The sequence below is a fragment of the Carassius auratus genome, unplaced genomic scaffold (assembly GCF_003368295.1).
Source record: "Carassius auratus strain Wakin unplaced genomic scaffold, ASM336829v1 scaf_tig00042153, whole genome shotgun sequence".
NCBI classification, from domain to species: domain Eukaryota; kingdom Metazoa; phylum Chordata; class Actinopteri; order Cypriniformes; family Cyprinidae; genus Carassius; species Carassius auratus.
The window spans coordinates 6,323-78,411 of NW_020526699.1; the positions used below are offsets into that span (position 1 = coordinate 6,323).

Genomic DNA, 72,089 nt, shown 5'->3' on the forward strand with positions numbered 1-72,089 from the left:
CTTCATGTTTACTCCACAGATACAGAACGCCTACATCACACTCATGCTACTGCCGCAACAAAACTAGACTACAATCAAATTAGGTTGCTTGGGTGTTAAATACATTGTATTTTAAATATGCATGTAAATATATTTTATATATGCATGTTATACACATCCATATTTCTTTGTGCTAATGAATTTGATAAAAAATGGCCGATAACAAGAAGACTTCTATGGAAGTTCATGTTTCCACCACAGGGTAAAAAAACAAAAAACAAAAAAAAGTTACATGCAACGTTTTGTGAGTTATGAGTTATGTAGCTCTGTCGAGATGTATAGAAATCATTATATAGAATAAGATTCCAATTATAAAAACCAGTAGCAAGATAAACACTGGCAATTGTGAGAAAATAAAAACTGAGAAAACATTGCAATTACTTTAATTAATTCATTTATTCAATCATTAATTCATTCTGGGGGAGGGGGGTGCAAGATATAAAGAACTCAGAGAAAAAGAAAAAAAAAAAAGTAAGATGCAAGCTGATAAATTATTATGTGAATTTGAAAAAATAGTGACAAACTGCAAGATGTAAACTCTGTGTAGTAAAAGCACGATTATGACTTTATAACTTGCAAATGAGAAATAAACTCACAATTCTGATAAAAAAAAAATCAGAATTGAGAGATAAAAAGTTGCAATTACATTTTTTATTTTTAGATTCTGTGGCGGAAACAAGCTTCCATAGATTTCTGAGCTGGTCAGATTCAAGGACGGATCTGAGATTTCTCAGTAAACAGATCCGGCTCGGACCAGGTCAGATGTCAAGATCAGATTTCAACAGGTCAGTTTCAGCAGGTCAGTTACAGTAAGTGCAGAAAGAGGAAGTGTCATGTTAACAGACAGGAAGAGAGGATGCTACAAATCATCTGAACTCTGCATTAACTCGTGTCTATTCTGTGTTGTGGACACACACACAAACACAGGCTGAAGCTCTAATATAAGTTGTTCCTCAGTAACAAGCCTGAGCCCATAAATCGCCCTGACTAGTGAAGACATCTCTCTTTCTCGCTCTCTCAGCAGGAGATCCTTTTAAGATTTACAGTGTCCCAGAATGAGAGAGAGGCTTGTCGGAAATAGTGATTCACAGCTGATAGTGTATGTTCACTTTAAAGAGTTAGTTCAACCAAAAATATATAATCTGTCATCATTTACTCACTTTCTTATTGTTATTTGGTGAAAATGGTTGTTTGTTTCCATCTAAATAGTATGGATGGGATCAGAAAGACAAGAAAATGATGCAACACGCCATGAAAGTATCATAACAGTAATCTATATGACTCACGCTATTTACAAATCTTTTGAAGTCAATTGATGCTTTGTGTGAGGAAAATACTGAAATGTAACGATTTACTCAGTGATCATTTTTCCATTGAGCTATTAATATCAAGCTGTTGAGCTGTGATTGGTTCATTTAATCAGCAGTTTTGAATAGGATCAGTCTAATTCAGTAGTGTAGCCAGAAAAGAGACTCTCGGTGTGCATTTGAAAATCTGGGTGTGCCACATTTATTGTCAGATTACTGTGCAAAATTATGGGATAGTATTTTTGTCACACTGCTTCCGTCCAACCATACTCCTAGTGTTAATTTGCTGGTCATGTCAAAATGTAGTTAATTGTTAAATGTAATAATTTTCTTCCAAATACGATAATTTTGAACTTTAGCTATTTCATTTTGTTTATTTTTCATTACAATTTATTCACTTACAATAAATAAATTACAATATATAATTATAGGATTAAAATGAATTGTAGTTGCTCAATATAGATCTTTTTTTCATGTTTTTGTAATGTCTGGGAAGCCAGAATGCGCATGCATCAACAGAAACATTTATTAGCTGAACCCTGTTTTTTTTTACGTGCCATTTATAGCAAGCCATATTACAGATGATATTACAGATGCTTTGTCAGATTTAAGTTGAAGCGCGTGCCGAACCGTGTGTGGTGAACCGAACGGTTTGATTTTTTTATTTCAGCGAACCATACCATCCCTATTACCTCAATAATCAATCAATTACAGGCCTAAAACAATCATGCCCGAGCAGACGGATATTAGTACATCTCATCACACCGGCACCCGCGTCTAAATCAGTTGTATGGTCTGGTTTTCAGTCTAAAGCAGTTGTGTCAAGTATAAATGTCTCATCTGTTTCGGGAGGTGCGCGCGCAGTCAGCGGAGGCTCGCACCTTTTTTTCTCAGATTTTGAAAAATCTTCGCGATCGACTTAAAATGCTTCCAAGATCGACTTGTCGACCGCGATCGACGGGTTGGTGACTCCAGATATAGCGACCAACTTTTTTTGAGCAAGCATTGATTATGCGTGACACAGTCTCAATTTGTGGGACGCATGTATTGGGCTTCAAACGCTGTGCGCGCACGCGCTACGCGGGACGGGTGGTCACCCTACCTGGCACACCCGTCTAGAGTGTGTCCACCTTTGTGTGTGGGTCCATGTGCATGCTGAATCGACAGGTAAAAAAAAGCCTCAAGTCCAAATATTCATTTATCACCAATCACCTGTTTGACAAACACTTGATGTCCAGATCTGAATTAAACGAAATCTCAAACATGCTCCGAAGTGCCGATCTGAATCAACCGAGTCGCGAACAGGCTCCGAAGTGCCGATCTGAATCAAACGAGTCACGAACAGGCTCCGAAGTGCCGATCTGAATCAACCGAGTCGCGAACATGCTCCGAAGTGCCGATCTGAATCAACCGAGTCGCGAACTGGTCCGAAGTGCCGATCTGAATCAACCGAGTCGCGAACATGCTCCGAAGTGCCGATCTGAATCAACCGAGTCGCGAACAGGCTCCGAAGTGCCGATCTGAATCAACCGAGTCGCGAACAGGCTCCGAAGTACCGATCTGAATCAACCGAGTCGCGAACAATATATATATATATATATATATATATATATATTCTAAGTAAACAACAATAGCCCAAGTTTAGTAAACATTTTTTATTGAGACTATAAAAAATAATTCTGCATCTATTTTTAGATGTGCCAGCTGCCACTGTGGGTGGCACAGGCACACCCTGGCACACCCGTGGCTACGCCACTGGTCTAATTTATGAAGTAATTTAGACCGGGTTTCTTTTCATCATTTTCATTTCAAGATTTTCCTCAAAGCATTATATGACTCTAGAAGATTTGGAAGTTGTGCCTGAGTCATATAGACCAAGTCTTGATACTTTTAAGGTACATATTCTTGTAATTCATGAACATTTTAGATAACAACATTTAGATCATTTCCACTGTAAGTCAGAGTATTTTCTCAGAGTCTTTGTTTGTTCATAGCTGATTTGTTTTTGATTTTTTTAATTGCTTGGCAACAGATACAAATGCTCAGAAATCTATGAGCCTTTCATTTCTCAAGAATGTTATTAAAATACAGTGTCTATACGGCAGAGCAGATATCTGAAATGTAATAAAACCCCTAGAGCTCCAGGACTCATTGTTAGAAGTGAGAAACCATGGCAAAATCTTCAATTATTTCTTTAGTCAATTGAAATGTGTCACTTTAGCAATGATGATTGTCTATATCACATACACAAAGACATGTTTAATACTGCTTCTGAATGAACACATAGACACAAATAAAACACTATAATAAAAAAAAAACTAGATTAGACAACATTATCAGACAGACTAAACTACACAATCATAATCAGAAGGACTAAACTATAGTATCAGACAAACTAAACTCTAGCATTCGACAAACTACAACATAATCAGACATACTAAACTACAACATCATAATCAGACAGACTAAACTAGAGTATTAGACAAGCTACAACATTATCAGATATATTAAACTCTAGTATCAGACAAGCTACATTATCGGACAGACTAAACTCTAGTTTAAGACAAACTACAACATAATCAGACAGACTAAACTGCAACATGTTACATTATAATCAGAGAGACTAAACTAGTATCAGACAAGCAATACCATTATTAGACATTAAACTCTAATATTAGACAAACTACAACATTATCAAACAGAAAATCCAATATTAAACAGACTACAACATTATTAGACAAACAATAATATAATCATTTAAAAAACCATAAAATCTGATAAACTCAAGTTATGCAAACCAGAACATTGCAATTAGTCATTTTAAATCAGACACAAAAGAAGCCAATAACAACACATCTTAAAACTCTCTAATACCGATTAATCAGAATCCTATTATCAGACACAACCAAACCCTATAATCAGACACTGGGACTTCAGGATGTGAAGTACCTCATCTCTCTCAGACACCTGCAGCAGAGCAAAACAGGTCAAAGAGCCGGAGATGTTTTATATAAAGTGCTTTTATAACCTTTAAAATATCTGATTCTTTGCCAATGCTCTCAGAGCAGCAGAAGCCAGATGAACAGAGAGGACAGTACATGCAATTAAATTAAAGAGAAAAGAATTATTGATCCACAGAGTTCGCAGTGCGAGACACAGCAGGACAATGTGTCGTTCATTTGTCTCGAAACCACACCGCAACATGCAAGATGAGAGCTTTCCTGAGGCCCAATTTACTCTCATCTGCTCCTGTATGTGTGTGTGTAAGTATGTGGGTTGTGCTGACAGTTAATATCCTTCTTTTAAGAATATGGTTCTGCGGTACCTGGAATCGATTACAGGAGGACGACAAGCGACGCTCCTCACAGGAAACTGCTGCATTCCCTGGGGCCTCTTACACTCACCGCCTGAAAAGTGCTGAGCACATGGAGCTGCACTGAAACAGAGCATCTACTCAACTATCTCTCTACCGTCTCCAGGACGAAGCAGGTCGTGCAAACCGGACCTCAGAGAGACGAAAACGACAACAATGAAGCCATTCAAATTACATCCGGATCCTTTATCTTCCTCCAGCTGACAGTGTTGAGTTTGCAGCATTTGCACTGATTCCTGAAAACTAATTAGGAAAAACATAATGCTTTCATGAGTCATTCATCATGAGCGCTATTGTGCTGGGGAAGCTGCTTTGAAACTGTAACGCGTCAAGCTACAAGCTTCTCGCAGACTGAAGCAGTTAAACAGGTCAAGCTAGCGTTTGAGTAATTAGTTATCAACTCTACAAGCTGCTGACAAAACATTAAAGCTGTTTAAAGGGGAAATATGCATTGAGAAAGAGTTTAATACATGCTGCTGCAAATATTTTGCTACAAAAAAATCCTGCATATTAAGCATTTTTGAATGTATAAATCAGACTTTGCAATGCTACATAGAGAAAAGGGCTTATGAGAGCATTTCTTTACCTGTAAAGCTACAGATACAAAACATAAAGTTAAAAGTTCACTCTAGACAATAAAAAACGAATCAGTGCACCATTCCACGCACTCCAGACAGTAAAAACCAATCACGGCGCACCATTCAACATACTCCAGACAGTAAAAACCAATCACGGCGCACCATTCAACATACTCCAGACAGTAAAAACCAATCACGGCGCACCATTCCACGCACTCCAGACAGTAAAAACCAATCACGGCGCACCATTCCACACACTCCAGACAGTAAAAACCAATCACGGCGCACCATTCAACATACTCCAGACAGTAAAAACCAATCACGGCGCACCATTCAACATACTCCAGACAGTAAAAACCAATCACGGCGCACCATTCCACGCACTCCAGACAGTAAAAACCAATCACGGCGCACCATTCCACGCACTCCAGACAGCAAAAACCAATCACGGCGCACCATTCCACGCACCCCAGACAGTAAACACCAATCACGGCGCACCATTCCACGCACTCCAGACAGTAAAACCCAATCACGGCGCACCATTCCACGCACTCCAGACAGTAAAAACCAGAGATGGGACCAAGTCACACATGTGCAAGTCTCAAGTAAGTCTCAAGTCTTAACCTTCAAGTCTCAAGTAAGTCCCAAGTATTTTTTTCTTGGGCAAGTCAAGTCAAGTCAAGTCACAAGCTATGTCAAGTCAAGTCCAAGTCAAGTCACCTTAATATTGTTATTTTACCTGCAGAATCTGATCTTAATAAAGTTAAAAGACAAGATATAAGTAACTGTCAGTAAATTAAAATAATTTGGATTTGCATTGTAAATACTCATGTTCAGTAAAATACATCATGGAATCAAACAAAATTGTAACTTCCTAAAATTATTTATTTTTCACTTCTGCCAACAGTGTTTGAAATGTTTTACATTTTCAACTTTGATTCCATAAAACAAATAACAGCTAAACATCCAACAGACTCCTCTCTGAACACCTCTCTCTCTCTCTCTCTCTCTCTCTCTCTCTCTCTCTCTCTCACACACACACACACACACACACACTCTCTCTCTCTATCTCTCTCAGAGTATAGAATATAAATATGACGTATTTTCAGTTGTTTCATACTTTTTAGTTATGTACAGTACAGACCAAAAGTTTGGACACACCTTCTCATTCAAAGAGTTTTCTTTATTTTCATGACTATGAAAATTGTAGATTCACACTGAAGGCATCAAAACTATGAATTAACACATGTGGAATTATATATGGAATTATATACATAACAAAAAAGCGTGAAACAACCAAAAATATGTAATATTCTTGGTTCTTCAAAGTGGCCACTTTTTGCTTTGATTACTGCTTTGCACACTCTTGGCATTCTCTTGATGAGCTTCAAGAGGTAGTCACCTGAAATGGTCTTCCAACAGTCTTGAAGGAGTTCCCCGAGAGATGCTTAGCACTTGTTGGCCCTTTTGCCTTCTGTCTGCGGTCCAGCTCACCCCTAAACCATCTGGATTGGGTTCAGGTCCGGTGACTGTGGAGGCCAGGTCATCTGGCGCAGCACCCCATCACTCTCCTTCTTGGTCAAATAGCCCTTGATGCCTTTAGTGTGAATCTACAATTTTCATATTCATGAAAATAAAGAAAACTCTTTGAATGAGAAGGTGTGTCCAAACTTTTGGTCTGTACTGTACATAACAAAAAAGTATGAAACAACTTAAAATACGTCATATTTATATTCTGTAATGTGTATATATATATATATATATATATATATATATATATATATATATATATATATATATATGCACTTCTCATGATTGGGTAATCGCGGCAGCTACATTAGTTTTTCTGATTAATTGTTTTGCTCTATGAGAAAGACAAGGTAACAAAATATTCGGGGCTTATGCCCCCTTAGCCCAGCCCTAGCGCCGCCCCTGGAATGCGTTTTTTTAACGGCCTGCTAGCGGATCATTAGGGGCCATTCACATCATGTCTTTTGCGCGCGCAATTTCGTTATTTCCAATGTAGGCGCGCGGTATGCGCGCTCATTATGGAAGCGCGTCGCACCGCATCGAGTTAAAAACATCTAAACTTTTCAGAATGCGCAAGCGCACCGCAGGTCATGTGACAATAACTAACCAATCAGCTTCATCCTTTCCCGTATCAACGTTGAAAGCTCAGCTAAGATGAAGGAACAGCTGTTCATAGCTGTATATGGATTGCCATTTTGAAACGAATTTAGTAGCAGAGCTACTGCGAGCGATTTTTAGTGCTGCAAATCCATTTATACTTTGCTGAAATTTCCGCGTCTTCATTGAGAGAGAGCGTGTCATGGATGCTTAGCAACGACAGACGCCAGACGTTTTCCACGCGTTTTTAGGCGCGAACTATTGAAGACAAAAGCGATGACCCTCGGTACCTCTCAGGCTGACATGTTGATGTGATGTGATATCTGATTTAAGTGGGCGTGGTGTGTGTAAGGTAGAGAGGGCATGACTGATGATAGTGTTCTGATCCAGTCACGACGCTATTCTCAGCCTGCGCTCCAGCTGAGTAATCAACTTTATTTAAAAAAATAATTTATATATTTTATATTCAAACTGAAAACATGATGTGATTAACACTCAAGTCATTCAAGTCATCGTGTCTCAAGTCAAGTCAAGTCCCGAGTCTTTAACTTCCAAGTCCGAGTCGAGTCTCAAGTCCTAAAAATAGCGACTCGAGTCGACTCGAGTCCAAGTCACCAAGTCACAAGTCCCCATGTCTGGTAAAAACCAATCACGGCGCACCATTCCACGCACTCAAGACAGTAAAAACCAATCACGGCGCACCATTCCACGCACTCCAGACAGTAAAAACCAATTACAGCGCACCATTCCACGCACCCCAGACAGTAAAAACCAATCACGGCGCACCATTCAACGCACTCCAGACAGTAAAAACCAATCACAGCGCACCATTCCACACACTCCAGACAGTAAACACCAATCACGGCGCACCATTCCACGCACTCCAGACAGTAAAACCCAATCACGGCGCACCATTCCACGCACTCCAGACAGTAAAAACTAGGGATGCACCGAAATGAAAATTCTTGGCCGAAACCGAAAACCGAAAAAGAGAAAACCAAGGCCGAAAACCGAAACCGAAACACCGAAAGAAATTATGCCAATTATTAGTACCATTGCATTTATTGCTATGACCGTGTACTAACTTTACTAAAATTAAGACATTGCAATTGCATAAATTAATATTAAAGTTTCAAAGATAATTACAATTACATAACTTATTTAAAAAAAAACATAAAAATACACAATTAAAAATGATTTGCAAATATTTATTAAGCACATTGCAACAATGCACAGTATAAAATAAAATTCAAACTAAAAATGTATCCCACTCATGTGTATATTTAATAATAATGTACAGGCCTACTGGCCTGCAGAAAGGTTTTAAAATGAACAGTTCTCTCATAAAAACAAAGTGCATTTAGGTGAAGTGCATTTGAAATTTTTCTATGTAGGACTACAAAAGTGCATTACTTCTCCAGTTGGCAAGACTGTTATCACTTCTGTGGATGGGGACTTCAGACAGATAACCATCTAACTGTTGAGCAGTTGAGCTTGTCATCTGCCTGACATTTGAGAAATATTTGAGAGAGTGTATTTAAATAGTGCCAGGGCATAAATAAACATTTTTATCAAATTAAAGCAGAAATCTAGCATAAATACGGCTACAATCTGATATTATGTATGTATGTTTGTGTGTGTGTGTGTGTGTGTATATATATAGTAGCCTAAGAACAAAATAGCCAACGTATTATTATTTGAGGCACTTTCTTGCAGAATTCCACTGAACATATCAGACAACGATGGTGCATGCCACTCATCTGGTGCAAAGACCAGTCTTTTTTTCTGCGCTCTGATCTGTCTCCTGCGCTTGGCGCTTCTCCGTCTCCACGCGGGTTCTCCGCATCCAGCGCGGCCTGGATCATTTCTCGTGCGCGCTGCCTTATTTCCGCATCCAAGTAACGTTAATGGTCTTTATAACGCGGATCAAGCACATTCGCGATGAAGTGCAGAGGATCCGAAAAGATCTCAATGAGACGTGTGCTTACAGACTCTATAAGACTGTACTTTTCTTTGTTTTTACTTCGTGATCCGTCTTAATTTCTTTGTTAGGAGACGTTTTAGTGCTGCGAATAAAGGAATACGAAGAGAGAGAATGTTCTCACTGTTTTTAAGTGAATGTTGCGTGGAGCTCGTTGTCTGCCTTATGCAGGTGCACGTGCGGGTCGCGGTTTCTGTTTGCGTCATCACAACATTTCGGCCGTGTTGTTTCGGTGATAAAAGTCTATCGGCCGAAAACCGAAAAGGCCATTTTCGGCCGAAAACTTTCGGTGGCCGAAATTTCGGTGCATCCCTAGTAAAAACCAATCATGGCGCACCATTCCACGCACCCCAGACAGTAAAAACCAATCACGGCGCACCATTCCACAAACTCCATACAGTAAAAACCAATCACGTCGCACCATTCCACGCACTCCAGACAGTAAAAACCAATCACGGCGCACCATTCCACGCACTCCAGACAGTAAAAACCAATCACGGCGCACCATTCCACGCACTCCAGACAGTAAAAACCAATCACGGCGCACCATTCCACGCACTCCAGACAGTAAAAACCAATCACAGCGCACCATTCCACGCACTCCAGACAGTAAAAACCAATCACGGCGCACCATTCCACGCACCCCAGACAGTAAACACCAATCACAGCGCACCATTCCACGCACTCCAGACAGTAAAACCCAATCACGGCGCACCATTCCACACACCCCAGACAGTAAAACCCAATCACAGCGCACCATTCCACACACTCCAGACAGTAAAACCCAATCACGGCGCACCATTCCACGCACTCCAGACAGTAAAAACCAATCACGGCGCACCATTCCACGCACCCCAGACAGTAAAAACCTATCACGGCGCACCATTCCACAAACTCCATACAGTAAAAACCAATCACGTCGCACCATTCCACGCACTCCAGACAGTAAAAACCAATCACGGCGCACCATTCCACGCACTCCAGACAGTAAAAACCAATCACAGCGCACCATTCCACGCACTCCAGACAGTAAAAACCAATCACAGCGCACCATTCCACGCACTCCAGACAGTAAAAACCAATCACAGCACACCATTCCACACACTCCAGACAGTAAAAATCAATCACAGCGCACCATTCCACACATTCTAGAGTCTAGACAGTAAAAACCAATCACAGCGCACCATTCCACACACTCTAGAGTCTAGACAGTAAAAATCAATCACGGCGCACCATTCCATGCACTCCAGACAGTAAAAACCAATCACGGCGCACCATTCAACGCACTCCAGACAGTAAAAACCAATCACGGCGCACCATTCCACACACTCCAGACAGTAAAAACCAATCACAACGCACCATTCCACGCACTCCAGACAGTAAAAACCAATCACAGCGCACCATTCCACGCACTCCAGACAGTAAAAACCAATCACAGCGCACCATTCCACGCACTCCAGACAGTAAAAACCAATCACAGCGCACCATTCCACACACTCCAGACAGTAAAACCCAATCACGGCGCACCATTCCACACACTCCAGACAGTAAAAACCAATCACAGCGCACCATTCCACGCACTCCAGACAGTAAAAACCAATCACGGCGCACCATTCCACACACTCCAGACAGTAAAACCCAATCACGGCGCACCATTCCACGCACTCCAGACAGTAAAAACCAATCACAGCGCACCATTCCACGCACTCCAGACAGTAAAAACCAATCACGGCGCACCATTCCACACACTCCAGACAGTAAAAACCAATCACGGCGCACCATTCCACGCACTCCAGACAGTAAAAACCAATCACGGCGCACCATTCCACAAACTCCAGACAGTAAAAACCAATCACTCTCATTTGATGAAGCACATTCGATTATGAACATAACTTGTCATTGTTAGTTGCTTTTATTAATGCCATTTATTATTTTTATATACAATTATTTTGGTCATACTTTAGTATAGGGTCCAATTCACACTAATAAGTAGTTGCTTATTAGCATGTCTATTATTAGCATATTGGCTGTTTATTAGTGATTATAAAGTACATATAATGCATGACATCCATAATCCTGCCCAATAGCCTAAACTTAACAACCACCTTATAAACTATTAATAAGCAGCAAATAAGGAGTTAATTGAGGCAAAAGTCATAGTTAATGCTTAGTTAATAGTGAGAATTGGACCCTAAAATAAAGTGTGACCATTATTTTAAATTAATAAAGCACTTAGTACTAGTCAACTAAATGAGTGTAACATGTTAAAGATGAATGCACTTTTGGAAGTTGAATGTAAGGGAAAAGTCATTTTGGAATTTCTGTAGTTTAATGTGATGTTCTTTATGTTCTTGTTCATGATTCAATTTTATTTTATTTCTGTAATTAATTTATAGCATTAACAAGAGGACCCGCTGAACTCATTTTTGGAAGCGATGACTGATGAATGTATTTTTAGTCCAGTGACTGTATATAAGATTAGTACTGTCCAAGTTCAGAGGCTGTCATATGTGGATCAACTTACTACGTTGTGGATTTTAATCAGTTTCGATATGAAAAATAACTTCCATATTGATTCAATGGCTTTATTGCACTTTTAGAAAAAAAGTATTATGTTTTTATTGCATTTTGAGTGTTTCTAATGTTATTATAACCTAAAGATGCAATGTGAAAGTATGACATTTGTCAAGTATGGTAACCTATACTCTGAATTGGTGCTCTACATATAACCCATCCAAGCGCACACACACAGCAGTGAGTAGGGAACACACACACCATGAACACACACCCAGAGCAGTGGGCAGCTATTTGCTCCAGCGCCCAGGGAGCAATTGGTGGTTCAGTGCCTAGCTCAAAGGTATTTCGGCCATGTGGTCAAATGGTTAGAGAATTGGACATGTAACCCTAAGGTTGCAGGTTCAAGTCTCAGTGCCGGCAGGAGTTGTAGGTGGGAGGAGGTGGGGGTCATGAACAGTGCTCTCTTCTACCCTCAGTACACATGGCTGAAGTGCCTTTGAGCAAGGCACTGAACCCCCAATTACTGCCCGGGTGCTGGAGCAAATAGCTGCCCATTGCTCAGGGCGTGTATATTTATATATAGTTGTAACCTTTTGTAACACACTATTAGTTAGACTCTCCCCAACACAGTTTTATGGTTTTGCAAAAAAAAAAAAAAAAAAGCCAGAGAACGTTTATTCAGAAAGAAAAAAAAAAAAAAACCTTGAGGCACATTAGGCCGACCCAGAATCCAAGCCCTCAGAAACTCATCAGATTTCCACAGGGTTCAAACCATTCACAATCTCACATACTGTACATCCACACTCCCTATGTATTTATTCCATCTTTTTGCCTAATCTAAATATATTTTCAGTTGCCGATATGATTAGCGCTCTCAGCTACACATTTTATATGCATTCTGAATCATCTTGTTTGAACATAACCAACTAAAAGTATTAATGCTACTAACATTGTATTTTCCAGAAGTGTGACTGCAGCTGCTTAAAAATAGAGCAGCTGTTCCAATAATAAACTACTTTTTCCTGTAGGAATACAATGTTGCATCACTGTTTTTATATCACACTGTATAAGAGTACTGCAAATGTTTTCTCTGCACTCTCTGTCATTGTTTTATGCTGCAAATACTGCTCTTAAATCATGGAATGATATATTATATTGCATTGTTATACTATTGTTTTTGCTGTATTTTGGATCAAACAAATGCAGGCTTGGTGAGCAGATGGGAATTCTTTTAAATCATTAAAACTTTTACTGTTCAAAAAGGTTTGACTGGTAGTGTACATTTGGAAATATATAAATATATGACCTTCAATGCTCTTATCGTACTTCTATTTTGAGCTACTTTATTGTAATAGTTTTTCACTATGGTAGCTTGAATGTGGTTTAAATTGAGTAGCTTGACGAACTACATTTCTACATTTATAAAATATAAAAATGTGCATTTCTTAATGACCTTTAAACTTTTGAGTGTTTGCAATCCATTTAGACACATCAACCACTAAAGCTGCTCGAAGAAATCATTAACTCTATTATATTAAAATATATTAAAATATCAACTCAAGGGAACAAATGAAAAACGAACGAGTCTCAATAAAAGGTGGTAACTCTTCTGCTCTCTCGTCTTCATGGATCACATTGAGGATGGTCTCCTAGATTAATTTGACTCAGATGAACTGATTGGAGGTTTGTTTTCATGTAGGCCGTAGATATATCTTCATTAAACCTCATTTTATAAGTCAATTAAAGTGACTCACGAGACACTCACAGATGTCACCAGAGTTTTTAATTCCTATGAATATCCACTTATCTATTAACCAGAGCGAGCTCATCTTGACAAATGTGTCTCTAGTCGCTAAACTGATCAATATGCAGAAATCAGCTCGAGTAAAAATGATTATCATTGAAATCAGACGATGAGGATCCTCTCAGTCCGCAGGTGGTTTCATTTCTCCCTCTGTGACAAGGGCGACATCAATTACAGGAATCACAGCAAATTTATTCCCTCACCGTGCCTTCACTCGCTTAGTCGCTATTGATTAGAAACAAAATGGAGACATTCAATTATGGGTAATTGGGTTTGATTAACATATGCAGTACACGGTTTGCGCTCCACAGGGACGAGTCGTCTACAATCAGACACTTGTGACCCGAGCGGTGCATTGATCAAACACGGCACTAGTGCAGGATGAGCATCTCACTGAACCTGAAGAATACACTGAGACCAGGACGAAGAACTCAAGATGGATGTGAACAGATCAGGTCACCAGGTGAACCTGTGAATGAACTGAACACTAATGTAAGGATTTTAAAACTTCACAGTCTAAGCTTCACATAAAAACAGGGGTTTTCAAACTTCAAGATTCCCTAAACGTGTCCCTGCTGGAGCACAAGACCAGGGGTATATTTGTAGCAATAGGCAAAAAAAAAAAAAAAAAAAAGTAATATTTTATGCCAAAAACCATTAGGATATTAATTAAAGATTATGTTCCATGAATATACTGTATTTACTGTAAACATATCAAAACTTAATTTATGATTATTAATATGCATTGCTAAGAACTTAATTTGGACAACTTTTAAGTTGATTTTATCAGTATTTAGATTTTTTTGCACCCTCAGATTCTAGATTTTCAAATAGTTGTATCTCGCCATTGTCTGATCCCAATAAACCATAAACCATAAATCAATAGAAATCTTATTTATTCAGCTTTCAGATGGTGTATAAATCTCTATTTCGAAAAATTTACACTAAACTTTGTTTTAATAAAAAAAAAGAAAAAAATATATACATTAGTAATTTTGTTTTATGTTTTAGTCACTTGGTCAAGTATTTTTTTCAGTTTTACTTATTAAGAGTACAATCCTTTTTCTTTCCTTTTTTTTAAATTAGATCAGTAATGTCATGATAATTTTATATATGAAAATAATATATAGACTACCATTCAAATCTCTGGAAAAGAAATTAATATTTAATTCAGCAAGGATGCATTCAACTTGACTTAAAAATGAAACATTTATAATGTAACAAAGGATTGCACAACTGCTTATGTAACTTTGTGTTTGAATATTTTACAAATAAACTTCTGTTTGAAAGCAATGCTTCCTGAATTAATTATTATTCTTTGCTTGGACACAAATCCACTGTTAAAAAAAAAAATCATATATTATTATACTTATTCAAAATTTGAATGCGCGATATTCCTTCAGTTAAATCTTGAAGAAAGAATGTTTATATCCGTGTTATTTTTTTCAATCATTTAGATACTTAAATATTCTACAAATATTTTTAATTAAATGATTTTTTTATATTTTTTGTTTAATCTCTAGCTTTTATTCAATTTTATTTCAGTTTTAGTTTTAGTTATATATATATATATATATATATATATATATATATATATATATAGCTTTGGTAACTAGATGATGTTAATTAACTAGTTAATGTTTATTATATTTAAGTGGCTGGTTTTTAATGGTTTTAGTTTAGTTCACTATAATAACCCTGAAAAAAAAGAAAAAAAAGATGAAAGTATTAAATAAGAGACTTTTTTTTTGTCAGTGTTGTGCTTGAGTCTCCACAAGTCAAATCCTCTGTCTCGTCTCTTTCTGGTCCAGTTTCTCTCTCAGTAAGGCTGCTCCAATCAGCAGATGAAGGCACAGATGCTGAGAGCAGGTGTATGTATATTTCAGCAGCTCAGCGGCTGGACATGAAGCCACTTACACGAGGACGCCGCACTCAGGAGACACACACACACACACACACACAGTCAGTCCGTGGACTTTGGCATACAGATGCTGGCTGTTGACTCTCATTTGTCAGACGGGTTTCGCCTGGAGCCCATGAAAGGTCAGGATGCATGTTCACATGTGTTCTTATGTATGTCTGCTGGGAGAAAACTCAGAAACACTACAGTCATCCTACAGTCACAGGGAATTGAGACTTCATCACTGCACATCCCAATACAACAGCCACTTTATCTATAGTACACCCTACACAGGAACACATTTAAACCAAACTTAAACTAAATTCAGCTGGATGATGACAACTGTGTTCTGTAAATTAGCTTTATATAGTAGCTGAACTGAATTAGTTTACATTGGATGAACTTTCCAACATTGAGAAGTTATTGAACTGAACTGAATCAACATTCAACTGAACTCTGAATGATGACACTATTGACACTATATCTGTAGAGCGGAGATTTAACTTTGCATCATTGGCACGGTTACAGTATTTGAATGCTTTGAAGCATTCTGCATATACAGTAGTGCAGTATAAATAAACATTATTGTAATTAATTTCTTCAGATATTATCCAGCATATAACATACTGGCGGGAAAATCACGTGTTGCTCATTAACACTTTACTGGGAGCCTTTATATATTTAATGCATTACACAATCATTTTTAATGCAAGAATTATGCCTTTAATGCACATTATAATGCATTGTATGATTTCATTAATAAATGTAACCACAGATATAATACTTTATAATAGGCTACTTATATATTTATGATTCCACCTTGAGAAAATGTAATGCATTAAAAACATTCAACAAAACAAGCATTTCGGATGGAACAAGGAATAATGGATTTTAATTTTGTCTACAATTATTTATGAAAATATATAATGCATTATAATGTACATTATTAATAACTGCATTATAAACTGCAGGTCAAAAGTTCACATTTTTTTTCGAACTATTTTGCTCACCAAGGCTACATTTGATTAAAAATACAGTAAAAACTGTAAAGTTGTGAAATATTGTTACAATGTAAATGAACTGTTTCTATGTGAATATTTATTGAAGTGTAATTTATTCTTGTGATCAAATGTGTATTTTCAGCATCATTACTGCAGTCTTCAGTGTCACATGATCTTCAGAAACCATTATAATCTGCTGATTATCATCAATGTTTGTTGAAAACATGGCACATTTTATTTTAGTTTTTTAGGATCCTTTGATTAATAAAAACTTTAAAAGAACAGCATTTATTTAAAAATACAAAACCTTTGTTACATTATAAATGTTATTGCCACTTTTAATCAATTTAATGCATCCTTGCTGAAGTTTAAATTTTTGTAAAAAATATTTTTCAACCCAAACTTTTGAAAAGTAGTGTATCAGGGTTTACACGGTAACACTAGGCAGCAAAAACTTTTTATTATCAAGATTGATAATAATGTTTCTCAATCGCCAAGTCATACTGTATATTTTTATATTCTACATTTTTCTCCTCCACTGAATATCCTGTGGTGCTTTACAGAAGTAAAATAGGTTGTGAATGATGTTTCATGTTGAATTAAAGTTGAGAGAAAGTCCTGTTCTCCAGCGGTGACATCACTGTAAACTGCAGCACAGACAGACTCTCAGGACAGCTTCCTTTCTCCGTCTCTGTCTGTTTAATTCAGCTTTCTTCTCTGATCTGAGTGATTAGGCATTGTAATAGGGCTGAGCAGGAGTGCTCCTCTGTGAAATATTAAAGAGGGAGTCTGTGCTATGCCTGATGAATCCTGCAGTTGTGCTGCTCTGTAATGAGCGCCGGAGAGCCACCATCTCTCAGGAAACGCTTAAGATTTGATGAGATTGTGAGAGCCGACTGTAAAACACAGTCAAACTTCTGTACGCTCTGCCTGCAGCCGCACGCCAGCTGTTGCATTATTCACAGTGAAATAACACACGCTTTACATCTACCTGTACACTGTTTGCTTCAGTCAATCCTGCAGCGGTATGAGGAAAGCAGCCCAAGTGGCACAGATCGCTCAGCATGGCATAGAAGTCTACTACATTTACTACTTGCACAGAATGTATTACAGTTGTCTCAGTTCATAAACGTGTATTGGCCCTATCATTTAAATAAATAAACTTATCAAATGGTCTACTACACTGTTGTCACATGACCTCACTATATTGCATATTTAATTCAGCCAATGCTCAGTTTCAGTTACCTCAGAAATAAAAGTTATCTTGCATATTTAAATAATTATTAAATAATTAATAATTTATTGTGTGTTTAAATATTTTTTGTAAATTTTTGCAGTACTGAGATGTTTTTACATTTTTGATTTTTGAATTGATGTTCATTAAGATTAATAACCCCAAAAATAAATAAATATATAAATAAATAAAATGTAGTATACTAGTAGTACATAACAAAAAAAAAAAAAAAAAAAAAAAAAAGGAAAAATTTTTAGGAAAAAAATGATTTTTTTACATTAAATTATATATAAAATATTATATTTAATAATATTTTTGATGAGCATTTTGTAGAGATGAGTAGTGAGTAGTGATGTCTATGCAACGACATAATAAAGATTCTAAATTCTAAAAATGAATGTTCATTTCATGCACAGTATACAATACTGCAAAAACAGTGGTATGTTACTCCGAAGATTCCCAGTGACCCGTCACGTCATCGTATGGTTTACAGTCTGCATCTGTTAGAAACACACAGCAGAAGAGCAGTGATGCAGCACGCGCTTCATGTTCTCACACAACAGAATATGGAGACGAGAGACAAGTCCACTTGAGTGTTTCATGTTCCTGCTTGGGTCGAAACAATAGCTGAGAGACGAACCCTAGAGAGGAAGGATTCATACAGCTGCACGCTGAACACATTCATCAAACACATGCATGCAGACGTGCAGAAACACACACACACACACACACCTCGGCCTGGGATCTGAGACTCTGTCCTGCACAAGGACAGGTCATCTGAGAGAGAAAACAACAGATAACACACACCAGAGCGCTGAACCACAGCCTAGTGACACAGATACTCAAGAAAACACACTGGAACAAGACTGGCTAGGAAACAAGAAAACCACTCTAGTCCAGTTGAAGATTTTAAAAACATAACAGGTGAAAACTTTTTTTTTTTAATGCACTAGTCAATTTTGGGTTATTTGGCTTTTATGGAGTTTCAGACCAGTGGAAAGAAAACATGCAAAATACACTTTCAGGTGTTTATTTTATAGCACTTTATCTATCTGTGTCTATACATTTTAAAATCCAACACATATCTTTAAAGGCACTTTAAGCAAGAAGCAATGGAAATCAGAAATTGGATGGATTGCTGTCACAATGTCATGGCATTTTTTGGCATGGCATGTTTTTTTTTTTACAATGTGTGTATTTCTGCATTTAAAAGCACTGCATCTTAGTAATGCAAACTCAAAACTCTGTTTGACTAAAGAGTAAACAGTCTCTCTCATGAGGATCTGCTGTCTATGTAGTTCCCTGTGAAGCCTCTGAGCCTCGGTTTCTCTCCATGAGGCCAAACTCACGCCGAGTAAAATCTACACTCTCTCCAGGAACCGCTTCAGGTGATCTTTCTTACAAACAACCGTGACGAAGCCTCATCTGTGAGTGTGTTCATGTTTATACACTTTAAACCGTGCAAGATCATTCCTCTCAGAAAATCATGTCAAATGTTTCTCTTAAAAAAAATGTTTAGGGAACAAATAGACTTAAATGAGACAATCCAGGGAAATTAACCATAACAGTAAAAACAATGAAGTTTTTCAATTGGAAGAAATAAATAGGCTTATATATAAATATGAAATTTATTTGGAAGAAATTGGATTATTCTTTTTGCTACATAATAACAAGAAATTAATACATTTATTTATGTATTTATATATGCATTTATTTATGCGTCCTATGCATACTAATTTAAAAGGTCTTTTGTTTTTATGTTAATGATAAATATAAATAAATACATAAATGAATAGGGAACATATTGGACAATTCCATTTTCCAAATATATAATTAAAATACATTATTAATTTATGCATGCATACTAATTTTTTAAAAGCTCTGTTGTTTTCACTGTAATAATTAAAGTGAAATGTAATAATAAAATAATGCTAAAATAATAAATGAAGCCACATTTAACATTAATCATCAGGACCAAAACAACACAGTTTGTATGATTTGCATACATAAATAAATATACATTATCTTCAATTATATACTGTATAGAAAACTGAAACAATTCAATATGTTCCAAACAGTTAGTCAGTCAGTCAGTCAGACATTAATATATTTTTAATATAATTTTAGGAGATGGAACATGTTTTCATGAGATGCGACACACACAATAACTGTGAAGAGAATAATTTTCAACTGAGATCTTTGACTCTCGCACATATCCAATCTGAGCTAAATCCTAAAACCTAGCGGAGAACTCTTCTACAACTCATAATGTGAGATTCAGGAGAAACATCTGGAGACTGGAGCAAAAGTCTCCATTCATTCTCAGTGCTGTCTCAGCAACACAAGCTCAGCTGACTCTGACAAAGGCACTGCTGCACAATGCATCATGGGAGCGTGCGGTCGCAGCGCAGATGACCCAGAATATTTTCTGCTGACATTCCTTGGAGGCGAGGAAACTTGTGTGCAAGCTAAAACTGGGTTACATAACATCATCCTAATATAGTCATGCAGGTAAGGCTTCCGAATGACTTATAAACAGCACAGACCTGCTCATTTCTCAAAAACACAGTCTCTGCAATAAAGAAAAAATTCTCCTTCCAGAAATTGGCCTGTTAGCGCTTATTCAGATGTGGCTGTATGGTGTGAAAATGCCCCTTTCTTTCAAGGAATCACATTTAAGGTGAAGTATGTTTCCTCGGTGTTAAAACACTTGTATCCAGGTTTAATATGAAGGTCTGTTGTCTTCAAGAAAGAAAGAAAAAGAAAGAAAGTCATTATTTTTGCACTCGTGTGGACATTGCTGTTGCAAAAAAAATAAAATAAAAAATAAATCCTATCCTAAAAAATGTCTTAACATTTAGCAGTCCACTCAAATGAAGATATTAAAACCACAGCATGCATCTCGAAAAACAATTCTGCTGATTTGCAAAAACTGGCCTAATATTATTTTTGCACTTGCATTGTCACTATGGTGCAAAAAAAACAAGTGTATGACTTTTTCTTTCAAATGAATACAATCAGGTTATATTAAAAATATCTTCATGGAACATGATCTTAACTTCATATCCTAATGATTTTTGACATGAAAGACAAATCTATATTTTTGACCCATACAATGTATTGTTGGCTATTGCTACCGACATCCCTATGTGACTTATGACTGCTTTTGTGCTCCAGGTTCACATATATTTTGCATACATACTGCTGCAAAAGTACGTGTAGCATTTTACGTGACCACACAACTGCTTGTGCACGAGAAATAAAGATTAGATGACGTTAAAGATAGCCGCTAATGTGTGAGTGGTGAGAAACGTGCAGATGTGCAGACCACGGGTCCCACAAGTGCATTCAAACAGGCCAGCAGAACTGTTGAAAGAGCAATAAATGTTTCAAGAGCAAGAGCTTTTAAAAACTCACCCAACAGCGCTGGAACTTAACTTAATAATTATTTAAAAGCTTGTGTACATGAGTGTGTTGCCACCATTTAGAGTCTGTGTGTGTGTGTTTGAGAAAGAGAGATTGCTATGTAATTGAATAGGACAGATACATGCACAGAAGAACAATTCCCCTCCTCCAATCCCATCAGCCCTGAGCATCATTACACACATGCCGTGTTCGGTAGGGAAAGACGGCTGCTGTAATTTCCATTCAGTGAGACGGGAAAAGGCATTGAAGCTGTGAAACCGCTTAATCAAAGCTTTGATGGATTTTCTAATGCTGTTGCATGCATTGCAATTTGCTCTGGTATTGATTATTTTAGAATAGTGGACAAATTGAATTTTACGATTAACACAAACAGCCAGAGAACATGCAGAGCCCTCATTTATAAAATGCACATATGATAACTAATTTTCACTAATTGGAACAAATAAGGATTCATGAAGGCAAAGTCTGACATAAAATGTTCTTTACATGTACTCCAACTGAAGAGCATGTGTAAAAATGTTTTCCGGTATTATCAGTAATTAATCCAACAGTTTATTAAAATGTTAAGATAAATAGACAAATATATATATAAGGTTTACATTTATATAAGGTTATATTAGTTAACAAAAATAAAATAATAAAACCACAAGTCTCTTGAAATAAAATAAACATTAAATGAATAAAATAAAATTGCAAAACACCACTTAATGACAAAAACTTTAAATTAAAATGAAAATATAACAAATATAAAAATGAACATTTATTTATGAAAAAGTCTAAAAAGAATTAGCTGTAATACCGTATTTTTGTGTATGCATTATAATAATAATTGCTATAAGTTTTATAGCAAATATTTTCAATAAGATATTGTTTTTTGTTTTAAATTACTGTTAATATATTTGACTATTAACTGAATGAAAGAAAAATGCAATTAAAAGTGTACAATACTACATTAGTAGGTATTGTCATTTGTTTTGTAATTTTTCACATATTTACACAATATTTCTACTATTTTCTGCTTTTGTGTTAAAATTGGATAAAGTTATATTAATTTAGTTATGTTTTTTGTCATTTTAGTTTTTGTTGTTTTTAAGGTCTATATAGTTTTTATTAAGCATATATCTTTACAAAGTGAGAAGTAAAATGACATGAAATACATATGATATTTGTGAAACAATATATGCATGTATGTTATAAACGGGGCCATGTGTGATCTGCGGATGTGTGTGGATTATATTGGGGTTGATGTAGTTTTATACGACATGCGTGTGCGCTGCAGACTCAGAATGAGGCCGATCCTCATGTGTCAAGTGCAATTATGGGATGGTTCCAGCAACGGGAAGCAGTGGGATGGGGAAAGCTGCTATTGAGCGCTGCTTTGAAGCTGTGAAACTGCAGCATGGTGCTTAATCAAAGGTCTCATGGTGTTTGTTTATGTTCTAGTGCTGGTGAACACATTACAAAGACCATTAATTGCTTGGGCAGCCGCCCAACACTCACCGGCAGGGACACGCAAACATTCAGCACATCACCATCCTCGAGACAGTTCGAGCGCTGCCATGGGCCTGGCCCAAGGGATCAACAGCCTGTACTGCTCCTCATTTACAACACGTCAACATCTGATCTGCTGATCAGCTCCTCACTGCCATTTATACCTCATCAAGTGGCTTTAAGACCCGCTTTACTTTTGCATTTCTGAATGAAACATTATATGCAATGATACATGCAAAATATAGGCTTGGTTTTTATCATCATCTGACTGCATTTTCCTCCTGAATGTCCTTGTTTTCACAGTTTTGTCCTGACAGGGGTTTCAAAATAACATAAGATGTTCAGATGTTTTCCTACTGATGCCCTCTCTACAGTCCTCATACATTATATGGAGAAGTATTTTCATTGCATTGCCTTGCCTTTTTGCAAGCCTTGATTGATTGATTATGTGCAATGCCTGCATGCTATTGGTCAAACAACTTTTCAATCATTTACATTCGGCAAGTATGAAAACAATTTGAAAACAAAGGCAAAAGCCGAATATTTTAGACATTTTAGAAATCCTGGCCAGGACATGGGTGGGGAAAAAAAGACTCATGTTCACCTAAATTACACCTTTGCTGTTGCAACCTTAACAATCAAAATGATAATAAAAAAAACTATATCAAGAGACATAAAAAAAAAAAAAAAAATTACATATAGCCACAATACTCAAATGATATCAGCTAAAGATAGGTTGTTTCTTGATGTGGAGCATGTTTTTTTCATTTTGTTAAAAGATTAAAAAGAAACAATTATTTAGAAAAACATGCAATCATTAAAAATTACAATAAGAGCAGAAAAATAAATACACTAAAATATATTTGAAAAATGTCAGTAATAGTGTGCACTAGTACGCACTTTTGCATAATTCAGTTTTGTGTAATTAGTGCTGAAGTCCAGCTAAAGATATACTGAAGAACATTTGATTGTGCTAAAGTTGAGCTATTGCAAAGTATTCTTTACTTTAAATATCTTACATTTAAAGACTGAAATCATACAATCACATCAATAGTGACATTAAAACACATATATACATTGTGCACAATTAGTACTCCAAATAAAGCTTTGTTAAGTCTCGTGAAGTATTATGTTAATACATTTGAACTGTACTTAGTATGAAATAATGTATTTTAAACATATAACTTTTTTACTAGAGGTGTATTAAAGAAAACAGGGTTTACCTTGAATCCATGTAGATTTTCAGTGTGTATGGAAATGCATATGAATATGAATTTAACAGGTGTTTCCAAGATGATATCCGTACTTACTGTTAACATATACAGTGGCATACTACTGCTTGAAACAGCTGTTGCATAATGCAGAATATTTAACAAAAACAGCATGCAGTAAACTGAAGCACGTACTGCAAAGCATTGTTTGAACTATTTCCTAGCACGTTTACTGCACTAAAATGATTTTTATTATTAAAAAACAGTCATGCACTTCATGTCTCTTCAGTAAACGTATGAATGACGGAAGCGTGAAACGTTTCTGCTATTTCACCCCACATCATTTCTTTGCTTTTATGACAGCTGCTTTGAAATCGTGGAACGAGCGAGGTTATCGCTTCCCTAAAATGGACCCTTTCCTCCCAACTTCTGGGTGGCAGCGAGCTGGGGAAGATAATTTGTTATTATTAGTGAAAGCAGAATTGTGTTTTTGCGCTGTTTTCATGTCACACCAAACACAGAATTGCCTTTGGGGCTGAAGCTGCAATAAAGATAAATTAGAAATAGATTGCAGAAACTGTTTCCATCCATAACAGTGACTTTGTTTTATTTCATTTCGTTGGAACACTCACTAGGTTACGTTTCCTCCTCCGCACTTTTGGGCTGGAGGTTCTTCCTCTCGGTACATTGTCACGCTTGCTGCGTGAGCCCTGTGGGCTTCATCAAGAGGCGCTCTGCAGAAACGCTGCGTTTCGCATTAATCAGCGCCGCCTCTCGCAGGTACTGCTACACCAATTAAGCCCAGGACACGGAAGCTGCTGGAGGGTTTGCCCTCCGGTCGGGGGACTCTAGCATCACTACGTGCAGTGAGAGTGTGCTCTCGGCCAATCAGACGGCGGCTCCAGGCACAGGGGGTTCCTCGACAGTCACCTGACCGTGGTGTAGGACGCAAGAGGACACTGGGAAGGACGGTGCGTTTGCGCTCGTCTGGGGAATGGGATAAAAATACTGAGCTGACAAGCCAATTAATCAGCTTTCAGGGCACTGCGGTGTAGAGCATCCTCCAAAGGGCGCCAGGACACTGTCTCTTTAAGAAGAAATTGCGCTGATGCTGATTGGTTTTGCGTTTTGCAAATTAGGAGGCATAGAAATGCACTTTTAGAGTTTGAACTGCAGCTTTTTCCTACAACGTGAATTTCAACTCTAGTAAGGGCCTCCAACTAAAATGGGACACCTGAGCATGAGGCCGTGCATTAAAACATAGCTATTTGTCACCAACACACCATTTATTTTTTTTGGCAACATCATCATTAATATTTATAGGTATTATTTTCATGTGAATTGTCTTTTCTGGTATACAGTACATAAACTCCATATGTTTGGATAGACTCTTATATGTACCATATTTTGACATCAAAAATCAAAGACAAATAAATGTCTGCATAAGTACAACAGTGCACATTATAAACGGTCAGTATATTGATATAATATTTTTCAATTTCTACACAAATGTACAGAAATGTATGAAAGCTTATTTCCACCATGGAATAAAAATCAAATGGCAATTGTGATATTTTCTCAATTCAGACTTTTTTCTCAAAATTGCGGGTTTACATCACAATTTTTTTTCTCAGAATAATGAGTTTGTTATGTTATCAGTAATATCTCGCAACTGTAGGATATAAAGTCACAATTCCAAACTGAGGGGTTTTAACTCACAATTGTGAGATATACATGTGCAATTCTTATTAATTTAAGATTTATTTAATAAAATTTGAGTTTTTCCTGAGCAATATCCACTTTTTAACTTACAATTCAGACTTTTTTTGCAATTGCAAGTTTACATCTCCCTATTAAAGGGGTCATATGATGGGATTTCAAGTTTTTCTCTCTCTTTTGAGTGTTACAAGATGTTTGTGAATAGATAAGATCCCTAAGGTTGCAAAGACTCAAGTCTCAAACCCAAAGAGATATTCTTTATCAAAGTTTAGACTCCTCCACGCCTTCCTAAAACGCCTCATTTAAACACGCCCCCACATGTCTACATCATGATGTGGGGAGATTTGCAAAACACTGCCCAAATGTTCACGCAAAGAAAGAAGGCGTAACTTTGATTCTCCCTGTTGCTGCTGCAACCATGTTGTGGAGACGTTGTTTCATTGTGAAAGCGAAAATACTTTGTTTGGCCTCCCAAATGAAGATACAACTAGAATTCAGTGGCTAAGTTAAATTTACAACACTCTTCCTGAACAGTTCAGCCCAAATATTCAGATGTGTGATGCACATTTTATGGAGGACTGTTATCTGATTCTGGGAGAGAAGACTACAATGTCGTCTTTTCTAATTCGCAGTCTGTAAGTATGCTTAAATATTTATAGGATTTGCTGCTGATGATTCAAAAGCGAATTTTGCACAGTGTAGAGTAGAGCTTGTTGTTTTTCATTTCTCAGATCACAAATGCAGACATGGTTTTATGTTTACGCTGTGCAATGCAACAAAATGATTAAAAAGACAGTACAAGTCATTATAATCAGTGATTATGTCCCCACTGGAAGCAACTAAAAAAAAAAGAATTGCGAGAAATAAATTTAGCAAATCTCGCACATTTACATCTCTAGCTAATTTGTCTCCGAATATTGAAATTAAATTACTCTATCAATAACTCACAATTGTGAGATATAAACTTGCAACTTTGGAGGAAAATAAAAGTCAATTGTAAGATAAATTTGCAACAACTATCCTAAAAATCATGAGCAATAAACGTTTAAATGTGAGTTTACATCTCGCGATTACTCACAATTCAAACAAAAAAGACCAAACTACATGTTTAAAACTTACAATTGTGAGATATAAATTTACAAAAGTTGATGTCTTTAATTTCCAAAAAAAAAAAAAAAAAAATTATATATATATATATATATATATATATATATATATATATATATATATATATATATATATATATATATATATATATATATATATATATATAAATTTTCACTTTTTTCCTTAAAATTCTAAATGTATATGTTACAATTAATAACTCGCAATTGCGCGATAACAATTCATAGAAGGAATACAGCAATTGAATAATTGACAATTTCTAGATAAAAATTTAAATCCTGAATTTACATCTCACAATTCAGAGTTTCCCCTCTGAATTCTGAGTTTACAGTTGTGAGATATGAATTTGCAATTCAGAGGAAAATAGTCAGAATAGCAAGATATAAACATGAAATTGCAAAAAATATATTTAAATCCATGGCAGGAACAAGCTTGCATAGAAATGTATGTGAATAGCTGAATACAGATATGTGGACAGATGTTACTAGTACAGTGGCATTATGAAATATACCATCCTTCATTTCTGATGACATGAGAGACTGAAGAAGACATGACAACCTCTCTGGTAAGTGAATATAATGAGCAACTGATGCTTGCTGGTTTTTATGGTGCATATCATCTCTAGGAAGTGAACGACTGAGTGCACTGAAGCGATTCTGACAACGGGACTCCCCTAGAACGATTCCCTCAGCAGTGCACTTACTGCAGAACAGGACGGAGCTGCTCCAGCTGTAAAACACTCAAAGTAATTCAACTACAGTCAAGCTACCCTTTTCTAAAAGCAGTCAACTACAATACAAACTACTGACAGAGCAAACAGAGCAGGATTGATAACAAAACAACTGTGATCACAATCAGAGAGATGCAAGGAACAGCATTCAGCCAGAGCTATACACACTCAGTCCCTGTTCACACTAGTGAATTTGACATGAAAATGATCCTCATCTACACTGGTGTTGTCATTGCATTTCAGAAACTATGTCCATCCACATTACACAACCAAAAAACTCATGTCACATGACAATTCATGCACACTGGGCATGCACATAAAATTGTAAACAGTTATGGTTTACACTTTCATCAATGATACGCAGAGCGAATGTGGACAGCCATGCAATCCTTTTCAGAAGTCTCTGTATTGATCTGTTTACACTGTTTTAAAAAAATATATAAATTATTAGTGTTAATATTAATATTAAAAATAATTGTAGTAAAAATACAATTAAACAAATATTAAACATTAGGGTATGCAATATAAATATTACATTAAAATAATTAACATTTCCCTTTTATATGTGAAAGTAGAATTTAAAAAAAAGACAATTAATATATATAAATACGTTTTTTTGTTTTTTTTTGTAATGTCACTCTTAAAAGATTGCGCCACCTTTTGCAGCAACAACTGCAGTCAAGCACTTGTGATAACTGGCAATGAGTCTTTCACATTGCTGTGGAGGAGTTTTCACCCACTCTTCTTTGTAGAATTGTTTTAGTTCAGTCACATTGGAGGATTTTCGAGCATGGATTAACTGCTTAAGGTCATGCTATAGCATCTCAATCAGATTTAAGTCTGGACTTTGACTTGGCCACTCCGAAACCTTTCTTTTTGTTTTTCTTGAGCCATTGTCCTGCCATTGTTCAATTCAACATCAACTATGGCAAGTGTTGCTCTTTAAGCATGCTTCACTTTGTCAGACAGATTCTAAGTGATTTCTTGATTCAACAAGTCTGGGTGTGACAAATGAAAGTTAACTCTGCTTTCTAAAATAAAGTGGTTAATCACAGTTCTTTCATGATTTAACAGCAAATATTTTTTCACGTAGGGCCAGGTAGGTTTGGACAGCTTTCTTCCCTTAATAAATTAAATAAGCATTTAAAAACTGCATTTTGTATTTACTTGCATTATCTTTGTGTAATATAAAAATTTGCTTGATGATCAAATTCTTTTACATGTGACAAATTAGCAAAAAAATATACAAAAACAATACAAAAGAAAGTGGCAAACAATTCATATTTTCATTTTTTAAATAAAATACATGAACTAATAAATATATTATAGCTAAATAATATAATACCCTTTATATATATTCAAATATATTATTTACATGAAACATTTATATAATATAACGTAGTAATATATATTATTTTATAGTAAAATATATTATTTCCTAAAGAAATAAATAAAATCATTCTCTCTTTACATGTGAAATTCTAAATGAAAAATTTCTACAAAATAATTAGTATATTAAACAATGAATATTTCAAAAATAAATATCAAACTATTGTTATGAGAAAAGCTACTGCTGAAGTACTAAAAAATGTGCATGCAATAGTAAAAAAATAGCAGACCTAGTACCAAGTTAACCATAGTTAACCATTTAAATCATAACTACCAGATCAGCATTTATTCTTGTTCAATTTAAAATGAACCAAGAACTGTAACAAAGTCACACTAAAGGTTTGTAAGGCATAAGTCAGTGGGCTGGATTCTCATCTACTTATTATCTCCTCAAAAGCACTTAAAACCATTTGATGTGTGGATTAAGACACAGCCTTAGACTCCCATCCATCCATCCATCCATCCATCCGTTTCTGTCCCTCCCTCCTTCATATTCTCATCCGAGCGGCTCTTCGCTGTCAGAGAGGGCAGCTGATGTGGGAAATCTTAAGCACTGCTCAAGTACCGCCCAAATCAATCACCTGTTTCACATTCAGGGGGAATTTTAAGAAGGGAGGGGAAAAGAGACAGCCGGGCTGAAAAATCCAGCACTGCCGCATGCATTTCCATCGCAGCGTCTCCCCTGTCAGCAGCGCTCCCCGAACAAGCCCCTGAAATAAATGAAAGCAGTTCCACTCTGCTGACTGCTGGAGCCTCTATTCCCAGGCTTGATTTAGTGCCACTTTTTTCTTAATGGACTGTTTGTGAGACTGGCTTCAGAAGCGGAGCGGACCCGCACAAACCCACCAATCACCAAACGCAGCAACAGGAAAGGTTCTGCTGACCTCTGAGACGCTTCACCACACCAGCTAAACACACAACTTTTGTTAGCGCTCACCACAGGGGAATGTCATTAGCATGAAATGACACGTATGATTACTGCTCTTTTCTTTTAGCTCTCTGCTGCTGGCTCTCTCTCAAACTAACAATTACTATGACTTCTACCAGAGCAGTAGTGCGGTGGAGTGGTTAAATCTCAGGGTCGGGAGCCAGAAGGTTGTTGGTTTCATTCCTACAAGCAGAAAACGAACATGCGTCCTTGAACTTTTACAACAACTAATTTCTGTCCACAATTAAGGAATAATTGTGACAGCTGAAGGTTGTTGTTTCTTATACGATTCTTCAATTCTGAGAATATTTCAGATTTTTAAAATAAATAAAACTTCTTCAAAAGTGTTTCATCTGTTTAAACATTAATCACATGTCCTGGAACGAAGATCTGATCAAGGCCTTGATCAACCTTCAAAAGGATTCTGTATAATGTGTGATGGTGTGGATGCTTCTGATGGTAATGTCATTTCCCACTTTTTGAAGAAAAAGTCCAAATCCTTGGACATGCACAACAGGGTGTTCAGTGGTGAATTAATGTTGAACTTGTTAAAAAAAATGTTTAAATAAATAAATCTGACCTAATTTTTTTACCAGCATGTTAATGGAAAGAAAATTCATTAAAAATTTTTAAATTGCATGTATTTTTTGTTTGGTTGTTCTTGTTTTTGTAAAAAAAAACACATGCGTCCATGCTTGAATAGAATAGAATTGAATAGAATTGGTTTTGAAATTATTCATCCATGCTTGAATTTCAACTTTTAAAAGCCTATACTTAAATTGCAAATATATCCATGTTTAAACTGCCTTTCAAAAACACAAATTTTATTTTGAAAAAAGCTGAAAATTGCAGAAAAAAACCATTTGCATTTTTAAAGGCACAAATTTGTACTCAAGTAAAAAAAAAAATGCTTAAATTGCTTTTTAAAAGACAAATTGCATTTAAATTGCTTTAAAAAAAAACTATGTACTTAAATTATATATATTTATGGGGTGGTCGATGGTTTTTATTATTCATTTTATTTCGCTTGATTGTGTTTATGTGGTGCATAATGCTTTGTTTAAAAATATATATATGTATTTCACATAATTTACCTGGATTCTACACTGCCCTGTCCCTTCTCCTATAAACACTCTGATGATTTCATGTTTTTCAGAAGCCCCTCCCTCAAAAAGACGCTATGGGCTCAGATTGGTTAGCTGGCCCAGTGTGTCTGTAAGTCACGCCCCTCACCTCAACAGCATGTGCTCTGGCTGAATTGAAAACAATGGCGTCTGTCCATACTCATAAAGTGTATAATTGGAACAGTTCATTGTTGATGCTGAGCTGACAAGCTGATGATCTGAATGAGAGAGAGAGAGATGCAGAGCGTGTGCAGAGCAGAGGAACGTGACGAGCAGAATTAAGAACCGATGCTTTAAAACGCTGATTTTGAAACTTGTGAATCCATTAGAATCGTGATTCATATGTGAATAGATTTATTCATGTTCCCCTAGTTTTGACAGCATGGCAACAACTCTTCCTCTTTTTTAAAGCAGCGCAACATGGTCATCAGGGTTTGTGACGTCACTAACCCGGGAAGTTAGTGACGTCATTTTAAAAGATATTATCTCCATTTGCATTGAACTTTCCACATTGTAACCTTGCAGACAGTGCCTAAAATTAACACATGCCAAGAGCCAAATGCGAGTAAAAATAGGCATTGGCGAGTATATGTAACAGTGTCAGTCGCCACACCTGGCCTCCTTCAAATTTACTATTCAATAATCTGGCCCTCAAATGAAGCTAATGGAAACGGATTATGCATCTAAAAAATTTTTAGAGACAACAAAAATAATAATAATAAAAAAAAAGTAAAGCAAAGAACAAATTGTAAATAAAGTAAAGTAAGTAAAGTAAAGGACACATTAAAAAAGACTGTAAATAGGTTTAGTAATTTTAGTAGTAACAACTGCCAGTTTTTGCAAAAATTGTTTCATGGCCGATAAAAATACATTTTGGCCGGTAAATTTCATCACATCACTGGCCATTGGCAGGTTTGGAAAAAGTTTGTTTTAGGCCCTATTTACAGATATTGTTTCTGCTCAAACAGCAACATTACACGGTAACTAAAGTTTAAAAAAGTGAAATCACAATCCACCACCCCTTTCTAAAAATGTAATAAAGGACAAATCCATGCTTAATTAGCATGCTTTTTAAAAATCATAAAACCTTACCTAAATTGGAGGGGGTGGGGGGGTTTGCATGCAAAAGTAAAATTTTTAAAAGCACAGACACTTAATTAAATTGCACAAAAAAAAAAAAAAAAAAACTGTTCTAAAGTTACATATTAAAAAAATAAATAAATAAACTGATCTGCATGCTCGGCATACTTACACAGTCTTCCAAATTAATAAAGGTAAATGTAAAATAAAAAGATGTCAGAAAAGTTCCCCGATAGCAGAATCACCCATTTGTGTTCTAGCGTTTCACTTGGCACACGTGTTATTGCCTCAAAAGTGTCCTTTGGTAATTGCCATTAACACAACAAATACTCTTTTTTTGTAAGTCTTTTTGGCTGGAAAGGGGCTGCCAAAAACACAAACGTTAATGTAAATAACAAAATTCAATTAGCATCTAGCTCGAGCGTGTACCATGGTTCTCAGTGTGTACTCTGGTAAGCCGCTCCAGTCTGGACGGCTGCCAGTGCTGCTTAATTGCACAGGGGTTGTTTTGAGTAATTAGGCAATCGGAATATCCACTAGTTTTAAATAAGGCAAAGAGCTACTCTCATCCGGCAGCCAGCGCTCTGACAGAGGAGATGTCGGATCGCTAGAGTCCCGCGAGAGCCGCTGTAAAGGCCTGTCACGAGAACTGTTTGTCTTGAGCGATGTGCATCTCCCAGCCTCGTGTTATCAGCTGACACATGATGCTATTGGTTCGGTAGTGACACACATTCAGCGCTTTATTCAAACATCTCACGCTCTGCAAGCTTACACAGTTTAGTCTCCTCTGTGGATCAAATATTTCCAGATATGCATTCCTGAGGGACACGATGCCATCTTTCCATACGTCCGTCTATATACTCAAGAGATTCACTATAATGAACTGCGCCTGCTGATAGTGTTTTTTATATGAAACCAGGTGACAAATAGAACAAAGTTAACACTGGGAGTCAAACAATGCTGACTTTCTTTAAAAAAAAATTATTAACATAGAAAGGAGGTGTGTTTGCACAGACAAGTTCTTAATTTAAACTTTTATAGCAAGCCATATTACAGATGATATTACAGATGCTTTGTCAGATTTAAGTTGAAGCGCGTGCCGAACCGTGTGTGGTGAACCGAACGGTTTGGTTTTTTTATTTCAGCAAACCGTGCCATCCCTATTACCTCAATAATCAATCAATTACAGGCATAAAACAATCATGCCAGCAGACGGATATTAGTACATCTCATCACACCGGCACCCGCGTCTAAATCAGTTGTATGGTCTGGTTTTCAGTCTAAAACAGTTGTGTCAAGTATAAATGTCTCATCTGTTTCCGGAGGTGCGCGCGCAGTCACCGGAGGCTCGCACCTTTTTTTCTCAGATTTTGAAAAATCTTCGCGATCGACGGGTTGGTGACTCCAGATATAGCGACCAACTTTTTTTGAGCAAGCATTGATTATGCGTGACACAGTCTCAATTTGTGGGAGGCATGTATTGGGCTTCAAACGCTGTGCGCGCACTCACTACACGGGACGGGTGGTCAACCTACCTGGCAAACCCGTCTAGAGCGTGTCCACCTTTGTGTGTGGGTCCATCAGGGGCGCAGCTATCCAGTGTTAGAGGAGTATCTAGTAAAACATTTTTAATAATTTTATTATATATTGATATTCTTTTTATTAAACATTTTAATTATTAAAAACAAAAACATATTAAAACAAAAACACAGCATAGAAAATACTGTCACTTTAAGAGAATGTAATGATCCAGTAGGCCTACGTTCAGCTTACCAAGACGGGCATTTGGACATATTTTTTGTCTGAATTTGTCCATTTAAATAAAGTTCTTAAGAGAGAGCATATTTGCGCGCGTTCTGAGGTGCGGGTTTTGTGCGCTTCGGATGAGCGCATGCACAAATCTCACTGCGCGCGCGAGCTCGCGTCCTCTGCCTCTTAAATGTTTAAACTGACAAAGCTTAAACTAGTTTAGTTTAAACACAGATATCAACGTGTGCTGTTTAGGTCTCATCTGTGCGCACGCGCTATCAGCACCCGGGTGATGACGGAATAAATGACAGCTCAGATTCCAGTTTTACATATTCTTCGAGCATAGACGTCACATTTTAAATCCTACCTGTTGCCTTTCACCAATCACTTATTTAGCTGCTGTCGCATCCCTTGACATGCCATCTCCTTTTGCCTCTTTCTTTTTCTATTTTAGCCCCTGAGAGCTTTTTTGTTTTATTCATCTTTTTCGAATTTCAACGACAACGCACTAACGTTACTGCTGCTTACTCAGCGCTCACAGCGCCCCACCCACTCGCACACACACACACACACACACACATATATATATATATAGAAAACTTTTAATATAGCCTACATTTACAAAAATTATTAGAAAAAAAAAATTACCATCGCTTTGGCGCCCTCCATGGTGCGGCGCATATGGCGCATACCCACTTTTTGCGCCACTGGGGTCCATGTACAAGCTGAATCGACAGGTAAAAAAAAAGCCTCAAGTCCAAATAATCACCAATTAACTGTTTGACAAACACTTCCTGCTTCGATGTCCAGATCTGAATTAAAAAAAATCTCAAACTTGCTCCGAAGTGCCGATCTGAATCAACCGAGTCGCGAACAGGCTCCGAAGTGCCGATCTGAATCAACCGAGTCGCGAACAGGCTCCGAAGTGCCGATCTGAATCAACCGAGTCGCGAACAGGCTCCGAAGTGCCGATCTGAATCAACCGAGTCGCGAACATGCTCCGAAGTGCCGATCTGAATCAACCGAGTCGCGAACAGGCTCCGAAGTGCCGATCTGAATCAACCGAGTCGCGAACAGGCTCCGAAGTGCCGATCTGAATCAACCGAGTCGCGAATATGCTCCGAAGTGCCGATCTGAATCAACCGAGTCGCGAACAGACTCCGAAGTGCCGATCTGAATCAACCGAGTCGCCAACAAAATATATATATATATATATATATATATATATATATATATATATATATATATATATATATATATATATATATATATATATATTCTAAGTAAACAACAATAGCCCAAGTTTAGTAAACATTTTTTATTGAGACCATAAAAAATAATTCTGCATCTATTTTTAGGTGCACACCTGTGGCTATGCCACTGATCAGAATTATTTTTTCCACAAAGCTTCTAAAAACTGGAATCAGAATCATTTTCTTCTTTTTTTTCACAAAAAAAAAAAAAAAAGATTATAAAACCTGGAATCTGAATAATTTTATTCCACGATTAAGTTTCGAAAAACTAAAATCAGAATCACTTTTCACCATAAACTTTCTAAAACCTGGAATTCGAATCCTTTTTTTTCCCACAACAAAACTTCTAATACACAGAACCGGATACCATTTTTACCAGCTTTCAAAACCTGGAATCGGAATCAGTTTTTTGTTGTTTGTTTGATTTTTTTTTTTTACAATAAAGCTTCCAAAATCCACAAACTAAAACCTTTGGAAACCTCTGGATTCTTTTTCTCCACATTATTAATTCTAACAAAAATTTGAAAGAATTTGAAAACTATATTTTTTAATTATAAAACACTTATTGTCACTCTAAAAACCAGAATCATAATCACTTTTTCCCCCCAAAAATAAACTTATAAACCTGTAAACGGATGCCATTTTTTCCCCATAATTAAACTAATTAAACCAGAATTAGAATCACCTTCAGAATTCCCCACATTACACTTTTTAAAACCTGGACTCAGAATCTGGATCACAATTTCCCTTCCCCCATCTCATCTGTGTTAGGATAGCTCAGATTAGCATGTGTGTGTTAAAATACTTAACCGCATGAATAACCTCGGCTCACAAGTGAAAACACTGCCCGCTGTACCATCAGTGAAAACCTCCGTGATGTAAATATAAGAAACACGTGACCTGCGCTCAGAGCAAACAGTTGACACGCATGCTAATAGCTAATTATGAACTATGGGGATTTATTTACCTGGAAAAGCTATTAGCCTCCCAGGACCTCCATTGCCATCATCACCAAATTAACTTCCCAGTACAGCTTGAGGGAGGAAGAGCGAGACGGAGAGAGAAAGATCCTGTTGGGAAAAAAAAGAGAAGAAAAAGAAACAAAGAGACCAGTTTGGACCAGCTTACATTTTAAGATGGACTTGAAGCTGCAGTGTGCATTGCTGAATGTTTGTTTTATGACCCAACCTACAAATAAATAATACTTTAACTATCTAATAAAAACAAGAATAAAATATAACAAATATAATTACCTTTAAAAAATTATATGCCTTAATATTAACAAATTAATAAATACATAAATTATAATTATTAAATTAATTAATTGTGTTTGTGTGTGTGTGTGTGTGTGTGTGCATCATTAAAATGCTTTACTATAAATAAATAAAAATTGTAAATCTAAAATAAAATACAATCAACAAATAACTAAAATAACTTACATTTTTGGAGTTTGCGGTTAGGCCTTTTGTTAAAAAAATGGAAGACAGAATGAGGGAAACCTGTTTGAAAACAATTAATTAATTTATATAAATGATATATCATTACATAGTGAACTTTTCCATACAATTATTATGCTACGCTGTCACATGGCCTTATTACATTGTTTAATTATCATATGGGTAGAGACCAAGTTGAATGCACTGCATTGTGGGATACAGTTTAAAAGAAATACAAAACCTGTGCTAATTGAAAGAAAATGTATTTGGAGATGATACAGCATAATAGGAAATTCACAAGCAACTTTTTAAAGGCCGGCCATTTTTCACTAGGGAAACATCGGTTTATGCAAAATACATTTGTGTATTAAGCAGATGCTTTTATCCGAAGCAACTTACAGTGCCTTCAGGCTATAATTTTGGCTGTAAAAACAGGCTTAACCAGTATGAGTGTTCCTTGAGAATCGAACTCACAACCTTTTACACTGCTAACACAATGCTCTACCACTGAGCCACAGGAACACCATATATAGGAATATTAATGAAGGAATAATTTAGTTTGGGACTACTTGTTTTATCCAAACAATGCAAGACAGAAGGAGGGAAACCTGTTTGAAAACAATTATTGTTATTATTGAAATTGGAAATTTCCACACAGGATGGGCATGATATTAACTATCCCTTTAAATGGCACTTCAAGGAGGTCTCCAGCTGAACTAGCTGGTCTAGTTTGGGTTTTTCAGAACAATAAAGAGGGAGGAGGTGGAAAAAGAAAGCGAATGATCGAGAGAGAAATTTCAAGAGTGATAAAGAGATACAAAGAGATCAAGCGGGCGCTCAGGGAATGGGCTCTTTGAGGCATGACTGCTCCAGGTAGCTGAAGGTGTCTGTCAACCGGGCTGAAGCCAGTCCAGACAGGGCCATTATCTCTGATCCAGAGCGTTCCCTCCTGACCGAGCCCAGATCCACAGCAAGAGAAAGAGAGGGAGAATTTAACCCACCGTCGTGATTTCATTTCTCTACGTGACTGATTATTTCCCTGACTGAACAGTCCTGTCAAAAGCCCTTTGGCGTGAGCAGACATATTACGAAGATCGATTTCCCCCGGACGCTCGAGGCGCCAGGCCTCAGGTCCACTTAACACCTGCGTGAGAGCGGACGGACTGCGCTTTACCTGTAACCTTGATGTCAAGCTGGAAAAAAAGCTATTTGGAAACAAGAGGCTTTGATTTAGATGCTTTATGTGTGCTGCCTCCTCTGCTTTGTATGTACAACATGCAACAGAAACAGCTTTTCAAAACACAGAAAGCATATCTTTATTAATAATTTTGCTTTTTTGAAAGTGCTTTTAAAAGCAGCCAAGTTAACGTTATAAAAATATAAATGGCAGTGCACATTTAATATTTTCAAATAGCAAAAGTAAAAACAAGATTATAAATGCAGTCTATTGTAAATCCTCTTATTTAGCAACTAATGCTGCCGTCTTGGGAAGCTGCTACTTAAAGGAATAGTTTAACCAAGAAATTAAAATTTGATTAGAATTTCTTTTTCAGATTTGAAGAGATGCATCATTACACCTCCTGCTCTCCAGTGGATCATCTGTAGTGAAAGGGTGCCGTCAGAAAGAGAGTCCAAACAGCTGATAAAAACATCACAATAATCCACAAGTAATCCACACCACTCCAGACATCAATTAATGTCTTCTGGCAAAAATATAAGTCCATAATCCAAAATTCACTGATATACTCATTTATAGCTGTTTTGCACGGTTTAATTGATAGACAGGAGTGGTGTGGGTTTTTTTGATGGTTTAATCACCTGTTTGGTGTCTCATTCTGATGGCACCCATTCACTGCAGAGGATCCATTGATGAGCAAGTGATGCGATGCTAATGTAATGTAATACTACATTTCTGCAAATGTGAAATGAATGAATTATTATTTCTCCAAATGTGTTCTGATAAAGAAGCAAAACTCATCTACATCTTAGGTGGCCTGAGGGTCAGTAAATAGTATGTTATAAGTAGCTGAAATAAGCACAAATGTTAGGGCATGTCAAAACATATCAAGGGCCCCAGAATCACCTCGAACCCCAGAGGGTTAAGAGTTTGTCAGTGTCTCTTTTGCAAATCCCTATAAACACAAGCTTTATACCACTACACACCAACAATTCAGAAAATGGACACAAACTAGACAAAGTCAACATTTACGGTCAACACCTTGTTAAAAACCATTAGTTTTCGGCATGATCCTGTTTGAGTCGAATGTTTTTCATGCTTTAAATAGATGTACAGTCTTACAGTTCACAACAAGTGAACACTGCAAAGAACACTATATTCCACGATGCAATGCACTCATTAAGTTGGAAAATAAACATTAACTAAGATTTAAAAAATATATATTTATTTGATTGGCCTGCCAAAAAACATGAAACACTTTGGCCTAAAATTAGATTTAAAAATAATCAGCATAGCTTTACCACACTCAATAAAACAAGCATGTTACCAAATGTTAGTTTGACTATCAGAAGCAGTACAGGTTTAGGACCAAAATGAGCTATTATTAGTAATAAAGAGAAAAGCAATTATCCAGAATATGGAAACTTGAATAATTGACACCAAAGACTCACCAATCATACAGCAACAAAACACACAACCTGAAGAAAAAATGTAAGTCCTTCAGAAAACATGCTGATTTAATGAGATGAAAAACAAACACCCAGACACCATTAGACAGATAAATGAACAAAGTCATGACAAGAACAATTTCAAAATAAAAGACACTCTAAATAAAATAAATAAATAAAGGTTCCATAAATAATAAAAGTTAAAGGTAATAAAGGTTATAAAGGTTAAATAATTAATTATAAAGGTTAAAGAAAAAATAAAGTTTCTAAAAAGAGGTTTTACACTAGAAGAACCATATTTGGTTCCCCATAGAACATTCCAGCAAGCAGTTTTCAAAAGAACCTTTTTTTTTCTAAGAGTAAAGAACATTTCAATGATCTAAAGAACCTTTTTCCACTGTGGAATGGAGACATTCCTTGGCTGTTAAAAGTTAATGTTGATGTAACACACTCACTCACCCTTTTACACGCTCAAGGTTGGATCCACCTGATTGCATTTGATTTTTCGAATCCGGTTGTGGATGTGACAGATAAAAGGGTGTGATGCACTTCTGGGCTGCTTTGTGCCTGTATCAGCGCTTAAACCCTCCCGTCCAAAATGCTGCATGTAAATATTTGATGCTGCTGCAGCTCGTTCTGGGCTCTTCTGAGTTCTCTGTTCTCTTTTGAGCACTCCGCACTAAAAGCTACAAGTTACAAAAAGACAAATACAAGGAAACGGCTTATGAATTAGAAATCATACCATGTGCTGTAAAAAACACATGGCCCATCATCAACTCATATTGTGTTTTTTATGTAGCATTCAGAGCAGATGCTCATAAACAGCTGCATACTATAGATAGATACACACAAAGGAAGGAAGGAAGGAAGGAAGGATGGATAGATAGGTGTATTTACATTGAGCATCATTTCCACTTGTTTATTCTTCTGTCTCTGTTAGTTTATCTGCTGTAGCGTTTTCATTTCCCTCCAGGGTTTAATAAAGTTCAATCGTCTCGTATCTGACATCCTCACAATCATTTACGACTAAAATAGAGCATTAAAAACATGCAATGCACACGTAAACACCGCCTCACTTTCAGGAGAGGTTATCGGCTCCCGCTTCCAGAAATAATGGAGTCTGGAGGAGATGCGAGCCTGTTTTGGAGGAGAGATTCATGAACGTGTTTGCTTTACCGCAGCCAGAGGCCTCAGGGACGCGTGGCTCTGACAGAGACAAAGTGACAGGCGACTGAAGAGGATGCTGGGAACCGAGGGAGGCTTGTGTAGTGTCAGACGTTCACTCTGTGATCAACGGCCGGCCCTCGGACCCCTCACCCGTCTCGTGCTCGGTCAAGAAAAAGCATGATCCACTTCCGCGCTAAAGCCCTGCGGAAACGGCATGCGAAGCCGAGCGGAACGAGAGACATTTACGCTGTTTGGACAGAGCCGGGGGAGCTTCGTCCTCCCAGGTGCTTGATACTGTGTGTTTTTCACTCTGAACTGAAGGATTTCTCTCTCGCAGTGACAAAGCTGTTCCAGTCATCGCCCGAGGACCTGGTCTTACATGACACGGCCTCTTTTCTTCCTCTCTTCAGCAGTTTCTCCCCTCTACTGCAGCAGGCAATATGCTGTTTCTTCTTCCATTGTCCCAGCTCAAATTTGTAATGTCATCAACTGTCATCTTGAATATCAGCAAAAAGTACGGCCCACATTCAGGCCACTTACAAAAGAAACACATATCAGATTGTCACGTAAAATGGCTAATCACAGAATGTGTACTTTTATGTGCCACTCTATAGAGATTATTACACTACAATAGGATAACAGGGTTAAAGCGTAATTGGAGTTTTCAATCACAAATCCTATGTATCCAAAATGTCAGATTCATGTTTATGTAAGCTTTAAAAATAGATGGATACAGTTAAAAAAAAATTACATTTAGAGATTGCGTTTATGTTTCTTTGATATTCAGTTCAGTTTATTGTACTTCCTATATTCAAATTCAAATGGCAACTCTGCATCCTATCTGCTAGCTCAGTTCAAATTGAGGATTTTTTAAATTTGAATTTGAATTTTAAAAGGTGTTCTTAATTCCGTTTAGAATGATGCATACCTCACTAACCAGCAGGTTAACACACTGCTACTTACCACTTCTTAAGCAGTGGGAATTGAGGTAACAGGTATGCTAATGCAGGGACTGAGTGGGCGGGGTGTCGGCGGGAAGGATCCGCCTCCAGCAGGTGGTTGGGATGCAGTGGTGCTCACTGGCTTTTCCTTAGGGCATAGACACATACACACACACACACACACTCACACACTCACAGTGTGCAACTATGCAGACTTCTCCTGTAGGCCCAGGGCTTCCTCGCAGGGGTGACAAGCGCTGACTGAGAACTCTGTAATTGGAATGACCCTGAACTCACACACACACACACACACTCCTCGATTCCTGCTTTAGATAGATTGTCAAACTCCCAAACTCCCGCTGCTCATTTGCCGATGTGCATGACCGTGTCCAAGAGGCAGCCGCACTTGAGACGCAACCAAATTGATGGAGCTTCAGTAAATGTGTGTGTGGGCTCTTACACGAGGAGGGGACGTAAAGTGATTTGTGATATGACACGCTCTGCTCGAGTAAGAGGGAATGGGGTATGTTTCTCAGGTCTTTGGGAATCATTCCGCACCTGTTACAGAAGCCCGGCATGCGCTAGTTCAGCACTTTTTATATAAGAGTGAAATCTAATGAAATCTGACAGGTTAGACCACCACATACTCAATTTTTTGCAAGTCAGTCAGAGTCAAATCTCAAGCCTTCGCCCTCATGTTCTGATTGAAAAGTCGCACTGGAAAAGTCTTGACTCAGACCTTGATAAAAATTGTTGAATAAACCATGTCTTCTTAAGATTTATTAGCCTTACTAAAAAAAAAATATGAACACAGCTAGAAAAAAAAAGTCAAACGATATTTACTACAGAGTTTCCCAAACTGGAGTTTGTATGTTGATGAAAAACTAATGATTGATTAAATCATTAAAAGGTCAAATTAAATAAATTGTATAAAATGTATTTGTTTACCTGCCAGGGGCGGACTGGCCATCGGGAGCACCGGGACATTTCCCGGTGGCCTGATGGTCATTCTGGCCTGCCACTGTGCAGTTGATCAGGCTGATGTGCAATAGGCTGTTATGCAACTGCGAATTAATTAATATGAACTACCGAACTGATTTAAATGATTGGCGATCCCGCTTCGAACTCCCGAACTGACTCAAATGATTCGCGATCCCGCTTCGAACTCCCGAACTGACTCAAATGATTCGCGATCCTGCTTCGAACTCCTGAACTGATTCAAATGATTTGCGATCCCCAAACTAACTCAAATGACTCGCGACCACGCTACGAACTACCGAACTGATTTAAATGATTTGTGATCCCCAAACTGACCCCGCGAATCCGCTTTGAACTCCCGATCTGACTCAAATGATTCGCGAATCCGCTTTGAACTCCCGAACTGACTCAAATGATTCGCGAACCCCGCTTTGAACTCCCGAAATGACTAAAATGATTCGTGATCCCGCTCCGAACTCCCAAACTGACTCAAATGATTCGCGATCCCGCTACGAACTCCCGAACTGATTCAAATGATTTGAGATTCCCAAACTAACTAAAATGATTCGTGATCCCGCTCCAAACTCCCAAACGGACTCAAATGATTCGCGATCCCGCTACGAACTCCCGAACTGATCCAAATGATTTGCGATCTCCAAACTGACTCAAATGATTCGCGAACCCGATTTGAACTCCCGAACTGACTCAAATGATTCGCGATCCCGCTACGAACTCCTGAACTGACTCAAATGATTCACGATCCTGCTCCGGACTCCAGAACTGATTCAAATGATTTGCGATCCCCAATCTGACTCAAATGAATCGCGATACCGCTCCTATTTCCCGAACTGATTTAAATGAGTTGCGATCCCCAAACTGACTCAAATGAATCGCGATCCCGCTCCGATTTCCCGAACTGATTCAAATGATTTGCGATCATGCCATGAACTCCCGAAATGATTCAAATGATTCGCGATCCCACTAGTTTTTAACTGCAGATAGTGCTCTAAGCTAGTTTTTGACCACACACTCAAATGGTAATGAAGAACAGCCCTACAGAACAGAACAGAACAGCCATACAATCTGCAGTATGAGACATAAGGCCAAATCAAGTTTTTTATTATTATTCTTCACATCCATGAATAAAAGTCATGTGGGTTTGGAACAACAAAGGTAAACAAGTAAATGGTGACAGATTTTTTTTTTGGGGGGGGGGGGGGTGAATGAATGCTTTAATTCTACTGATAATTGATTTTCAGTTATTTGTGCTATGTCACTTTAAATATTTTTACTTATATGAACTGTCTTTTGCTCATTTCCGCAAACAAAAAGATGCAAGACTGCAAACTTTCCAGTACTCCTGTGTACTGATAATCCGGTTTCCACCCAGTCCCAGGAGGTTTGTCTGTTTTATCCTTCTTCACTAAAATGTCTTAAAATTGCTTGGTTATTGACCAGTAATGCTATGAGATTGTAGATATACAATAGGAATTTTGTTATTTACTACTTTTTTCAAAATTATATTAAACCTGGAAAATATTGGAGAAGATCAATTAAGTTTTCAGGAGCACATTACTGTGATAAATGCTGAACTACATAAAAGACAACCTGACTACACCAACATATCAACAATCTAATGAGATGCGCACTTTTTAAAAGAGTTGATTTAATGACAAAATCAACATGAGAGGTCATGGACATGTTCCCATTTCCTCGGATTCGGGTTTTTTGTATGAATAAAAACAATCAAAATTGTTTTAATGAAATTTTCTTTATTTCTTTTTTTGGTAGCTGCTGCATGAAGTGAAGATGCGGTTTGGGAAGGATCTTAATCTAGAGACTGCTCTTCAAGTTCTGAACAGTTTACTTCAGCAAATTGACACAAACACAAAAAGTATGTTCTTTTTTTCCTTAACACAACCATTAGTTGCTTGGTTTGTTGAACGGTCACTGTAATAATCTATTTATACCATGGTTTGTCTGAATATCTGATTCTGATCTGCTAAAAGGTGTGCATTAAAATACTTTGATTCACATGTAGTTCCAGTCAGTTTAATTACAATTAAAGTTTAATGTGCTGCTGCAGTGACATACATGCAAACAAAACACTTGCACACGGAGATCGGAGATTAAAGTAATGTGAACTGAGACATTTTGCATATAATTTATAGTCCAAAATGCAATGCTGTTTTACATTTGATTACTTTATTTAAATTCTGTACTTAAAATCTAATGCAAGACCTAACTTAAAAAACCCTGAAAGTCAGTTTATTTTATTTGTATCTTTACTCTGTTGTATTTATTTGTGCTGTTGCTTGTAGTTAGAACATTCTCAATAATATGATAATATATATATTTTTTGAAGTATAGTTTTTCCATAAACATAGCATATACAACGGTACCGAAACCGTGACTCTAAAACCGTGAAACAAACCGAACTGTGAAAAAGTTGAACTGTTCCACCCTAATATTTACATAATCATTTGGCAGACGGACGCTTTCATTTAAAGCGACTTACAATAGATAAAATAAAAAAAATAAAAAATTAAAAAAGGGGGTGGACAGTTCAGCTTTTGAGTCAGAGCAGGAACCTTCAGGTACAGTTTAAGCTATTAGCAAAACTAAACATGCTAGCTATACTCTTAGAACAATATATGAGCTTTCATGATTTATAAGATCATCAGTAGTAGGACTGTGATCATTGGGACATACAATTGATGGCTGCATAATTAATACAGATTATTGAAAGTGCTTATTTCATATTGCAGAGAAACTCAATGTGCAGAGTGAGAGAGAGGGGGATTCAGTGAAAGATGATGGAGACAGTGAATGCCTTGATACTTCTTGATACTTCATTTGATTATTTTGCCGTTCACAGTCTGAGGATTTTGATTTATTTTTTAAGTATAACCCAATTCAAACCACTGAAAGAGCCAAAGAGTTTTACAGTCTGGTGGACACATGAACTGGGTGGTGACTGCAGAAACAGAGGAGGCCTGGGATTGAGTCAAATTCCCTGAATTACTGTCCCAGTCCGGCCACTGGCTCTTGCATTCCATGTGACCATTAAACACCATCAGAGAAACATAAACATGCAAATGTGTTGTTAATTTATTGAAATATAAACTTGAAGAATGTATTTTTGCTTAAAGGGTTCAGCTGGCAAAAAAAAGTTTGGGAATCAAAGGTTTCGTAAATTAGATTTTATAAGATATTTCTGACTATAATTTTTGAGTCATATTTAAAGCCATTGTAAATCACTGATAAAACTGCACAGCTTACCTGTGGTCAAATCATCAATTAATAAAATTTAAATCATTTTCTGAATGTAACAAAAAAGTTAAAAACAGCCAATATTATTATTATTATTATTATGATTTAAGAATGAATCTGAGCAGTTTGACATTTCACCAACAGAGAATGACCTAAAATATTGTAGGCTACTAAATATTACCTTAAATAATTGTCAAAATACAGCCTCACTTCTTGTTTGCAATTGTTTTGTTTTTCTTTGAAAAAGTCATGAAATTCAAAATAAAGGCCTGTTCACACCAAAATGATAACTAGCTGTATTAGCGTCCATGAACAGATGATGGACGTTTGTCAGGTTAGACAGAATCTTGAATTTAATGCCAATGGCCTTTTTTGTGATCCAGAAAAATTGATAAATTTTGGAACAACATGAGGATGAGTGAATTTCATTTTTTGGGTGAACTATCGCTTTAAAAATGTCTTTATGCCATGTCCTAACTAGGAGTCTCAATGTGACGCCGTTTAATAACAACTGTTTGTGACTATTTTTTGTATATCGTCTTTGAAAGTGAAAATGGTACACAAAACTAAATGATAACCACCAATCCAAGCATACACTCTAAAAAATGCTGGGTTGTTTCAACCCAACTTTGGGTCAAATATGGACTATTTTTTGTAATTAAATTTTTAACCCAAAAGTTGGGTTAGTCCATATTTGACCCAAGGTTGGGTTGAAACAACCCAGCATTTTTTTAGAGTGTATTTTGCATTTAATATCTTGAGCAGGTGATTCAAACCAAACAGCGAACATAATTCCCCTTAACAAGTTTCCACATCTAAAGAACTGGGACATCACAAATCAACATGGACGAGTTTTAACACTTGTCGCTCGTTTTCTCCCGCAAAAAGACCTTTCGTATGCCACACATCTGAGGTACTGATGCTGATTTTAGCAAGACATCTGTCATTAGTTGTTCTTTGAGGCAGGATATGGTTTCCCCCTGGTTTCAGCGTATTTTTAGACATTGTCAGGATCCTGCTGGTGAGGTTCTGGTTACAGACCACCTATTCCATCTGCCTCTCACCTTGCTGTCAGATTCGACGACGCTTCCCTCCCAATCACGTCTCTCTTCCGAAGCTTCATCTTTATTCTGAGGAAAAGCATCTGTTGATGGATTTTTGGTTAGCGGCGCTTGTAAACGCATCATTTTTTTCCCCTTCACTGAGTTGCATTTAATTAGGAATTCCACTTCTGCTTGTGTTTTCGAGGAGCTCTTCAAACGCCACGCACTGGGCCGTCGAACAGATATAATTTTACATTTAAATTGAATCTTCTGTTTGAGTAATTGGGCCAATCCCACATCATTATTTCCCTTGAAACTGCCGCGCACAGAAGCACCGACTCAGTTTATCTGGAGATTTGGATACGTGTTATTATTTTATCATGCGGAGCGTCATAATTCTCTCTCTTTGTCTGAGATGGCATCCGTCCGTCTGTGCATCCGCAGGGCCGATGGTTTTACCGGAGGTGATGGAGCTGTCGGAGCTCCTGTACTCACTCGTCAACGGTCATGTCTCTGCTGTAGAGCTGAAGAAAGGAGGAAAAGCAAGGGATGGAAATGAATTCTCTCCACCCTGCTGGTGAAATGTCAGGGAGTGCAGCCGGTTAGTGGCGACAATGAGGGCCCTTATCACCTGCTAATTGAAATCCAATGAGGTGTGAAAGAAGCCTTTAAAAAATTCACAATCAACAGGACCATCACGCACAGCCACAACCAGAGAGAGTAATTTCATTTTGACGTCTCTCCCTCTTGTTAAAGATCCATCACTAACAATTATGGCGTGAGATTGGGTTTCACGGTGCGTATGGGTCTGCAGCAGCATCCAGTCAACCCTGAGCCGCTGTTACACGGACTGAATTCACGCTAAGAGCCGAGACCCTCACACTTGCTCTTCAAATGAACACGATACACATGCATGCTTTGGTTTTCAATGGGGACATGTGATAATAGAGAAGACCCGGGGTTTGAATCCAGCCTGTTAATGAAAATAAACATTGTTAGTTTAATAGCTTTGATGCATCGGTTTTCAACATCCAAAGCCAACGTTTAAAATTTCTGGAATATTTAAAATGTAAGCTTTCCAGTGTTTTTGAGAGGACTGGCAACGTACATTGTTTGATGTCAGTATGTTTTAAAAAAAATACTTTTCTTCAGCAAGGATGCATTCAATTGTTAAAAATTACAGTTAAGTGATTTATAATGCTACAAAAGATTCATATTTTAAATAAATGTGGTACTTTAGAATTTTCATTTAATCAAAGAACCCTGAAAAATATGAAGCAGCACGATTTAAAAAAAAATGGATAATAATCAGAAATGTCTCTTAAGCAGCAAATCATCATATTAGAATGATTTCTGAAGGATCGTGCGACACTGAAGACTGGAGGAATGATGCTGAAAATACAGAGAAAAAATACATTTGAACATATGTTCACATAGCAAAAAGTTATTTGAAACTGTAATAATATTTCACAATTTTACTGTTTTTACTGTATTTTTGATCAAATAAATGCAGCCATGGTACACATAAGATACTTTTTAAAGCAATCTTACCAACCACAACCCCTTTAAAAGTATAGTGCGCATTAAAATAACTTGTATTCTCAGAATACAAGAATTTATTATTTACACAGAAAACATGTAACACTATTTGAATGCTCCTATTATAATAAATGCAATTGTGAAAGGTGCTAAATTAATCTCTTATTTATCTTATTTATTATGGTTCTAAAGCTTCAGTTGGTTACAATGCTGAACTAAAAAGAAATCAAATTAAAAAGAAATACAACTGTGAGTAAATGGCAGCAGACCTAATAGGTGTGTTGTAATTGTGCAGTCATAGTGATTAACTTGTATTTGTAAGATATAAGATACTTTCCAGATTGTGGCCAATAAAATATTAAGATTTTGTTGCATCATCTAATCATGCATCCTCACTCTTAAAAACGGATGGTTCCATGAACAACATTTACCATTATGGAATGTTTCCATTGCACTAAAGGTTCTTTATAGTGGAAAAAAAGTGAAATATTGGTTTCTCATGTTAGAGAAAGGCAGAATTGCAGTGCTGCCAGTTTGAATGGTTATTTATAGCAATACAACTACAGCTAATTATCAAGACAAATGGTTGTACGATGACTGTGTGTGTAGTGTTTGTAAAGACGTGACGTCTGTTTACCGCACTTGAACATATGCACACAGCGTGCATGTTGCATGTCGTTCTTACACGTCTCTGTTCCTATTTAAGGGTTATACATCAGGTGGATTGGGCTCTGTGCGCGTTGAACAGGTGTCTGACTGTCACAACTGATGTAGGAGAATCTGTTGTGCGATCCGCCAGCGTGAAAGCTCTCGCTCTCGCTCTCGTCCTCGGCTCGAGTCTGCATGTCGTTCCTGTTGCCTGCTCGTCCCATGCGCTTACTGACATGTTTGTTGACATCAAATATTCAGCAGTGGCGTCGAGCCGACGGTGACGCGTGCACGATCTCCAGAGACTCTGATATCTGATGCGACGCCTCGCAGCGCGCGCGCGTCTCTGTGTGTGTGTGTGTGTGGGGGGGAACATTGATTGGGATGCTGGCTGTAAAGAGCAGGTTTCAGGTTTTTCAATAAGACCAGGCGCGGGCGGATGAACGCTTTGATTCTGAGTTTCACCAGGAGCCTGTGGCTGAAGACAGTGACTCAACAATTCATGGATATTTCTTTCATTGCAGAGAAAGAGCCAGCAGGGGTTTATACCACAAATAAACTAGTCAAAAACAATGATTTCTGAATTATCACGTGACACGGAACACTGGAACAATAATGCTGAAAAGTCAGCTTTGATCACAGGAATAAATTACATTTTTCAATAAAAAAAAACAAAACAAAAAAAAACGTTGTACTGTATTTTTGATCAAATAAATGCAGACTTGGTGACTAGAAGAGAAGTTTTTAATTGATCTATCTGATCCCATACTGTGCACATTAAAATAAAAGCTATAAAACAGCAATAATATCAAATGTGAAAAATTAGATGCCCTGGCCTTCATGTCTTAATCAAAAAGCCTCTTCAAAGTGTAAGTGTTGGAAAACTGAAAGTAAAATAAAAGTAAAACTGACTGTGAATACTATTTAATGCAAAAAAAAGTCTCAGTGTCTCAACCTGCCAAGTCTGCAGTCAAGATTCAGAAATCTCAATGTTGGGTCAGTTTGAAAAAAATATACTTTAATTCGGCAAGGATGCATTAAATTGGTTAAAAAAATAACGAGTACACCTTTATAATGTCTCAAAAGATTTCAATTAAAAGTAAACTCAAAATTCTCAAAATCTTTGTTATAAATAAATAAATCACAGTTTCCACAAAATATTTGGCAACACAACTGTTTTCAACATTGATAATAATAAAAAAAATTTCTGGAGCAGCAAATCATCATATTCGACAGATTTCTGAAGATCATGTGACTTGAACACCGGAGGAATGATGCTGAAAATACAGCTGCACATCACAGAAATAAATCATGTTTTAACATATCTTAAAAATTAAAACAGCTATATGGAACTGTAAAAATATTTCACAATATTACTGTTTTTACTGTATTTTTGATCAAATAAATGCAGCCCTGGTGAGCAGAAGCGTGTTTCACACTGTCCTTTCAAGTCAGTGATCTCAAAGCTCAAGCATTTCTCATTAAATTCTCGCAAGGTCAAATGACCTGAGCTGCTCTCCGCTGTATGAAGCATAACCTCTGAGCAATAAGCCTTTCCAGTGTGTGTGTGTGTGTGTGTGTCGGATCTCTGCAGAGCTGGATGAGTACATTGGATTGATCTGATTGTGGTGTAGCTGGTGGTTTGTGATGATAAAGCCAATAAAGTGCTCTCTTCCGTCTGTAGGATCGGCCTTATATCAGATCAGCTCAGCTTTAATCCACACGACTCCATGTAATGCGTCGGCCCCGCGGCTCCGGCCCTCAGGTTCATCAGAGAGTCCAGACTCCAGCGCTCGCTGCTGGGGGGATTGCACTCTCACATGGACCCCAGCAATCAATCATCTCCTGCAGAAATCTCTAACTTCAATCTGTAGAATAAATATTTGAAGCATTTGGACATTTTCAAAATGTATTAAAATAATCTAAAAATATGATTAAAAATATTAATTTATATAAAATAAAGTATAACATATAAATCAGTAATTATTAACATTTATTCTTAAATTAAATAAAACAATTTGTCCCCTTGGAATTATATGGTTCTATTTGACATTTTTGTCAAAATTGAGTTATTCACATATTGTTGTTAGGTTACTTATTAACATTATGTTATAGATTTTTTAAATGTTGTGTACATTTTGGGACTTCTTTTATATATAAAAAAAAAAGTTCTACACAGACGAATGGAATGCAAAAACTTTTAAGCTCAATATCTCAAAACTACTAGATTATTATTTATTAAATTAATATAATATACACACATCTTCAGCAGACTTTGTTGAAACCTATATATATATTGGTGCAAAAAAAAAATTATCAACAAAATTGCCTTTAAAGTTGTCCAAATTAAGTTCTTAACAATGCAGATTACTAATAAAAAATTAAGTTATGATATATTTACTATAGGGAATGTACTAAATATCTTCATGGAACATCTTTACTTAATATCCTAATGATTTTTGACATGAAAAACCCCATACAATGTATATTTGTCTGTTGCTATAAATATACCCCAGCGACTTAAGACTGGTTTTGTGCTCCAGGGTCATACACACACACACACACACACACACACACATCTGTATCTATGAACTGAAGGGCCACAGAGGAGGACCATCACAGATATCAGCCTGCAGCCGCATTCATAAACACGAGCTCAAAACCACACCGTACTCCTGTCTTTTCCTCGAGTGTTGATGATTTACAACAGCATCTCTGTTCAAAACAAGAAAGCAGCTCAAACCAGCCTAGAGGAGCTAGCAGGTGCCTGGACAAGTTCTCAGTCTGGTCTTTAATGACGATGTAAGACTGAGAAACCAGGTAAACCATTTCAAACCAGCTAAGACCAGCAAACCATATCAACTAAACTAAAGACTAAATTCTGCTCCTGCCAATGCACTGTTCAACTCGTGAATCAACAGGAGTCCGTTCATACATTCTCAATCTTCTCTTCACATACAGTATCTACACAAATGCTGTTAATGCGATGGTTTTGCAGGCCAGAGCTGGAGCGAGAGAGCGAGCGAGGTCTCGATGTATCTGCTGTCAGTGTGACACAACTCATCAAACCGCTCTGGCCTTCAGGGTTTGTGGGTAAAATCTGTCACACACTCACAGTCGCACGGAAAACTGAATTTAAACTACGGCCTGTCGGCTGGAATCACATTTCCAATCCGCTCAAATGAATTGTCATTCTCAGCATTACAGCGCAAAGCTTCGCCTGTGGTGAGACTCATAAATCTCGGCCGTTCCTCTGTCTTCAGTCGAGGAAGAAACGCTGCATTGCCAGTCGCTTGCGTTTTAAATATCTGTCTCGATCGATCCGCCAGTTTAGACTTGAGCTTTCTCTGACGAAGACGGTCTGTGGTGTGGAACGGACCGACTAATGTAACCTTTATTTCACATGTTATGTTTCGGGAGAAAGCAATCTTGAATTAATTATGAAATGCTCGGTTTGTTATTGCCTCCAAAACACAATCACATCAGTTATGGCTTCCTGAGCACTGAGATGTTTGATGTGGTTTCTTCAAGTTTGATTCGATTATGCCACAAGCTCCGTTCAGCTCCTTAACATCTCCTACAGGCCTAAAACACATAAACACAGAAGAGAAGATTTGACTTTGGGTGATTACAAATAATTCATTTTACTAAATAAATATACACTATGAAGTTTCATCAAAGTGAAATAAGTTCTTGTCTAATCATCAAACTTTTTTGATCCACTTCAGATGTTGACTTCTATAAGATATTGTTATTTTGCTGCAAATATTACATAGCCTTATATACATTTATATTTTTGGAAAAGTCCAGTTAATCAATAAAAAATAAAATTTTTAAATACATTTTAAAATTAAAAATTATAAAATTAAAATAATGCATTATAAAATAATATTTACATCATCTAGCGAATCAAACTGAAGTGGGGTAAAAATAAAATAAAATATATATGATTTACAATTACTGTGTGGCAAATATAGCCAAATAAAAATGTAATTTTAAATTAAATTAAATTAAATTAAATTAAATTAAATTAAATTAAATTAAATTAAATTAAATTAAATTAAATTAAATTAAAATGGGGTTAAAATTGTAAAAGAAAATGTATAATAAAATATATATAATAACAAAAAAATGCATAAATGAATTAGTGCAAAAGAGCAGTTTAACAAAAATACATAAACAAACCAATATGCTAATATAATGCTAATATAATGCTTATAAAGATAAAACCCCCACCTGTAGTGAAGATGAGAAGATGCTGAAAAGGTCCTGCTAAAGAAGTATGTTACTAAAATGTCTTTTGATGCACTGATCTTGAAAAGCAAAGTCTCCTGGTGAGGAAAATCTCATTAATTTACAGTCACAAAAAAACATTTCTAACCCATTTGTATTTCCAAAAGTCTGAATGTGCTCTACATTTACTATTAAAGAGATCTCATTTGTGAATGTTCTTTCATAAGGCCCCCTGTAAGGTATGATTGTTAGAGGAAGGCACCTCCTCTCCTGCTCTTTCTTCTGCCGCTGCGTTTGAACCTGCTCGTGTGTCTCTTGAGCCGGACCTCATCTGCTGCGCTCGCTGATAAAGCCAGCCTTTGATTCTGGCCTCACAGGTGAAGGAGGAACACCTGTTTGATCCCAGGGCCGCTGGTTTGAGATCCTCTCCTCCTCTCCTCCAGATGATGAGCGCACTCGTCCCAGCCAGGACCTTATCAAAGCCACGGAGCTTTTCTTCTTGAAAGGTTTGAGAAAGAAAGCCAGCGCTGCTTTATGTGACAGCACCTTAAAAGAGAAGATTCCTTTTTGAGATAATACAACAAAGATAAGTTTATCATGATAAAATCACAGTTATGGTTCATACAGTAATCATTAATAAAAATAAGAATTATTATTATTATTATTAAATATATAAAAAAAAATATTTTTGGATATTCCAGTGTTCCAGTGAAGTAAAGTGAGGAAGGAAGGGAGGAAGGAAAGAAGGATGGATGGATGGATGAAATTATGCATGGATGGACTGATGGAGGATAGAAGTATGTATGGATGGATGAAAGGAAGGAAGGAAGGAAGGATGGATGGATGGATAGATGGAAGGAAGGATTGATGGATGGATGGATGGATGAAATTATGCATGGATGGACTGATGGATGATAAGGAAGTATGTATGGATGAATGAAAGCAAGGATGGATGGATGGATGGGTGGAAGTTAGGTAGGATTGAAGAATGGAAGAAAGGAAGGAAGGAAGGATGGATGGATGGAAGGAAGGAAGGGAGGAAGGAAAGATGGATGGATGGATGGAAGGAAGGATGGATGGAATGAAGGATGGATGGATGGATGGATGGAATGAAGGAAGGAAGGAAAGAAGGAAAGATGGATGGATGGAAGGAAGGAATGAAGGACGGACGGAAGGACGGAAGGACGGACGGATGGATGGATGATAGGAAGGAAGGAAGGATGCATGATGGATGGATAGATGTAGGAAGAAATAGAGGGATGACAGAAGGAAGGAAGGAAAGAAGGAAGGATGGATGGATGGAGGAAGGAAGTATGTATGGATGGATGAAAGGAAGGATGGATGGATGGATGGAAGGAAGGATGGATGGATGAAATGATGCATGGATGGACTGATGGAGGAAGGAAGTATGTATGGATGGATGAAAGGAAGGATGGATGGATGGAAGGAAGGAAGGATGGATGGATGAAATTATGCATGGATGGACTGATGGATGATAAGGAAGTATGTATAGATGGATGAAAGGAAGGATGAAAGGAAGGATGGATGGAAGGATGGATGGAAGGAAGGAAGGAAGGAAGGGAGGAAGGAATGAAGGATGGATGGATGGATGGATGGATGGAAGGAAGGAAGGAAGGAAGGAAGGAAGGAAGGAATGAAGGATGGATGGGTGGATGGAAGGATGGATGGATGGATGATGGATGGAAAGAAGGAAGGAAGGAAGGAAGGAAGGAAGGAAGGAAGGATGGATGGATGGATTGATGGATGGATGGAAGGATGAAAGGATGGATGGATGGATGGATGGATGGATAGCTTTGTGATAATATATTAGATTCTAAACTGGTATGGAAGATGCACATCAAGGTTTTAGAAACGAGTTAGTGGTGTTGTGAACCAGGGGTTCATCATTCCCATCAGGAGGACAGACGACACGGCCCTCAGACGCTCGCTGACAACCTGATGCGTAGTGTGCATTAAATCAGCGCGTGCAGCTTCAGCAGAGGAGCGTACGGTGCATGCAGAAGCTCGAGCGCCTGACACTGACGGATCAAGCAGCATATTCAAACAGACCGGTGACGCTGACAGACGGTGGAGGAGGACCGCGCGCCTCTGTCAGACGCTCCCAGCGGTGACCCGTCCGTCTGCCGCTGGAATGCAGATGCTGGAGGAAACACGGCGTGACAGAGAGGCCATCAAAGCCTGACCGCTTCAGCATGTAGATGGATCTGAGCCCGAAAAACACAGCAGCACTGGTGATCTCATACAAGCAATCTCTACCTGCATAAAAGGGTACATCAATGCACATTTGGGTAGACACTGAAACATGCAATATTAGTGTATTGACAGCAGCTAAAATGTAAGCATTTCATGCCTTTAGAAATCTACAAATATTTACCTTTTATTTTTATTTATTTTATGTTTTTTTGCCATATATAAGTTAAGAAGCAATGCATGCATAAGTAATAGGCCTATTTGTAATACTTGTCATAGATCATATATCATGCAATTTGTCAAGTTATAACTTGTTTATATTTTACATTTATAACATGTTTAGAAGTTAAGTGCAATAAATACAGATATTTTTTTTCATAAAATACACAGGTTGTAATATTGGAATATAATATTTAGCAATAAAAAAGTTTCTCAATCATTTCAACTTGGTTATCAGTTTTTATTAATGCAAGAGCACATGCCAAGTATATGTTCAACAGGGGCACGTACACTTTGAATGCATCAGTAAGCATTTGCATACCACCAAAAAAAGCATGTTTCTGGCCTAGATATAACATTTTAAATTCTTCACCAAGGCTGCTTGCTGGATATATAATCATTGGTGATAAATAATAGCTGTCACATGGTTTAACACATAATGCAACATATTTCTGCATACATGCACCTGTGATATGAAACATAGCTCTGCGACTGTTCGTGTTTAAATTAGCTGAACTTGAGGTGAGGAGGGTCACCGTCACAGCAGTGTGAACATTCAGCCCGAGGCCAGCCAGCCATCCCCCCTCGAGACCTCCAACACAGCGCCGTTCCTCATTTCCCAGAATGCATAGTCCCATAGCCTGCCCCAGTTTGCAGGGGACGCGTGAGGACACCTGAATGTTGGACAGGATTCCAGCCTCCTCGATTAGCACCGAAAGCATCAGCTTCACTCTGTGTGTAGGAGTCGATTAGCATCCACACTTTTGGAGCGAGAGAGAAACACAAACAAAGTTACTGTAGTCATAAGATACACTAAAATGTCTGTGGGTGGAGTTTCACACCTCTAGTGCAACAAATGCACACTGTTAATTGGATTTTTAATGATATTTTACACTATTGCTACTGTTCAAGTGAGCTCTGAACAATATTCTTTACTATTCAGGACAAATGATCAAATATATACTGGAGTTTCTGTACTTTTGCTGTGTGTCTTTGCAAGTCATGCAAGTCGATTGTTCTGTTGGCTTGGTTTCCCTGAGAGACAGACGGAGAGAAAGCGAAGCATGGAGTCACTGCTGGGATGCATACGATTACACCAATCCAATAAAAGAGCTCATTGCTGTTCTGTGTGCGCACATTAAAGTGCTCGATGCTAATGAACCTGAGTCTGGATATAGAAACCAGCAGCAGATACTTTCACACTACATGAGAAAAACCATTCATGGAAACAAATAAGACGCTGTTTCTGTGGATATCACCTCTGCAACACAGTGCACCCTGAGAATATCTTATAACCGGCACTTTTCACAAAAAGAGGTGCTTAACTTTCAAAAAATATTTTTGGCCACCCCAGGAGGTCAAACTAAATATTATATGAGATTTTATATTTCTATTCATTTTATATGAGAGTTGCTGTTTTTGAACCCTGTTACTAAAATATGGAACATATATATATAAACCCTATTTAATAAAATCCTATAAAACAAAATACATTTTTGTAAAAATAAAATAAAATAAAATAATAATAATCTGTACTTTTAATTTGAGAAATTATAAAAAAAAAATTTTTTTTATAAAATTTAAAACGAATAAATTAAAATTTATAAAATCAGAAAATGAATTGGTACATGATTGACACTTTATGCTGCCAACACTAAAAAATAAACATACATTATTTCAAATTTGGTGTTTCCTGTTTACCAACTCGGTTACCTAAATGTTTAAACAGTTTAAAATACTATGAAATAAAACAAAACCCTGTAAAATATAATATAAAATTAAAATACTTTCTCATAAAAAAAAAAGATTCTAAAAATTAATCAGATGTTATTTTAAAAATGTTCGTTTCCTATTTAGTTTCCCCAAACAAAGATACTGTTACTAGAAAGTGTTTACACATCTAAATTAAAAAAAAAATAGGAAATAATTTTTAAAAGCAAGAACTGGTAAATGGTTGAATAATTGAGCAGTGCAATCAACACACACACACACACAAAATATATTACTTAAAATGTGTTACATATAATGTTAGCATTTAATTACTGTTCTCACTTCAAATAACACTAAAGTCTTTGTGTCTTCTTTCCTTAATGGGATGCCAATCTGCACCCTATTCATGGAAAGGTGACATCCACAGACAACATGAAAGTATCCCGACAGTGATTTTCTGCGTACCTTTTGTGCTTGAGGTTTGGTGCTTTGACTGTTTCTGAGACGTGGAGGCAGATGAAGGTCACTGTGATGATGAAGGGCGGAGCTCCGCGCTGCCGGCGCATTAGTGATGAGTTCGTCCAATTACAGTCGACTTCCCCGAGGGCCACTGCGCCGAGATACAAGATCATCACCTTGATCGTCAAGCACTGTAAAATCTATTCCATTCAGCCTCCTTCTTTATGTATCAGATGTCGAAGTCTCATTTAATGACCTTTCTCTTCATTATGAGACGCCGCTGCCATATGCTCATTATCAGAATGACTCCTGTGGTTTAGATATTTTTACGATCAGCTGTAGTCTTTTACGGTCAGGATAAAACTGTGTTCGCTTCAGTAATGTGACATTTGCGATGAGGTAGAGTTTTGGGGGAAATCGGGACTGTGAGCAGACGTAGACTGGGATTTTAAAGTGATGCTGTGAGTGACATTTATATCCTTTCTCTGGCAGCCTCTCCTGGCCGGTACATGACAGCGAGGGGTCAGTCTTATTAGAGGGCCCCGGTTTGAGACGCGACGCTGGAGAATGTCGTGTTCTCAGACGGCCGATCACACACTGTCACTTAACACCGGCCGTGTCGTGTCACAGCCTGTTTGTGTAACGCTCTCACCTCTCAATGAGATATGAACAATGACAGCCGTTTGACGAGTGTCACCCGGGCAGAGCTTCACAAAGACACACACAGAGAAAGAGAGAAAGAGACTGAGCGATTGAAAGTCACCCTGCTGAAAATACAGCTTGGTTTTTGATGCCATTCTAGCTATCTAACTATACACACACACACACACTTCGAAATGTCATGTTCAGAGAGCAAAATGGGTTGTGAATACATTTGTGTGCTGCCTGTAAAGCACTATAAGTGATCATACAATATCGAGTAATGAGCATATGTAAACAGCATCTAATATTGAACAGAAAGGTTATTAAATGAGACTTTGTAACATATGAAACATAAAGAACACAAACCAGCAGAGCAGATGGAGTGTGCACGGCACATTTTGATAAATGTGGTAGGCTGTATGGGTATTTACTGAGAAAACGATGCAGTAAACTGTACACAGCGGCTGGATATCATCTTGAAATCTAATGTTACCTGAAGTCAGAGGTCAAACGCTGCCGTTTCTGGTTATGATTCTGTACTCAGCCTCCCATACTGATGCTCTCTGTCATCCGTTCGCTCAGCTAAGCATGCTTTCTTTGCTCATATTTATTTGTTCTTTGATCGCTGTGTGCGATCAATATCCATTTAGGCTGTATAGCATCAATTTGTATAATGCACATTGCTTCTTCTTTTCGTAATTCTTCTCAAAATGAATCCTGTGAGGATGTTTCTGAGGACGACCTGCAGAACAGGAAGGAGACTGTGAATGAAACGGAGGATGTGAGAAGAATGCATCATCTCCCAAATACAAAACTTCATTTAGAGCCAGGAATACTTCTTGAGGGTTGTGTTGGGTTATGCTAGTCATACATGAATGATGTTGCACCACCCGTCAAGCAGATTTTTTGGTGCTTTGAAAGCAGTGCATGTCAACAAGTTGTGCTGTCAGCGAACTCAAGATGCGATTGCATGCGCTGTTGTGTATTGTTAAAAAAATCGTTCCATAAGCATTCCACTTACAAACGAGCTGGCACGGCTTCTTCAAGACCTACAGCTTTGATGAAGCGTCAGGAAGCTTCTAACGCAGTGATTGACGTGCTTTCCGGTGCAGCGCTGACTGGCAGTGTCCTGGAGGAACCGGAGAGCATGCTCAAAGATCTGCTGCGGCGCTGACCTGACACTGCAGTACGGCTCTGCCATGAGTGACAGATGAAGAGATGATGGAGAGAGATCTGCGATGGATCAAAGACAATACCTGATGAAAGAGACACTGACAGCAGGAGACAACAGGAAACAGAAGGAGGGTGTGAGAGAGAAGACACAGGAAGAACGAACCAGCATGTGAGAGTGAATACTAAGACTACTGCGTTTGAAAACAGATACTAACCCTGACTAACTATCTATCTGCACACAGATGCTTTAACTGAAATCTTGTCTATCTATGCATCAATCAATATCTTTATTTTTTCATTATTTCTATCTACAAACATGTGGTTTACCTGAAACTAACACTAACCAATCAAACCAGACTGCTTATCGTTTGGAAAAACCAACCAGCTAACATTAAATACCCAACCAATCCAGAATGCTTATACTCTTGGGGAAATAGACATACTGTGCCAAAAGTAAACTAACCAACTAACTAACTAACTAACTAACTAACTAACTAACTAACTAACTAACTAACAGTAAATACCCTTATTGTTTCAAAAGCTTGAAATCAGGAGATTGTTTTCAAAAGATCTGTGAGCTGGAGATACTGTGCAAGCTGTTAACTAAACTACAAACGGTTTACCTGAAACTAACACTAAACCACCAATCAACCCAGAATGCCTATTATTTAGAAAAGACTTTGTCTGTCTGTCTGTCTGTCTGTCTGTCTGTCTGTCTGTCTCTCTCTCTTACTTTCTGGCTGTCTATCTATCTATCTATCTATCTATCTATCTATCTATCTATCTATCTATCTATCTATCTATCTATCTATCTATCTATCTATCTATCTATCTATCTATCTGTCTATCTGTCTGTCTGTCTGTCTCTCTGTCTGTCTGTCTCTCTCTCTCTCTCTCTCTCTCTCTTACTTTCTGTCTGTCTGTGTGTCTTTACGTCTGTCTCTCTGTCTGTCTGTCTGTCTGTCTGTCTGTCTTTTCCCAGCTCAACCCATCTGCTGACCTGGACACAGTTATTGCTACATTGATCTGGTTTGTGCTGATGGCCAGGTGTTGTTCTTGTTCTGTTAGAAATGCTGTGTCATGATAACTGTCCTCTGGTGTTCTCTGCACCTCTCTGTTAGATGAATTAATGCACTCGAGTCACCTGGTGAAGCCTTTCTCACTTAGACGGCCATAATTCGAGAGGCTTGGGTTTAATACCCTTCCATCCGCCCCAGGCTGCGGCACCAGACAATAATGCCATCCACTCCAACTAAAAGTCACTCCAGAGGCCAAAGGCCTCATTTACAGAAATTAAGCAAATTAGAGGTGTTAGTTAATGTTCTTCCTCTTAGAGCAGCGGCGAGGCTGGAGCACATTAAAGCGGAGCAGTGTGAATGGACTCGGCTCTGCCGGGGGGGCTGGTGGGCGGCCGGTGCGGACAGTTTTGAAGTAAGAGATGCAGAGAGCGACGTGAATGAGATTTGTAATGAGCACAATGCTTCCTCAGCATGCCATGTTTGCCCAGAGCCATCAAGCTAATCGTGTCTGGAGCATTCACCAGTGTGATGTGTTCAGAGAACATGCAACACACAATAAAACCCCAGCGCCGCTCTCATTTACGGCCCACTCATATTCAGAAGAACAGCCTTCTTTCCTCTAAATATTTAACTTGTACTTCGTCTTGCTTGTCCTATTTAAGGACTTAAGGTCTTTGTTTTGCATTATTCTTCCATGCATGTCCGCAATTCATCTATTGTATTAAAGAAACAAACATTAGGTTGCTCTTTCATACCTCAGGAGACTTAATGCGATCATCTGTTCTATGCAAATGTCTCAATTTGTTCTCCATTTATTCTCGTTTTTTTATTCACTTTCAGTTACATTTTAAATACAAGTAAAACTAAATTAAATTAAAATAAGAAAATATTAAATAAAAGTTTTATATTTTAAAAGTTTTTATTATTATAGGAATTTTTTTATTTAATTTCAGTTAACTTTATTTCAAGAAATACAAGAAATAAAGGAAATTTTATTTTATGACTTTTATGAGTTTTTACTAACTACCATAAGCCCAGTGGACAATGCATTTGTTTGACTGCAGTATTTTGTTTTCTAAATAAATGTTTTCTGTTGGATGTTAAAGCAACATGATTTATAATGTACAGAGATGTTTATCAGAAGTTTGAACATGAATAAGTAAAACACAGGCTGATGAGTTCTGTCAGATGTGTCTGATCAGTCTACCTGTGTTTGTGAGATGTTTTCTGACTCCATATAATCCAACCTGTAGGGTCTGAAGTACATCTGCTCATGCTTCAAATTCACAATCTGTAAAAATCCTTCAGCGCAAAAAAAAAAAAAAAAAAAAATTCTTAGATATGAAAGTAAATGGCAGTATGAATATCTAAGGACCTCTGTGTTGGCCATATCACAGCTGGAAAGCATTGATTTACATTGCTTTTATCCAAAGTGACTTTCATAGTCATGCCTTCATTGTGTATGTGTGTGTGTGTGTGTGTGTGTGTGTGTGTATGTGTATGTGTGTGTATTTTTTTAAGGGAAGTTTAAAATATAAATAATACAAATGCGTATGCATATGTATATTAACAATAAATAATATGTATATAAAACAACAAAAATGATATATTTATTATATAAGATAACAACAAAAACAACAAAAAAACTAATTAAGACATTAAATATAACAATAATGAAAATGACAAGAACACAACAAAATTATTAAAACTTGAGAAAATACATATAAAAAACTATTTTTAAATATTTATAAAAATATTACAGACTCTTAAAATACTAAAAGAACTACTAAAATTACACTTTTGCCCACATTAAAATTATAAGAACATTATAAATAATAATAAATCATATTATTTTGATATATCTGGCCTTAGGAACTGTACAAGACGTGTTTGTTGGTAACAGGTCACGTTGACAGAAGTCAGTCTGTCTAATGAAGCGCAGAATATTCATCAGCTGAAACACTCAAATGATCATCCCAGACATCTCCCCTTAAAGAAAAATGGCTTCTCTACTTCAACAAATGGATTTTTTTTTCATCTTGCTTTTGCTATGGCTAATCTATGTCTAATACATCTAATTGTAAAAGCCACTGAACCTTAAAAAGGTTTCTCCTGTATGGAAGTGTTCTGCGGCAGAGGATGAGGAGACTACCAATAAGCAGAGTCTTAATAGTACATCTGTGTGTATTCTGATGGACGAGCACTACAGCACGCAACACACTGTAATAGCTTTACATCAAATTGTGTTGGCTCGGCTCTAAATGGACTTTACTTGAATTTACTGTCTAGTAATGCAGTGTGCAGATATTGACCCGCGGCTTGTCATGTAGCACAGGTAGAGAGTGAGGGATGAAAACACGCGTTCATCTCAAAGCATCAAGTATCAAGGAAGAAAGTCCAATAAAGGATGTTGCTGTATGGTAATTTGGACGGTTGCTAGAGATTTCCTTAAGTCTATTGATGTCTCTAGATATGGCATATTGATATTCATATAAACAAAACTAATAGCAATGTAATTACTGTTTTTGGTCATCTTTTTTTTTCACTGTCAGACAATAAAATAAAAAGTTTTAAAAAACTGTTATAGAGCCACAGTTACTGTTTCAAGTAGGTGATTTTCACATAACTGATGATAAAAAAGGCCAAAATGGCAAGTTTGATAGTTTTTTTTTTTTTTTTTTTTTTGGCTGTAAAGACAATAAAATGTAAGTATAGACAACACTAGTGAGGCAGTTAGTGATTTAAGAAATTAACATCATGATTTTTAAAATAAAACAATAAAAAAAACAATAAAACAAACAAACAAAAAAACAAGTTGAATTGTTTTTTTTTTCTTTTTTTTCTTTTTTTTCTTGGCAGGCAATAAAACATAAGCAACCATATAATGAGGCAGTTACTGTTTTAATAAAATAAAATAAATAAAACAGGCAACATTTGCGAGTTTGATTGCTTTTTTTCACCTGGCAGAAAATAAAACAGGCAAGTAAAAAAAAAAAAAAAAATGGCAAAAAAAGAAAACTGCATACAAAAATTGCATAGAAGACAATAAAAATAACAGTAATGTTGAAATAGTTACAGTTTTTGTCTAGCAGATGACAAAACATTTTTTTATTTATTTACTATTTTGTTTGTCAGGTAAATGGCAAAATCTAACTAACACCAGTAATAATGAGGCAAGTAACTGATTTAAGCAATACAATATTTTGATTTACGCCTGGCAGAAGATAAAACAAGTTTAATTGCTTTTGAAAAGTAATTCCTTCAAATACTTATTTCTACATGATTTACTGTCACAAACCTGTATTACACACGTGTTGACGGATATAGATCCCACTTAAAAAAAATAGCAGGGATAATTCATAATAATTTTCCTTTGCAGCTGATTAATTCTTGGCAAATATTTCAGAGCGAAGCCCGTTCCGGAGTCCTGCGTGTCACGAGCGCTCGACTCGCCTTTTCATATTTCACGAGCGCAGGAAAGGCGCGCGACAGTTTTCCCCATTGTGATGGTGATTTCCCCTTTTCTCTTTAATCCCGACAAACCAGATTATGAATGCTGCGCTCCTCTCCGATAGGAAAGGGGAATTTAAATACGATTCACCATGCAATTTCTCCCTCGTCTCCCTGAAGGAGCAGCAGGTTTTTTCACGAATTAATTAGCCGAATTTGTATGAAAATAGGTTTGGCGTGACATCTGGTCTGGTTGTAAGTGCTAAGTGCTAATGAGGCCTATTCAGAAGATTTGCATCTGTTGACTGCGTCTGGTTCCTGTGACCCAGTGTCCTCTCTCTAAGAGACATGAGATCTCCTGACAAGGACTTGAGTTGAGCTGAGGAGAATAAATCATTAAAATCATTAAGCAGAAGTATGCGGATATTTCACATAACAATCAGCAGACATCGAAATCAGACATACTGAGCACTGAGTTGAAGCCTGACTGTTGATTAAACTTCCTGCTCTTAATCTTGAAGAAATAATTCAACGAAATGAACATTTTGTAATCATTTACACATCCTTGTGTCATTCCGTCTCGGTATTATTTTCTTTCTTCTCTGAAACACAAAATGAGATGTCAGGCTGAATGTCTGAACAGCTTTTTCTATATAAGTAGATGGTGATTTATCTAGCTAAACTATATATATATATATATATATATATATATATATATATATATATATATATATATATATATATATATATATATATATATATATATATATGCGACATAAATATATATATTTATAATGTATTTTTTGTGATTTATCATTTATAAATTATAATATTATTACTCACCCTCCTTGTTTAGTTGACAGTTTATGGAAGCCATTGACTTCCATAGTGTGGAAAAAGTACTATGGAAGTCAATGGCTACCATTTGGCTACCAGCAGTCTTCAAAACATCTTCTTTTGTGCCCAACAGGAACTCATACAGGTTTGGTATAATTTGAGTGTTAGTAAATCATGACAGACTTATATTTTTGGGTGAATTATACCTTTAATTTAATTGAAACACATATGTACACTGTACACATAAATCAGTAGGTTAGATCTGGAATCTGTTGCATTGTACTGTTGTATTGCAGTAAAAAAGGGATGTTCATGACTGAGCAGTTGCTGTGAACCTCAGGAAACCCCAGAGATGTGATGACGCCTCAAAGAACCTCAACCAACCCTTATTTCAGTGGATTAACCAGTTTAACACATCTGACTGCAGCTAAACCAGCTGAAAACACTGAGCTTATGACCTCACCCATGCACTTTCATTCAGGTGGTACGAGCACAGCTCTCACATCACTGTAAAGATCATTTACAGCGATTATCTAAAGTTCACCAATAAGTGGTGGATTTCTACAAAACATTAAGTTTTTGTAAACTGTGTTTGTTGAACAAAAGCTGAAGAATTGAGCAGAGAAACGGCAGCACATACCGAGACATAAATAGATGTGTGCATGTCCTTATTCAAGGTGAACGGCACAGAGTGGAATCTGTACAGTTAACTCAGCGTTTTCACCCACAGAATCATTTATCAAGGAGAAAAGATGCTCCGTATGTAACGCTCGTCAGCATGACCCACGCACCAGTGCTCTGGGAGATTTACAGATCTGGATTAAGACGTTATTATTGTGTTCACGCGTGCTGTTCGGATACAGTTGTTTGTGCAATGAAAATCTGACAACCAACAAGCTTCACTACTTCTTGCACACAAAAATACACAGCACTTAGCTGGTAGCCCTGCTGAATTCTGTCTAGAAGCCTATCGACCACCGACAAGCATCCTGGCAAAAAAACACACAAAAAGAAAAATTCAGATTTGCTGTTTTAAATAAGACAGGTAAACAACTACTACAATCACCCGGAAGACCCTAGCAACACCCAAACCTTAGAGAAGAGCCTAGCAACACCCAAACCTTAGAGAAGAGCCTAGCAACACCCAAACCTTACAGAAGACCCTAGCAAGCCCTAACCTTACAGAAGACCCTAGCAACGCCCAAACCTTAGAGAAGAGCCTAAAAACACCCAAACCTTAGAGAAGAGCCTAGCAACACCCAAACCTTAGAGAAGACCCTAGCAAGCCCTAACCTTACAGAAGACCCTAGCAACGCCCAAACCTTAGAGAAGAGCCTAGCAACACCCAAACCTTAGAGAAGAGCCTAGCAACGCCCAAACCTTAGAGAAGAGCCTAGCAACACCCAAACCTTAGAGAAGAGCCTAGCAACACCCAAACCTTAGAGAAGACCCTAGCAACACCCAAACCTTACAGAAGACCCTAGCAAGCCCTAACCTTACAGAAGACCCTAGCAACGCCCAAACCTTACAGAAGACCCTAGCAACGCCCAAACCTTAGAGAAGAGCCTAGCAACACCCAAAACTTAGAGAAGAGCCTAGCAACGCCCAAACCTTAGAGAAGAGCCTAGCAACACCCAAACCTTAGAGAAGACCCTAGCAACGCCCTAACCTTACAGAAGACCCTAGCAACGCCCAAACCTTAGAGAAGACCCTAGCAACGCCCTAACCTTACAGAAGACCCTAGCAACGCCCTAACCTTACAGAAGACCCTAGGAACGTCCAAACCTTAGAGAAGACCCTAGCAACGCCCTAACCTTACAGAAGACCCTAGCAACGCCCTAACCTTAGAGAAGACCCTAGCAACGCCCTAACCTTGCAGAAGACCCTAGCAACGCCCAAACCTTGCAGAAGACCCTAGCAACGCCCAAACCTTACAGAAGACCCTAGCAACGTCCAAACCTTACAGAAGACCCTAGCAACGCCCTAACCTTACAGAAGACCCTAGCAACGTCCAAACCTTACAGAAGACCCTAGCAATGCCCTAACCTTACAGAAGACCCTAGCAACGCCCAAACCTTAGAGAAGACCCTAGCAACGCCCTAACCTTACAGAAGACCCTAGCAACATCCAAACCTTAGAGAAGACCCTAGCAACGCCCTAACCTTACAGAAGACCCTAGCAACGCCCTAACCTTACAGAAGACCCTAGGAACGTCCAAACCTTAGAGAAGACCCTAGCAACGCCCTAACCTTACAGAAGACCCTAGCAACGCCCTAACCTTACAGAAGACCCTAGGAACGTCCAAACCTTAGAGAAGACCCTAGCAATGCCCTAACCTTACAGAAGACCCTAGCAACGCCCTAACCTTACAGAAGACCCTAGGAACGTCCAAACCTTACAGAAGACCCTAGCAACGCCCTAACCTTACAGAAGACCCTAGCAACGCCCTAACCTTACAGAAGACCCTAGCAACATCCAAACCTTAGAGAAGACCCTAGCAACGCCCTAACCTTACAGAAGACCCTAGCAACGCCCTAACCTTACAGAAGACCCTAGGAACGTCCAAACCTTAGAGAAGACCCTAGCAATGCCCTAACCTTACAGAAGACCCTAGCAACGCCCTAACCTTACAGAAGACCCTAGGAACGTCCAAACCTTACAGAAGACCCTAGCAACGCCCTAACCTTACAGAAGACCCTAGCAACGCCCTAACCTTACAGAAGACCCTAGCAACGCCCTAACCTTACAGAAGACCCTAGCAACGCCCTAACCTTACAGAAGACCCTAGCAACGCCCTAACCTTACAGAAGACCCTAGCAACGCCCTAACCTTACAGAAGACCCTAGCAACGCCCTAACCTTACAGAAGACCCTAGCAACGCCCTAACCTTACAGAAGACCCTAGCAACGCCCTAACCTTACAGAAGACCCTAGCAACGCCCTAACCTTACAGAAGACCCTAGCAACGCCCTAACCTTACAGAAGACCCTAGCAACGTCCAAACCTTACAGAAGACCCTAGCAACGCCCTAACCTTACAGAAGACCCTAGCAACGCCCTAACCTTACAGAAGACCCTAGGAACGTCCAAACCTTACAGAAGACCCTAGCAACGTCCAAACCTTACAGAAGACCCTAGCAACGCCCTAACCTTACAGAAGACCCTAGCAACGCCCTAACCTTACAGAAGACCCTAGCAACGCCCAAACCTTAGAGAAGACCCTAGCAACGCCCTAACCTTACAGAAGACCCTAGGAACGTCCAAACCTTAGAGAAGACCCTAGCAACGCCCTAACCTTACAGAAGACCCTAGCAACGCCCTAACCTTACAGAAGACCCTAGGAACGTCCAAACCTTACAGAAGACCCTAGCAATGCCCTAACCTTACAGAAGACCCTAGCAACGGCCAAACCTTACAGAAGGCCCTAGCAACGCCCAAACCTTACAGAAGACCCTAGCAACGCCCTAACACTCACCCAGAAAACACTAGCAGGCACTTAGCAACATGTTTCTAGTTTTCTTTTATCTAACTCTCTTGTAGGGATGTTGATATCTCTCTCTCTCTTCACTACAATAGAACTGATTTACACTCTCCCAGCTGCTGAGATCATGAACGCTTTGAGCTGTAATCCACGTGAAACACACACACACACACACACATGCACAGTGTGAGGCGCCCTGTGTCAGATAATAAACCCGTGCCCTGCGGCCTTACTGAATTCAGCCTCATCTCTCCGTCTCTCTCACAATAGCTGGATATATCTCTATATCTGTGTGTAAGAGACACCATAACCATAATCATGGAAAAATATTGCATACATATCGACTTATAAAAGCTCAAAATGATCAGCTGAAATGCATACACACCGAGACATTGATCTTAGTTTCCTCAAGATATGACATGTGTAGTCTTGTTTTGTTTTTTTACTAACCCTCACATTGTTCCAAACCCATACACTGTAAACTATTTGGATAAAGTAAAGAATGTTCAATCAGTCAATAATCATCCAAAACTCATATGGCAGTTGTGCAGTTTTACTTTAGTGTCATTGAAATAAAATTAGATTTTTTTTATTAAAGGAATAGTTCACCCCAAAATGAAAATTTGCTGAAAATGTATTGACCTTCAGGTCATGCAAGATGTAGGTGAGTTTGTTTCTTCATTGGAACAGGTTTGGAAGAATTTACTATTACATCACTTGTTTACCAATGGATCCTCTGCAGTGAATGGGTGCCGTCAGAATGAGAGTCAAAACAGCTGATTAAAATGTCACAATAATCCACAATAATGCACAGATCAAGTGCAGTTTGCAGGCCAAAACAGCCCTAAACGTGTGTGGATTTTGATGTGAGAGGAAAATGGGACTTTTTCCCTGGAGGAAACGTCATAATGGATTATGAGTTTATTGACGGTTTAACCTTCTTGTTGGATTTGCTTTTTACAAACATGCAGCTTTCGGCTTCTCAAGATGTTAAGTGATGGACTGGAGTGGTGTGGATTACATGTGAATTGCTGTAATGTTTTTATCAGATGTTTGAACTATCATTCTGACGGCACCCATTGACTGCAGAGCATCAATTTGAGTTATATTAGTACCGGTATTATTATATTACCCCGGCCTTTTTGACATCACGTTTTTAAAAAAATAACATGCACTAATGAATCGTTCAAAAATAGATCACTGTGCATGCAGAAAGGAAACAGAATCATATTTTTTGTCGCTAAATCATGGTCATGACTGCTTTAGACTGTGTTTTCTAGCAGGTGTGTTCTGCCAGCTTCTATTCCACTGCTTGTTGTTGTAGTACGGTGAGTCGAGCTGCATGTTTATCCTCCCTCGAGGACCCTCGCTGTTCTCAGTCTGTGGCCTAGATACAGATGGGCAGTGTGGGTTCTTACTCCACCGCCTCGGTCCTCACACTCGCTCTCCGCTGGTTTAAGTCGTTAGCACGTTATTCACCCTCCGCCTGACAGCAGCAACAGAGTCTGTCTGCTCACAGTCACACGCCGCTGTTCACAGCCAGTGGCCTCCACAGGTCGCCTCCATTCACGCCACATGTGTTAAAAGCAACAGGGCTGCATGTTCGCACGTTCCCCTGCTGACTGACAAACGAGGAAGAGAGAGAAGACAGCAATCGAAGGACCACGTGTGAGGAGAAGAAACAAGGGAATGGAGGAGGGGAAACAGAGGGACAGAAAACAAACAGAGCTACAGGACTCTGGAGATAAAAAAAAAATCCTTAGTAATTAGTTTTTTCATTTAAGTTAGTTATTTTGTCAGAAAATCTAATGAGTGAAAAAATGCATGTAATAATGTGAAATATTTTCTATGTGAATATATCTTAAACTGTGATTTATTTCTGTGATGCACATTCCTCCAGTCTTCAGTGTCACATGATCTTCAGAAATCATGAAAATATGCTGATTTGCTGCTCAATAAACATTTCTGATTATTATCAATGTTGAAAACAGTTCATATTTTTTTGTGTAAAACTTTTTTTTCAGGATTTTTTGATGAATAGATGCTCCACAGCAAAGTGAAGTATATAACAGCAGGCAAGAGCAGCATTCGGCCGGCATCTGTCCCCGGCTGTTTCATAGTCCCAGTCCATCTCTGGAAAGAATAAAGAGAAAGAAAATGAAAAATGAAAACCAGGAGAACAGAGCTCAGTGTGCACCCACACACAGCTGGATAAACAGATCAACAAAACGCTGATGCAACACGTTCTGACTCTTTCCACACGGCCCTTCTCTTCTGGTTATTAAGGTCATGCTTGATTTTTATAATTGTTTTTTTGGTCGTCGGAGGAGTGAAACCTCAAGTTTCAGGCACAAAACTAATTAGCCATGGCCTCTAACGAGCGGCGTGGCGGTACGAGTGGGGGAGAGCACCATCACACCACTGGATTAGATGCAGGGCAGCAGCTGATTGGTCCTTCAGGTTTAACATGCATGCTTCGGTTCCTGGCGATGGGGAGTATCCAGATGGATCCAGGTGTTGGAAGCTTTCGCAGGCGGTCCATCGGGATTGGACGATCTGGGGTCACATGACCTCCAGTCTGAACAACTTGTGTTTGTGTTAAAAATGTGCTGTAACAGGCATCAGAGGGCTTAGTCATGCTGCGCTGCTTCTGACGTGGCTCTTACTTTATCCCTGATGCACGGCATGCATACAAACACACACACACTCACACACACACTCACAGGCTGCCAGACGCTCCATCTGAACCTTCACTCGCTTCTGCAGTGAGAACAGATCCACACTGATGTACTACATTTACACTGCGAGGCCTGATGAATAAATGGGATATGTTGACATCTGTGTAGATTTAATAGAGACACGACCGACTGTATTTACTCCACCGAGACACATTAAGTTATCATTTGTTAGCTTTTCAAGTACTAGTCTGCAAAGATGTTTTAAAATGGATGAACTGTTGTACACATATAAAGATATAAAGACTTTGGAAATATTCACATATGCATATATATATATATAAATGGGAAAGAGCAATGCACAAATAAAATCAAGACTAATTTTAATTAAAAAAAATATTTAATTAAGCTTTTATTAATAATTTAAGTATTTATTTCAGCTAGTCATTTATTTATTTTCCTATGACTACATTTATTTATTTATTTATTTATTTTTCAGGTTTGGTCCTCCATATCTTAGTAAAAACAAATGTATTTATTTTAATTATTTTAATTAATTCGCATATATGATATTAATAAGTAAATGTAAACAAATAAATAATATCATTAGATATACAGTTTATTATGAATTGTATTTTAAATATAAAATATTGATAATAATAAATGGAGCCTTATGCTTACAGTGACACTCATCATGAACAATTCATTTCTACAAACAAAATGTTCATGTAATGTAATATCCTGCTTCGCCTTTGAAACTATTTTATTTTTCAGCTGACATCACAAATCCATCTGTTCAACCTCTCACCATCAGTTTTTACAATCCATTTGATTCCTGATGCATTGAGTCAAGTCTACTCTACATATTTCACACGCCACGTTACAGAAGTAAAACAAGGTTTAGCTGTGCTAACCCTTTAATTAGGCCAATCTAAAACGAGCAGGAACTAAACGAGCAGGGAATATTATTAATAAAGATGAGTGACCCCAACATAACCAGAGCCGTCTAATGTTCGAGGCCGACTGTATCAATATGCAGAATCCATAAGCCAAACAAGTCAAAACAGGAAGAGATTAATGCAGTGCAATGCCACAATCCATCATGCGAAAGGCCACATCTGTGTCCATGTTTGAAAACTCGATCTGGCTGCTTCGTCCTGCCCTTTAAAACTGATAACTGTGTTCTCCGCGAGCTGTTTGCACGCACCCTTGGTTTGATATGCATCAAAGCCAATTACATGCATAG

General features: G+C 37.7%; 1 long non-coding RNA gene across 1 annotated transcript; it reads right to left on the reverse strand.

Annotated features, from left to right (window-relative positions):
* Positions 1-18,259: 18,259 nt before the first annotated feature.
* On the reverse strand, positions 18,260-36,564 carry LOC113085667 (uncharacterized). Its single transcript, XR_003284373.1, has 3 exons — positions 36,526-36,564; positions 36,054-36,156; positions 18,260-18,361 (listed from the first exon to the last, which is right to left on the reverse strand). It is a non-coding gene; the product is annotated as an uncharacterized LOC113085667 (long non-coding RNA).
* Between the last annotated feature and the right edge of the window lie 35,525 nt (positions 36,565-72,089).